The 71,255-nt window shown below is 47.4% G+C and overlaps 2 protein-coding genes across 3 annotated transcripts; both read left to right on the top strand.

The window, feature by feature from the left end:
- Positions 1 to 15,179: 15,179 nt before the first annotated feature.
- Etv3 (ETS variant transcription factor 3) lies at positions 15,180 to 29,576 on the top strand. 2 transcript variants are annotated; one of them, XM_021158967.2, is made up of 5 exons: positions 15,180 to 15,255; positions 16,864 to 16,922; positions 17,475 to 17,712; positions 18,822 to 18,937; positions 24,952 to 29,576. In XM_021158967.2, the coding sequence occupies exons 2-5, from the start codon at positions 16,877 to 16,879 to the stop codon at positions 26,091 to 26,093; spliced, it is 1,542 nt and encodes a 513-aa protein (XP_021014626.1). In that variant the 5' UTR covers positions 15,180 to 15,255; positions 16,864 to 16,876; the 3' UTR covers positions 26,094 to 29,576. The 2 variants fall into 2 exon arrangements, with proteins under 2 accessions (XP_021014626.1, XP_021014625.1); XM_021158966.3 differs by having other exon boundaries at positions 15,201 to 15,255; positions 16,867 to 16,922.
- A 15,873-nt stretch (positions 29,577 to 45,449) lies between these two features.
- On the top strand, positions 45,450 to 50,430 carry Etv3l (ETS variant transcription factor 3 like). Its single transcript, XM_029475604.2, is given in 6 exon segments — positions 45,450 to 45,510; positions 45,601 to 45,838; positions 46,032 to 46,218; positions 46,628 to 46,739; positions 50,085 to 50,344; positions 50,347 to 50,430. Coding segments are annotated over 6 exon segments (942 nt in total).
- Positions 50,431 to 71,255: the final 20,825 nt, after the last annotated feature.

Genomic DNA, 71,255 nt, shown 5'->3' with positions numbered 1-71,255 from the left:
AGCTGTAAGGATTGGCGACAGAATTGATGCAAGATTGAGCTTCCTCAGCCAGGCAACTCCGCCGTCAGAATCATTGCAGTCGTAGCTAACTCTAGCTCTGTTTTGCTTTATGTGTGGGGTGTTCTGCCTGCACGTGTGTCTGTGCACATATGCATGCTTGGTGCCCACAGAGGCTGGAAGAGGGCATTGGATCCCCTGGGACTGAAGTTGCAGGTGGCTGTAAGTGACCATATGGGTGCTGGGAATTGAACCTGGGTCCTCTGAAAGGACAGACAATACTCTGAACTGCTGAGTCATCATTCTAACCCCTGTTTTGTTCTTTGAGATGAGGTTTCAGGGTCCCATGTAGCCCAGATGGGCCTGGAACTCAACACTGTACCTGGCTTGTCTATGCCTGATTTCATTTTGCTTATATCTAAATCTTAAAGCACCCCCTGAAAGGCAGATATGGACATTCTGAGGGAGCACGAGACCCTGACAGGGCAGGCCATTCCCTGCCAAGCCAGACCCGAGCTTGAGAATGTCTAACTTCAGAGTCCCCATGTCTGTGATTGGTCACCCACCCATACTCAGTCAGTCAGTCACCTTTTGGGCTCACGGTCATCCTTCATGTCTCCCTCTTGGTTTGTTGGCACACCTGCCCTTTCCAATTTCTAGCTGCGATTCCGTGCCCCACCAAAGTACATCAAATACACCATCTTGTGAGCCCCTTCATGTGGACTCGTTCAGTTCATCCCTGCATTCTCCTGACAATATATAGATAAACAACACGAACCACGCCTATTTTGAGACTTGGTAATATTTGACAATGTGATACACACACACACACACACACACACACACACACACACACACACACATATATATATATATATATATATATATATATATATATATATATATACACACACACACACACACACTGCTTTTTCTTCCAATTTTTTATTTCTTTATCCCTCATCAGAATGTACAATTCCTTAAGGGGCAACAATCTTGAGATTCCCTTTACCTCTTCTGCCTGCGCACCCTGCCCCCCAGTCAGATAGTAGAGTGCCATCACCCAGTATCTGTAGAAAAAGAGAGAAGAAAATGGCACTTCTCTGGGAGAGCCAAGAAGACACAGCCACCCACCTGTCCACACCTCCTGTCTGTGCATGCTCTAATTCCAACATAGCCTCGGCCCCATCTGGAGTCAGCCTGAGAGTTGAAGCCCTCAGAGGAGATCAATTCAAGGACAGTTTTACTCCCCCCTCCACAAAGCCTCCATCTTACCCTAAATGGGGTTGCGGGTGGTGGATTAACTGGCAGGAAGGAAAGGAGAGAGCATACATGTGGGGCTGCCAATAGCACAGAAGTCCTTGCATCTGACCCATGCTGTACCTGAAGCAGCCAAGCATCGGACCCACCCTCCTAGGCTGCTAACCTGCATGTGATGTCTTGAAGGTGTTGGTGTTTGAACGAAGAGCTCACCTTTTCACTTTGTGTTTCCTGGCAGGCAAAAGGGAAAGTGAGCACGTGAAGAGCGCCCGCCGTGGTTATATGGTACACCTTGGCAAACTGTGCCTGTTGGGAGCGCCAGAATGATTAGTGCTGAGACCACTTTGCACAGGGGAGTTGCAAAGGCAGATCGGGCTGGGGGATGCTGGGGAGGCTGCCTTATTAGCAGAGGGTAACCCCGAGCTACAGAGTGTTCCAGAGATGCAGAGAAGGAAAGAGCGCTGAGAGGGTGCCTCCTCCACGTTAGCTGCGCCCCACCCCACCCCTGCCTGCTCAGTAAGAGCCTGGGCTCTGTCCCAGGCACCTCTCTTATCCTGTCTTATCTTTTCTTATCTCCGCTCTCTACTTCTGAAACCTCAACTGTTTGTTCTCCCTCCTCCTCTCCCCAGGCCTGTCACCTCCTCTCTGAGGCCTTCCTTGGCCGGTGGCACGTTTCCCTCAGATCCTTTTCTATGAAGCAGCAGCACACTGCAATTGCTCAGGACCCTGCTTAGTCATGGCTTGCTGACTTTCCCCACCCACTTAGAGGAAGCAGCTGCCCTACCCCTATCGTGAGTCTGAGTGCTGACTGGCCAGACACCTGACCCGACTGGAAGTCTCCCCACCACATTAGAAACCCTTCCTCTGAGCTGTGAGCTATTTGCCAGCCCCTTCTCGGCGCCCACTTTCCACCTTTGCCAAAGACAGTGGAAGAGCATGCCTCCCCTTTCTTTGGAGAATGGGATAGAAGGTGACGAGTCAGATCCAAAGGCTGACTTGCTAGAGACTGGGCTTCCGGAGAACTCCAAAATGATCTAACTTCCATGTGCTCTGTCCTCCAGAATATCAGAAAAAGTGACCAGTCTTTCAGAGCCAGTGTCTGAACTCCAAGCTCCACGGCTGATGATATAAGTAGCCCTTGCAAGGAACTGCTCTGTGACTCAGTTTCTCTGACGTGCCCTGACCTCGTTGTTGGATGTGGCTTATGAATGCAGGACATTCATACAGCAGCCCCTCCAAATCAAGTTTTGTCTTTCAATCATATACGTGTGTGTGTATGTATGTATGCATGTGTGCGTGCATGCATGTAAGTGTGTGTGAGTGTGTATGTGTGTGCATGTGTGAGAGTGTGCATGTGTACGTGCGTGTGTGAGAGTGTGTGTGAGTATGTGTGCGTGCGTGCAAGTGTGTGTGTGAGAGAATGTGTGTGTGTATGTGTGTGAGTGTGTGTATATGTGTGTATGTGTGTGTAGTGTGTGAGTGTGTGTGTGTATGTGTGTGTATGTATGTGTATGTCTGTGTGAGTGTGTGTAAGTGTGTGTGTATGTCTGTGTGAGTGTGTGTGAGTGTGTGTGTGAGTGTGTGTGTATGTCTGTGTGAGTGTGTGTGTGTATGTCTGTGTGAGTGTGTGTGTGTGTGTGTATGTGTGTGTATGTTCAGTACAAGTTCACTCATGTCCACAATGGGTTAGGTTGTTTGGGGTTTTTGTTTTAAATATTTTTAAATTATGTGTTTGGGAAGAGGTGTTGCGGACATGAGTACAAGCGCCCTCGGAGGTCAGAGATGTCAGATCCGCTGGAACTGAAATCACAGACAGCTGCAATCTGGGTGCTAGGAAGTGAGCTCAGCTCCTCTGTGATATCTCTATGTGCTCCTGACCACCAAGCCACTCTCCAGGCCCAAATGTGTTGTTTTACAACTGCATGCATGTGAACAATGTATTTTGATCAAACTGAACTCCCATCATGGTATCTTTCATTTGTCTACTTACCCCTGAAAGAAAGCTGAGCTGGTCCTGTGCAATCTGGCACACCTCAGACCCTCCTCAGCCTTCATGGCCAATCCTCTCACCTCAGGCCCTGTCCAAGACCAACCATGCTCAGGGGAAGAAGAACAAGGGGTCTCTTCTCCTCAGTGTTGCCATGAATTGTTTCCTGCGTAATAAGTTGAGTAGTGGTAAGTACTCTTACAGGAAATAAATGAGGTCAGCTACTTGTTTCTCTCCAGTCGGTTGAACTTTGGGCCTTTATCAGTAGCATCGTGAGTGACTATATTACTCCAGTCATTGCCTGAGGCTATTTTGATAGGGACCAGAGGAAGCCCTCCTTGTTCTGAAGTTCCGTGTACCCACAAAAAATATTGTAAGAATCTATTTTTCCCATATTTTGTTCTGTTACCTACTGTGTTATAATAACACATCCCCAGATTTAAGGGACTTAAAACAGTAAAGCTGATTATATCTTATGACTTTGTAAGTTAGATTGATCTCAGCTAAGTGATCCTTCTGCCCCATACAACATTGATTAAAGTTTCCCAGTAATGTCCATCTTGTGGGTCAAGCAGGATGGTCAACCCAAAATGACTTTAATGTATCTACATTCCACCTGAGATGAAAGACTGGTTTATCTGGGTACCTCTCCCTTTCCATGTGGTAGTCTTGAGGTCTTAAGACATGTTTTCTCTAATAGGGATTCTAGGCTTCTTAAGTGTCAGCTCAGATGGAAGCTGAAAGTTATCCCAAAGGCTCACCCCCGGCCTCACACTTGACTTCTCATGCGTTCATTTGACAGCTCAGTCATGGGCCAGCCAAATCTCAGAAAGAGAGCAGAGTCCTTCTATCAAAAGAAGCAAGTCTAATGCCTCACATGCAGCACTCTTGGCTATGAGAACAAAGGGGAGGTGTGTCCCTTGGATGAAGGACGCCGGAGAGAGTTTCCTGAGATGATGACTGAAGATTGAGACCTGTCTAAAGTTCACGCCAAAGGAACCAAACATCTCACTCCACTCCTTCTGTCCATCCCAAACCTAGCTCGGCCTGGACAGATCTCAGGGATTCTTCTCACTGAGTAATTCAAGATCTAGCCTGTGGTCTAAAACACACTCGGCACAGCAGCTAGCCGTCCTCTAGACCCCTCTACTAGCCTTGTCCCTTGTCCCTACCGGTCACTTTATGAGAACTTCCTTTGCAATAGAGGCTTTGCAGCAAGGGCTATACTAACTGTCTTCTAGGTGAGGAAACTGAAACCTGTAGGACTTATGCAACACACCCAAGCTCCAGAGGTCCAACTCAAAAGGCTGTTACCCATGGTGTATGCCTAGACCTTATAGGCATCCCTGGGGAGAGAGGAGGCTAGAAACCCTCAGAAAGCAGGAAAGAGGACAAGGAAACCAGGAACCCTAAGTCCCTAAAGGAAGAAAAGCCAGAAATCTTTGTTAAAAGGGTGATAGAGCCAGGCTGTAATCCCAGCTACCTGTGAGATTTAGGCAGGAGGATTACAAATTCAAGGCTAGCCTGGACAACTTAGTAAGGCCTTTTCTCCAATTGTTACAAATTTTAAAAGTCTGGAGACATAGCTTGGTGGCAAGGCCCTTGTTTATCACATAAAGTGACAGCATCAGTCCTCAACGTCACTAAAAAAAAAAAAAAAAAAGTTACAGTGGAGGTGTTTCTGTTTCATCTATGCCAGGGTACGCATCGTAGGGTGCAGGTTAGCTTAATGGTGAGGGTAAATCAGAACATATCACTGAGCACTGCTTCCAGAGAGATACAAAGCCCTAAGCAGAGGATGGGAAACTGTACAGTCCTTCTGATAATGAGAGATCACAGTCGCCACACCCTGCTTAACTGGAAGTCAGACTCTGACAATTTCAGTTCTGTGGAATGCAGCAGCAAATCCGGAAGTGAAAAGGACCTTTGAAAACCAAAAATAGCTGACGAAGACTGAACCAGAGCCAGGTCCCCCGGGGGCTCTGCAAGGAGCCTGGCTGGACTGTATTGAACAGAGTACTGCAGAGGTTTGACCTGTGTCTAGTGGAGGGCCTCAAGAACAAGGTGCGACAGGTGAAACTTTCCTGGAGAGAAAGGCAAGCGGTGGAATAGTGAGATCAGATAGACGCTCTCTGTCACGCCACTACAGGGAAGTATTGAAATACCTCAGCATACAGTGACTGGTGCCTTATCAAGCCCATGCACACATTACGTCATATCTCTACAGAAAACAAACACTCAGAGGCATCATGGTTTTGCCATGACCACACAGAGGAGTTAGTCTGGGGCTGGGAGCGACCCTGCTCTTAAGACGTCCAGCAAAGTTTCTCACGATGTTCCCAGCACTCTGCCTTGACCCTTTACTCCGTGATATCTCCCCCTTTTTCATTGTGGTGACCATGACTCACCAAGAAAAGACTGGTCTCTGTCTAACACGCTGTTAAAAAAAAAAAAGATAGGGAAGTAGTTACTACTTTTTATATTAAAAATAGAAAATTGACATTTGGGATAAAGTTCAGCTTTCTGGTATTACGTATTTTATAAAGTCCTACCACTTACCTCTTACTAACTGTCACGGTACAGGTGGGGTACTGGTGTGTGGTGGTACAGTGCGGCACCTCCAGAGCTCTGCCAGCATTTCCGTCTCCGTTTCACTGTCTGGATTCTCTTCTCATCTCTCTACCTCCCCATGCTCTTCATACTCTCAGCTGGGTCTCTGCCTCCTGTTTTGACCCCTTAAATGTATCTTCTGCTCACATCATTGTGACTAATCCTGGAGGCACTAAGGCCCAGTTCCTCACTCCAGCATCCAACTTCTGACCCCCTCCTCAGCCCCCTGCTTGCAGTTCCCTGCTCTAAACAGGGGCTTCTGCAATGCCAAGACTTGTAGGCTTCTCCTGAACCTCACTGCCCCTGGCTAAAAGACTCTTTATCTAGCCTTCACTTTCAGCGCGTCTCTAAAACCCGAGTACATTTTTCATCCAGCACACCTTGATGTCCTCGTAGGACTACTGTGCCCCTGTGCCTGCTCTGCATCAACTGCATCATGTGGTAACTCCCAGAGCAGAACAGCTGAGAACAGAGGGTGGGGGTCTCCTCACAAGAATCCTGGAGGTAGATGGACCCCAGGTTGGTGTGGTGATGCCACAGTTCTAGGTTAGCACCTCTAAAATTCTCCTGGCCCTCTGCAAGGTGTCCGTAGTACCTCCAAGTGCCCATGACAACATTGAAGAACAAGAAGGTAAATTAGCTCATAAGGCCACCACGACAAAGTACCACTGACCAGGAAACTCAAACAATAAGAATTTATCTTACAATTCTGATGGCTAGAAGTCCAGTATCAGGGTGTTGGCAGGGCTGGTTTCCTCTGAAGCCTCTCTCTCTCTCTCTCTCTCTCTCTCTCTCTCTCTCTCTCTCTCTCTCTCTCCCTCTCCTCCCCATTCCCTCTTTCCTCATCTCTCTCCCTCTCCCCCTTCCCCTCCCCATCTCTCTTCCTCTCTCCCCTCTCCCTTTCCTTCTTCCCCCTTCCCCTTTCCCTCTTCCCCCCTCTTTCTCCCTCCCTCCCTCTCTCCTCCTCTCTCTCCCTCTCTTTGTAATGTCTAAATACCCTGTTCTTGTAAGAATCCAGTTACACTGATTCAGGGCCTACCCTAATGGCCTCACTTTAACCTAATTAACTCCTTGAACATCTTACTGGTCACATTCTGAAGTGCTGCAAGTTGGGAATTAAATATATGAACTTGGGGGCCACACAGATCAGCCATGACGAAGATTCCGTAATAGGAGCTCTTCTTTGGGATGTCTTTTCAGGTAAAAGGTCTTTCTTAGAACCTTCCAGTAGACTGGCAGAACAGGCTCTAATAGCCTGCCTTTTCCTATGAAAGCTTGTCTACACTGAGGAATGGGGATCGGGGAACGGTGGGAAGGGTCACAGAGTGAGCTACCAATCGGTCTTGCCAGACTGTGCTCCTGTCTGCTTAGTGTTACTCCCAGTGTTAGCAGGACACACGCACCTCTCCCATTAGCTCTCTGAAGCAGAGTTGAGTGCCCCCACCATCTGAGTACCCTCATGGCCAGCACAATGCCTGGTTCAAAGTGAATGTTCAACCACTACCCACAGAAGGAACAAACAAATAGAATTTAATGAACTAGATGAACCTGTTTGCATTACATTTGATCGCAGCATTAAATCTTGTTCGTATGTTTTGCCTTGCATAGTTTGTGGATCATACCTTTAAGTAATTGTGGGGTGCATGACTGATGAAGCTGCTATTACAATCAAGTTCTGTGAGCTCAGTCTCCCCTGAATCCGCATTGCTGTATGAATTTTTGTTGAATGAATAAACAGATAATGGATGTATGAGTTAAAGTGGAAAACTGGGTTAAGTAATACGATCTAAGATGTTATGGTTTCTAGAAGACACAGCCCTCTAGACCTGGCATCTGTCTTGCTAGTGCTCACAAAGGTGGGTGTCAAGTCGTATTCGTTTCTTCTTGTAGTAAAGAATGATCCAGATGACCAGCCAATAGTCTTAAGACTGTCATGCTGAGAGCAAATCAACATGAAGTGAATCCGCTTGACCTGGTCCTTGAGTTTGGCTCAGAGGAGTGACAGGGCATTCCGGATACCCAGAGACCTGCTGACCTCCACCTAGCATGCACTGCTTTTGCTCCACAAAACCCTGCATATTTAGTCTTTGGTATTCTGTAGAACAGAAGAGAATAAAAGCACCTAATTAATGAACATCATTAGTTGTGGGGGTGACTGATCTGTTGGTGATTCCCCAAATTCTGACCACGTACCCCCAGTGTTAGAGAGACTGGTGATTTCCAGACAAGTCATGCTTCTCTCTTTGCATCAGAGGGGCAGGACTCAGGCAGCTGAGGCACAAATCATGCAGATAAAGGAGAAGCCAAGGAGGCAGAAACTCAGAGTCACTGCAGGTAACCAACCAGGCTCCCAGAGGCAGTGTATTTTGGCACCATGAGACAAGCTTTGCAACTGAGAGTTGAGTCTCCTCTCACCCTGTTTCAGACCCAAAGGACTCGTCCTCCCTCGCACCGTTCAAATAATGAGGTTCAATTAAAACATTCAGGTTCAATTAGTGTGTTAGGGCCTCAGAGGCTGGCTCAGGGCAAAATATTTTCTGTGAGTAACTTAAGAGAAACTAGCACTGTTCTGGTCCAGTATGGCAGCATGCAGGGGCAGGAGACAACTTGGTCTGCAACCAATGTGTGTATACCACAGAAGAGCTGGACAAGATGGCACTTGTGTGTATTCATGCTCTAGCTGTGCCTGTTCCCTGGGCCCCAAGGGCTTTCCTAACAGCCAGGAGAAGGAATTGCGTGCTAGGGTGTTTTCCTAACAAGTTGTGACTTTTTCTTCTTTCTTCATTGGTAGCCCGGAATTTTGCTGGAAATATATATATATATATATATATATATATATATATATATATATATATATATATATACTGTTACCATAATGATGTTTTTTAAATTGTACCAATAAACTAGGTCTTAACACATTAATGCAAGCACATTAGCCAAACCCATTATAATAAACTATTGTTGAGAGAAAACTATCCTGGCAATACCTGTATCTAGAAATTCTGTTGTTGGGATTATTGCCAAAGCATGATAGATTCCCAGTTCCTTATGATGCCCCACTGCTGTGCATGAACTTGCTCCCCTCTGTTGACTGCCAACATAATCACTAGCTTTGCTTTGATGTTCTCTGCCCCTCCCTCTCCCTCTCCATCCCTCCCTCCCTCCTTCCCTTCAGGATCTTATGTAGCCCAGGTTGGTTCCAAACTCTAGGCTGTCATGAACATCTTTGAACTCCTAATCCTTCTGCCTCCTTATAAGTGCAGGTATGTGGTACTACACACAGCCTGTTCTCTGCTTTCATGGCTTTGATTCTCTCACACACTAAGCACATTGCCATCTGGAATCCCATTACCTTGAATGCTGCTAATTGGCATCCCACAGATCAAAGACACAGTGACTTTTGAGTCATTTAGAAAATATTTGAGTGCTTTCAGAATAGTTTAATGTTGGTATCTGAATGGATATTGTAGACGTTGTTTTCCTGTTGCTCCAAGTGTGTTAATAATTTGCAAAACAATACAATCTAATAAGCAAGATGATGTGGACAATCTGGAATGAATAATAGATTGAAATCAACAAGATAAACAGGTGGGAATTCATATAATTAATACATAGTCTGTTGTCTGGGGTTAAAGGCTACTTAACAGAAGAACCTTGAGTTAGCAGTCCCTCTAAGGAAGCCAGGGGTATATGCTTGCAACTCAGCAATGTTTGGTGCTTCTGAAGCAGTGGTTCTTATCCAATGGCACCTGGTTGTTTGTTTGTTTGTTTGCTTGCTTGTTTGTGGGGTTTTTTTTTTACTGGTTTTTAAGTGTCCAAACAAAAAAAGGGAACAGCGTCACTCTATACCTAGCTGGTCAGTCCAGGTCTATGGAGGACTGTGTTTCCTTCTGGAGGCCACATCTGAAAGGGAAAGGAGCTCAGGATGTTTCTTTTGGCAACTCCAATATAGTAGCAGTCTGTAAATAGCTGAGGGATATCAAGTGAGAGAAGCATTACATTTAACCATGGAGCACCAGAGCCCAGAACCAAGTGTCAGGTTTAGAAACGACATGTGTCAGCTCCATACGAGATAAGACTTTCTACAATGTTAATGGTGGTCAACACTTCAATGAACTCTAGCAGAGACCAAGATTTGGGCAGGAGACTTCTAGGACAAAGTAATTTCTATTATTTGCCCTGTGGCAGTTTAGATCTTTTATTGTGCTATGGTTTTTCCATGGCCCATCATAAATTTTCATGTAGGTATGACACATTTTACAATGAAAAAACATTGACTGGGTTGTAAGTTAAGTGGTGAACTTGGAGTCACCATGAGGGTTTAAAAAGGAGCTGGTGGCACTGAGTGAGAGGCTAAAGAAATGGTGTTGATGTTCACTCATCTCCAAGATCCTGGGACACAAACAGACAATTCTTACAGCAAAACTCTTCTAAAGTAAGGAGGCAACAGACTTTAATTAACTTCCTGAGAGACATCACTTGTGGCAGGCTCAAAATGAGTGTAGCTGGTGTGTACTAGACTATGACCCCATGTCTCTGTCGCAGTGCTTGTCGTTTTATAGGCTATTATACAAGAGAAAGAGATAAAGAAAATTCCTGTCCTCTCCAGATGGCAAGTGACACTGATAGTAATAAAAAAGAAGAGAATGAGAGCCAGATATGAACAGTGGATAAATATTAAATTTTAAAATGTTTGTGTAGCGAGCAGGTCAAGGTTTGGAAAACAAATGCCGGGTCTTGGAAAGCACAATCTAGATGGGTTCCCACCACAAGCTAGCCGGCTGCTCCCACTGCTTCCATGGGCTTCCTGGAAGAAGCAACACATAGACTGACAACCAAACGTTTCGGCAGGGGAATCTTTCTCCTGAGCTGCCAGGAATAAAACAAAGCCAAAATAGCCCGAGCGGTCATTTCCTCATGTAGATCCTGTTCTCCCATCCTGCTCCTCATGATCTCTCTCTCACTACCCTCTCCACTGTGCTGATCTGAAGGGGAACTAAGACTTAAAAAGGGGAAATGAGAGGCCGGGGTATTTGTGGACTGTGAGGGATGTAGAATCCCGGAGAGTCCTTGAGTCCCCAAGTCATTGCAAATAAGCAGTCAAGCTCTCTGCTCCTCCTGGCTTGGCTGTAACCTGGAGCAAAGCTACTTCTGCTTTGGACCCACTTAACCTTTTAACTGGGGATCCCCAATCATGTTACCGACACTAATTCCTCTATCCTTACAATGACCTTAGGTTGATGGGGAAAACAAACCAAACTGAGCTTACAAGCTAGTCTAGTCCAATATGCTAAATTGCAAATAACATCTAGTCCAAGTTTATTCTATAATTTATCTTCACTTTACCGAGGAGCACACCTCGGTATTAGAGGTGTAAATACACCAATTTCATATCAGCCTTCCTGTCTTTGAGTTCATCTCTATCAATCATGTTTTAGTATCATTTTTTTTTCTTCCTGGAATTTATTTATTTGCTCAGGGCATCATGTACTCCAGGTTGGTTTTAAATTCAGCATGTAGAGGAAGAAGATCTTCAAGAACTCTTGATCTCCTACTTCTACCTCCCAAGTGCTGGGATTAGTGTTAGCTGGCACACTCCTCTGTGTACTGCTAGGAGTCTAACCTGGAGTCTTGTGTTTAACAGACAAGCACTTTGCCAACTGAGGATGTCCCATCCCCCTCCCCCAGAACATCTTAGCATGATCACTTGACGGAGAAACTGAAACAGAGAGTGGCTGTCATGCATCACCCGAGGCTAGGCATCAGAAAGTAAGAAACCCAAAAGCCTGAATTCTGGGGACAAAAATACTTTTTTTCCCATTAGATTATGAACCAAGTTTAAAACACTGAATCTACTCAAAGTTTGTAAAATTATGTGGTAACTGCTGTCAAGTTTGAGCTCTTGATACCAAGAATAGTGTGGAATCAGAGATGGTGGTAAAAGTAATTATGATCCAGAGTTTAGAAAAGCTATTAAACTCTGTCCTCACCAAGAACATCAGTAGTGTCCCGTCTTAGCTAGGAGGAAGTGGACACTCAGGGGATGCTAATAGTGTCCAGTCAGAGAACAGATAGCAAACACAGAACAGGGACTGAAGCCTGGGTCTTGGAAGTCCAAGTTCAGGAAGGATACACTTTGGGGGGGGGTGAGGGGTCCTGCCTTCTAGAGGTGACCAAGAAGTGGGTGCAGGCACACTCACCAGAACCTCCACCTGACAGCAGAGGAAGAGGCACCTTTGGGTGCTTGTAGCGAAGGGACAGAGCCTATGTGGTGGCCTGCAACCTAAGGCAAACACTCTAGGAAGAAGTATGTCCATTACACAAGTCCTCGGAATAGAAACAGCAGCCTCTGCAAGAGTAGACAGGAGAGACTTTTATTATACACATGTTCAGGTAGGTTCAGGGTGTGGAAACCTTTGAGTGCATAAATAAAAATGGGAGCAGTTAAGTAATGCAAGCCGGAGGAGGTAGGGAGAGAATTCCAATCCAGGAGGGGTTGTTGGAAGGAAAATAGAGAGAATTTCCTCTCTGTTTTGTTTGGTTTGGTTTTGTTTGGTTTGGTTTTGTTTGGTTTGGTTTGGTTTGGTTTGGTTTGGTTTGGTTTGGTTTGGTTTGGTTTGGTTTGGTTTGGTTTGGTTTTTTGAGACAAGGTCTCATGTCACTCAGACCATCCCCAAACTCCCTGTATGGATGCTGGTCTTGAACTTCTGATCTTCCTCTACCTCCCAAGTGCCTGGAATTACAGTCATATGTCACTATGCCCTGCTCTTCCTTTTTAGATTTAGGAATCAGAGAATAGCTGTATTTTAGTAAGAATGGAATTTTGAGAATGCATGGCTTAGAACCGAACCTTATCCTAGATGTGGGACAATTACAAATATGGGTGGGGAGGGGGAGGAAGGCAGTGTCAAAGTTGCTTTGAGCAACTGGAAATTCAAGAGTGATTACAAGATAGCTTGACTACTAGGCTATATCTAAGTGTTTCCACGCCCGTACTTGTAGAAGGTACATGCTCTCCCCATTTCAAGAGCATAAAGAATCTTCAACTTGTAAAAGCCTGTTTGCAACAGATGCTGATGGCAGCCATGGAGTGGTGAACACGGTAGATAAGGGACCTTGGTAAACTAGGTAGGAAGTCCCTATCCGTTCCAATCTGCCCCCCTCTAGATTCCTCCCAGGTTCTGTCACACTGTTAAGGTTCCTAGTGAACAACCCAAACCTTTATATTGTCCAGTTTGCTTTATCAAAGCTAAATTCACCTGTTAAGTTTCAGGCGATTAACTAAGTTCTCAGAATACGAACTCTGTTGAAATCTGCTGTGACATAAACATTTCTCAAGATATCAATTCAGGCTCAAGCCAAATACTGAGGCCAGTTCATCTGTGTAAAGTGCGTTCATTCATCCTCTGTGACCCTAGTTAGAGAAATAGCCATAGAAAAATCTAGAGGAGCAGGTAAAACTATCTACAGAAAGCATCCCATACTCTGGCTACCAGTCCTCTAGTATTGCTGGTGCTAGCCATGAGCTGAAGGGTGGCAGCCGTAGTTTCTGAAGAAACCACTCATTCTGATCGCCCTGGTTTCAGAGTTGACAATGACTAAGATTTGCATGAATGGTGTGAGACTTTGAGGATTCTTATCAGTCTCAAGATCATTTTCTCACCACCTAACCATATGCTATATTTACACTGTGCCATCCTCCGTCCTAAGTCGTAGAACATGGTGTTCACACATTAAATATCAAGGAAGTAGTTATAGTGTCTCCTACGCAATAAGATACTACTAAACATCTATAGGTGTCCACAGGAATACTCCAAAAATACTACATTCAAACAGAAGAGGAAGTGACAGTGACTACTTAACCGAGGTAACAAAGCCCATCAGTAGTTAAAGGCAAGAGGACTAAAATGTTATGTTCATTTAGCTCGGTGGCTCTCAACCTTCCTAATTCTGTGACCCTTTAATACAGTTCCTCATGTTGTGGTGACCCCAACCATAAAATTATTTCCGTTCCTACTTCATAACTGTAATTTTGCTACTGTTATGAATTGCGATGTAAATAGGTTTAGACATAGTGGTTTACTAAAGGGGGTCAACCCACAGGTTGAGAACTGCTGATTCGGCTAAACCCTAGCATTTGTTCTGTAGACCCAAACATAGAAAATGGTGTTCTAGACTGGACAGAAGATGGAAACCATTATAAAGCATTTCTACGCTCAGAGTGCTCATATTTCTAATCCTCTCGATGGTATTTAAATTTTGTTCATCTTACTGACTTTCAAACTAGAAGGGGCGGGAAAAGCTAGACCTCACCAACACTAGTCCTTCCTTTTTAAGCAGGTAAGGTAACCTTAGGCCATACTGAGTACTGAACTTATCTCAAGACCTCAAGAACGATCAATTATTAGTCTTGCATTGTGACACATATCTTTAATCCCAACAAGTGTGAGGCAGAGGCAGGCAGGTCTCTGTGAGTTCGAGGCCAACCTGGGTCTCAACATAGTGCTTTCTAGGGCAGTTAGAGATACATTGTCAAGACCTCTCTCAAAGCAATCAAAACAGTAGTAGAAGCCAGAAGGCCAGTTGTGGTGGTATATACCTGTACTCCTACACACACAAGTACAGCATGAGATAATTACAAATTCATTGGCCAGCCTGGGAAGGGAGTGCTAATAGGCATATCCAACGCTAGAAACCAACCTTTGATACAAATCATGGTAAGACTTCCATGTTCTGTGTCGTTCCCAGGAGGGAAAGGTTGTGATTGCACAAAGCCGTTGCTACGCACTAGTGCACTCGATGAAGACTTCAATTCCGCCTCTCATCTTCGCCTTCCCCCACTTTTCACCACTTTTCACTCTCATCCACTTAACCTTTACTGGTCCCAACACTGCCTCTGGAGGGAAACTAGGGCTGGGAACCATTTGGAATTATGGAAGCTGATTTCACATCCCTTATCACTAACTCTTGAACAAAATTTGTCTGGGGCAAAATTGTAATTGCTTAATCGGGAACAAAAGGCAAAGGGAAAGGGAGGGGGAGCGGTGTTTGAATGGCAAAGTCGTGCACGCTGTAACACTTGGACGAGGCAGATCAGGACTAAAAATGGAGCTGTGCAAGGAAAGGCCAACTCCGCACGTGCCTCTCTGAAGCTCCTGTGCTCCCGTCAGGGCGGAAGAGCATTCCTTCTGCAGAGGGTTCCAGCCCCGCGGCCTCCGAGCCACGGAGGGGCACCGGTACCTTCTGGGCGGAAGCCGTGCCGCTCACGACACCGCCCCCTCCCACCCTGGCCCAGAGTGGAAGTGACGAAAGCCGCCGCGGAGTCACTTCCTTCTGGGTGGATGAGGAGGAGCCCGAGCTGCCGCGGAGGAGCCCGAGTGGAGACGGACAGCGCCGGAGAGGTGAGGCTGGTGGCGTCGGCGGTCGCGGCCCGCGCGGGCAGGACGGAAGGGACGCGGATGAGGGCGGCCGTGGAAGCCGCTGCGGACCGGCGGGAGCGGCGAACCCCGCCGCAGGCCGGGAGGGTGACGGAGCGCCCTCGGGGAGTCGCGAACACCTGCAGACGCGCCTGCGGGCTCCGAGGGGCTGGATGGGCATATCGGGGGCCGGAGGATCGAGGAGAGGGTGCCCGGCTCGGGCGTCGGCCAGCGCGAGCCCACGGACACCAGGCTGAAGGGTGTTCTGGAGCAGGGAAGGGGCCCTGCGATCCGACAGCGCAGGGTAGGAGTTAGTCCCGGACAGTGTCCCGGAGCCTAGGAGAAATCGGTGTCTCTTGAACCCCATCATCACGGAAATGGGAGAGGAAGCTCTGCCCAGCCTTGGTGCCTTGTTACTTGTGTATATCCTGTGTGTGCCACTGTCTGTCTGTTGACTCTTTCCTTGAGCCATTTGTCAGCTCCTGGATCCCGAGGGTTGTCATGGACTGAAACTTACTGTTCTCCTTAATGTATTTGTCGTCAACGAAAATGCAGAACACCTAGAGGAATTCTAGGTTAGATGAAATTTCCAAGATTAGGAATTTGTTCCACCCCACCCTGGGGCCTCTGAAGCACCTGCAGTTGCTCCAGACCTGCTCTGGTTGGTGCCGGGGGCTGTCCACCCTGCAGGGTAATGAGAGTAAGTCAGGTCTCTCCTCCTCCGTCATTCCTGGTCAGTTTCACCCTCTCCTCCTCTTCGCTGAAGGACTGACACAAAGCTGTCTGCTGCTGGGAACGGGAAATTTATTGAGGAACTATACATCTGCATGGAATGAATTCAGATCCTAGCAAGATGCCTTCCTCCACCGGCCAGGCAATCTGAAGTACCTACTTATCCTTTTTATTTCACTGTTAAGTAGGTGGCATAACTTTTTTTTTTCACAAAATTTTAGGAAAGTGACATGTTTCTTGTATGGAGTGGCTGTACACAGGACATGTTTACTTTCTGTATCTCAGAATATTGTTGGAGGGTGAACCCAGTTTCTGACTGGAAGATGTCCTTCTCACACAATTCAAGAAATACGTAGGATCGGATGTTCCTTTTTGAATAGGGGATTTGGATTTTTTTTTCTCCCACTCCTTAAGTTGGTGTGTCTGGGTGAATTCAGGCTTGTGTATCTTGGCATCTGGGCTTGTCTACCAACAGAAAACAAACTGTGTGGCTTGCTTTTGCTGCCGTTTTGGACTTCTTTCACTGTTCCCTTCCCTCTCGTATGTCGGAGGGTCGGTTGGTCACAAGGAAGAAAGCAGATATTAAGGACAGTGTTTACACTTTGCGGCTAAGGTCAGGTGAGAGATAATTATGGCTTTTGAGGCAGATGACCCGAGGACCATCATTTGAGGACATGAGGATTACTAGTTTAGAGTTTAGAGGTGACATGTTTGAAAGGCAAAAGAAGGCTTTGAAACCAAGTAAAGGCAACAAGAAGGATGTTTGGGGGAGGGAGAACTGTGACCCTCCCCCCCCCAAAAAAAGCCTTAATTAGATAATTCATAACATCTCAAAATACTAGTGTGACTTGTCTCTCTCAGCAGGAGGGCGAAAATGAAAGCAGGCTGTAGCATCGTGGAAAAGCCAGAAGGAGGTGGAGGTGAGCAGAAGTTCGTCGTCGTCACTGATAGATCTGGAATGTCCCTTGATGCTTCCTGTTCTCCCTACTTGGGCTTAGATGACAAACTCTAGACCAGGACCGAAGATCTCACAGCCGTGTAGATCTTGGTAGAGTGGCTGTAGGCCTGTTTCCTATGAATAAACATATAGCTTTCGCACCCTACACACGTTTACTGCACGTTTTCGTGTCTGGGGATAAGGTGCCTTCTGCCATATGTCCCTAAAACATTAGTTTATCTTTCTTCTTTGTTCCATTTTGACCTATCGTGTCAAATAGGTAATCTATATGGAAAGGTCATGGATTAGGGTATGTAGGCACTGCTGTCCAACTTGTGTTAGATATCAGTGATTGCCACAAGAATGGGTAATTTCTCCATCCTTTCCTCTCCTCTTCGTGCTGAGCCTAGCTGACTGGAAGGGTGTGTTTGCCAAGTACTCTAGAGATTGTGAGCCGTGGAATGTGGAGGTGGGGGTACTGGCATGTTTGTACCTAACTCCTAGCTACTTTGATCTTGCCCTCTTCCCACATAAGGGTATCAGTTTCCGGATTGGGCCTACAAAGCCGAGTCGTCGCCGGGCTCCCGGCAGATCCAGCTGTGGCACTTCATCCTGGAACTGCTGCAGAAGGAAGAGTTCCGCCATGTCATCGCCTGGCAGCAAGGAGAGTACGGGGAGTTTGTCATCAAGGATCCAGATGAAGTGGCTCGCCTCTGGGGCCGCAGGAAGTGCAAACCACAGATGAACTATGACAAGCTGAGCCGGGCCCTCAGGTGAGAGAAATGAGCCCCCAGATGTGTGGCATTAACAAAGTTGGAAGGAGAGTATGCAGTTCTGTGACTGTTATCAGAAAGGGTATCAGGTGATGAAGGACTGCACTCGGCGAGTGGTGTGTGACTTGAAAGTGTGAGAAAAGAGGTGTCGGGTCTGAGTAGCCCAGAAGGTGAAGGGGGTGGGAAGGAGTTCCAATGTGGCTGGCACTGGCTCCTGACAGCTGGTTCTGCTTTGTAGTGGGTAAGAATACATGGCGAAACATGGACTCGGACTCACTGATAATCCACAGGATTAGTGTAGACTTCCCTGTTGGGAAATTCCTACCATTTCTTTGCTGTAGGCTCTTCTATAGAGGAATCAAGAAGGGAAAAACCGAGTATGGCAGGGAGGCTTGCCTGAGGAGTGGCTCTGAGCCCAGCTGCTCACGTACCCGGGCCGCAGCCTGCATGTCTTCTCTGTCAGCTTTTAAACTTTATAACTCTTCCATCCTCAAGGGGCCAGCAGGTAGTTGATGATATCTGCTACATAATAGACGCCAGGCCAGAGATTCCATTCTCGGTAGTGAGAGTGTAAAATCTAGGCAGTGAAATGTTCTCTGGAGCCTCCCACATCCTACATGTGCCACATTAAAGGTGCAGCAGGCCAGGGTGGTGGTGGTGATTCCCAGCTCATCCCATATCCCACTTGCTGCCGTAAAACAAGTTTATGGCACTTTGCTTCTTCCTTGCGCTTGGGCTCCTGACTGACCTCATGAGGTTTCCCTGAAGACTTGTCTGACCCAACCAGGGCAAGACAGAAAGCAACTGCACAGTTAGTTTTATTCACAGTGGGGCAGGAAGGAAGTGGACTGTAGATCGAAACTATAGAGAAATGAGACAGTGAGTGGTTAGAACCAAGGAAGGCGTTTGGGATCTTAAAGCAGAGTCGTCAAGCTCTGGCCAAAGCCTACAGCCAGGCTGACCCTGGAGTTAGCGCTTAGGTCTGCAAGGCCTAACTCCAGGGCCAGGCGACAAAGGGAGGTTTTTGTAAGCAATGCTTAAGAGCCAGGATTGATCTTGGTAATTACTTGAGTGTAGCAAATGCTGAACCGTGTGTCCTTCCTTTGTAGATACTATTACAACAAGAGGATCCTTCATAAAACAAAAGGGAAAAGGTTTACTTACAAGTTTAACTTCAACAAGCTCGTGATGCCCAACTACCCATTCATCAACATTCGATCGAGTGGTAAGATGCAGGCAAGCACCTGTGATGGAGAGTGGGTTTGAATTCTAAAAGAATTTTTAAAAACCCAAATCTGAGACATTCCCCGTGTAAGGAGATTTTTAGAAGCAGTGAAGTAATGTGACCCCCTAGACTACCTCAAGCCCTCCTTATTCATCTATGGGGGTAGTGGGCCGCGCGGGGCTCTGATGGGCTGTGCAGGGCTCCAATGGGCTGTGCGTGTACTGTGCTTCCCCTTTATAAGAACTATTTTCAGTCTCCTGGAGAGCAACTAAACTCAATTTGGGGAATGAGTCCATAGGTTTATGTTGCGTTTTAAGTTCAAGACTCTGTTTTAACACCTTGCCCAGTGGCTGTTTCATAGCTGTGAACCTGTTTCTACAAACGTTTCCGATTTTCTATGAAACTACATGCTCTCCCTTATCACGTGAATGCCATCAAAACCACAGCATCCTTGATCGGAGAAGGGGAAGTTAACATGTTCGCAGTGAAAGGCTGAGGCTGTGATGTGCAGCAGCGCTCAGCTCTGTGCCTCAGTGCAGGGCTCAGGGCTGCAAGCAGGCTTTCCCAGTCCAGGTTACAGCATTGCATCACAGCTCCCAGCCTCTCGGTCTGCCCCTCGATAAAGACACGTCCACTTAGAAAAATGTCAGATGTAGTTGATGGTAAGATTAGAGTTTTCTTTTTGCTTCGGGGTTTTTTTTGTTTGGTTGGGGGGCAGCATTAAAAGATGATAAATTATCCACCTGCTCAGGAGTCACTTTTTTTAACCTTGGAGACAAGTCTCACTGTGTAATCAGATGGTCTTGAACTTTACTCTGTGGTCAACCTGGCCTAGAGCAGTCTTCCGCCTCATCATCAACGTGCTAGGATCGCAGGTGTCAAAGGACCCTCTTGACCAGTCTTATCTTTGTTCTCTGTGTCATTCTGTGCAAAGAAAACGTGATGATTTTGAATAAAAGTCCTCAGAGGTTGGCAGAAACTTAAAAACTCGCAGAGGGTGTGGCTAGGAGAAGCTAATACTCAGATGTCTGTAGATGTGTAATTACTACACATAACAGGTTAGGGCAGCTTTAGCTTGCCTGCTCTCCGTGCAGTTCCATCTCTCCAGTAACCGCTCCCTCCTGTCCCTGGGGCATGCATTTGGGGGTGGGGGTTGGAATGCACCTCTAATTACAACCTGTTTTCTTTCCCTGTGCCTAAGGGAGCTGCATTAGGAAATCAGGGCTGTTCTAGCCCCTGGAATCTTGTTTCCTGTTTCTCACTCTGGCTTCTCCCCTGTGAGCCTCTAGACAGTAGGTCTGCAGGTAGACAGCCATCAGTCTTGAAGTAGCATGTTGGTCCTCACATGCTTGCGCTCCGGCTCCTGATACATTGGTCTTGTTCTTTGATCCCTTTTCATCACTTGAAAGCCCAGAAGTCCAACCACTTAGGCAACTTGACTAAAACGTTCATCCAACCTAGAAGTAATCTGATTTTCCAAAGCAAGGAATCATGGACTCTGACTGTAGAAGTTCTTCTGGTCTGCAAACCTAACAGTACTTAGTGGTCTGGCACACCACACCTGTTATACCAAAAGCTGTTAAACCACCGGTGATCTTAAATAGGTTCAAGATGGTAATCAAAAAGTCCCGGGGTGCCATAGCACTAACAGCACTGCCTGGCATGTATAAGGCTGAGGCTTCAACAGTCAGTACAAAAAAAGAGAAAATAACAAAGTGATCCCAGGAAAAGCACAACAGTGAGCCGTCCCTTTAGGCTGTTGGTTTCTGGGTATAGATCAGACCAAAGAAGCAGGATCATTTGTTTACAGAGAACTTTTGCCCATATAGACCAAGTGTTCAAGATTCCCATAATGCTGGCGAAAGAAAATGACATTATTAAATATCTACTTAGTAGAGGTACTTTGATTTGGTTTAGTGAATTCCTCTATGCCTATGATAGGGAAATATATCATGATACTATGCAGAGGACAAAATTAAGGATGGAAAGAGCAGAGCCAAAGGCAGAAATAGGTTCAGTCCTTCATCCCACTATTAAAATCACGCTTTGGGTAATGTATCCTGCATCTTCCTCTTGATTAGGACTCACCCATGCGTTAGCGGATGTGTTAATCCCCAAAGAAAACAAAAGAGTATGGGCAAGCTCTCTTCCTCCAGGAACCTGGGAGTTTAGCTGAGAGATAAAAGCCTGGGTTTGTGTGTTGGGAAGTAGAGAGTGTGTTAGAAAGTAAGTCCGTGCCTTAGACCCTGACGGCCTAACAGAGATGCTCCCTGTTGGTGGGCCGGTGTACAGAACTATTCTTGTCTTTCTGTTTTTAAGTAGAAATAAATGGCCAAATACAAAGCCAAATACTACAGAGCTTTTATCAGTGTGAATATTGCTTTTCCCTCCACATTTGTTCTATTCATTGTTATAGTTTATAAGGTGGAACTGAATATGGTAGAGAAAGTTTGTAATTTTGACAATGGAGAAGTAGGAGGTCCAAGGAACTGGAGTTCAAGGTCACTCTTGGCTGTTTGGCAGTTGACATAGCCTGGACTACTATGAGACCATGTCTCCAAAGCCCCCAAAAGACACGTTAGGGTAGAGTATTCAGTATTGAGGTCAACATTGGCTATATGGTGAGTTTCTGTCTCAAGAAGGTACACCTGTGTGCAGTATCTTATTTTATGTATGTGTGTGTGTATATGTATATGTATATATGTATATCATATATAATATGGTTCACATGTAAAAAAGTATTTAAATTTTTAAATTACTGAATTTTTTTTGAACCATTAAAAATTAAGCCTGGCCGGGCGGTGGTGGCCTACGCCTTTAATCCCAGCACTTGGGAGGCAGAGGCAGGTGGATCTCTGAGTTCGAGGCCAGCCTGGTCTACAGAGTGAGTTCTAGGACAGCCAGGGCTAAAAGAGAAACCTTGTCTCGAAAAAAAACAAAAAAAACAAAAAAAAAAAAAAATTAAGCCTGGCATAATGGCTTATGCTGGTAATCCAAACATTTTATCCTTTATACTTTTTTATACTTACATATGTATATTTGCCTAAGAAACATTGGAAAGTTAGAGAAGATACTGGTTTAAAGTGGCTAACACTCAGTAGGTGGGGACAGGGCAGGCTAAACTTGTCTCTCAAATTTGCCTCTTTGCCAACACCCAGATTTTTAATACTGACCTTGGAAAACTTGAAACCTACTGAAGAATTGAATGGCGAGCAGAACACTGGCCTACCCTCCGCCTGATGACTGGTGGCTACCATCGTTGCCACGTGTGCTCTAGCTCTGTCTGCAGATACTTTCTGTATCAGGAGATTAATGTGTAGGGGCCATGGCTTCTCTCCCAGAAACAAGGATGTTCTTTCCCATAACTGCAGTAACATTGCCACATCCAGGACATTGAATGTGGCATATATATAACATGCATGGCCCATATTTAAACAGTATTTACATTTCTTAGATTTAGAACTCTGAATTCTGATTTTTTTTTTGAACCATTAAAATTAAGCTAGGCACAGTGGCTCTTACTGATAATGAAAGCACTTGGAAGCCGGCAGGTGGATCTCTGTTAGTAGCAAGTTCTAGGCCAGCCAGGACTGTATAGAACAAAAAGAACAAACAAGTTTAATTTTAACAACATATTTCGTGCTGTGCACAGGTGTCTTCCAAAAGCCTCACAGATATTACCTATTTCTCAAATATTAGGATTGGTATTATTTCCTACTTAAGAAAACGGGGCCAGAAAGGTAATTTTTTTTTCAGAGACACATGGGAAGCCTGGGGTTTGATCCTACGCAGAGAACTTATTATTTGCATTGTTTACAGAGGGAGTACCAAGAGCTCCAGCACGTTATTTACACTAGTTACATGGTAGCAGATACAAGAACTAAGGTTCAGATTTCTGACCCTGGTCCATGTGGCCGCCGGAAGGCACTCTTCTTTCAGGTACTCGCTGACACGTTTCAGCAGGAGGGTTTTTGCTTGCTTGCTTGTTTTCAGACAGAACTGTAGATTTGACACCTCGGTATATAACATGCAAAGGCGAGGGACTTCGCATGAATCAGCAGCCACCCTTCACATCAGCCACACAGCACCCCTGTCCTACCTTCCCCTGTCCTGTGGAAGTGCATTTGGAAATCACTTATTCCTCCATACAGGGGTGTGGTGTGTCATAGTAAGTGTATAAAAACCAGAGGAGACTCCATTAAAAGTAAAAACAGAGCTGACTTGGCTTAAGCCAGCATCTCTGACTTTTTAGGAAACAGGACTTCCTTCTCCTCTCCACATTCTCCTTGTATCTTATATAATCTGCATTTCAGATTATAAACACATTGTTTTCACTTTTGCCTGTATGTTTCACCTGTCTGCGTGTATGTACTTGCACGGCGTGTGTACAGTGCCCATGGAATCCAGAAGATCCAGATTTTGGAGTGCCTGAAACTGGAGTTACAGATGGTTGTCAGCTACCGTGTGTGGGTCCTCTCAAGAGCAGCAGGTGCTCTTAGCCACTGAGCCACTTTTACAACCTTTAGATAAGACTTAATAAGTCAAGAGTCAGAATAATAAAAATAATGGACCCTTGTTTGTTGTAGTAAACTAAGGAAGAGATCCATTGGCTTGGACCCAGCTTGGCTCTTTTCAAATGGTATGCAAGGTCATGTGTCTAGCTCTCCTAATTATTAATCTCAATAATTAAGGAGCCTTTAAACAAGGCCTACAGGAGAGCTGTCCCTGGCAGGTTTCACTCAACCATGAACACCAGGACAGCCACAGTCTCCCACACAGTGGCCCGCTCAGGAGTTAGGCCCAAGAACAACTGCTGTCAGTGTCTGACAGTGTGTGTCAGAACAGCAGTCCTGGCGCCATGCCTTAGGCACTGTCTTTTCTCCTGCACCACCAAACTTTAACTGTCTCTCCCTCCCCCCCCCCTTTTCCTTTTATCTTTCCTCCATGTATGAAGAACTCTTTGGACATCATCATGTTAGCAGCCCCTGGTTCCTCCCAGGAGCTTCTAGGGCACCTGAAGGTTCAGGTAGCCGCTTTCTTACACCTTCATTTAGGGCTTTTAGGGGAAGTTGAGAATTTATGAGCTTTTCGAGTTGATGTGAGACGGTGGCAGTCTCTTCTTAGAGTTTGAACTGTGGCGGTTGAACTTGGGTTTTTTTGATCCATCTCAACCTCAAATCACAGTAATTTCCCTGCCTAAGCCTCCCGAGTACTGGGATTCTAAGCCATCACACCTGCCAGCAGTCAGACTTGGGAGAGGAAGCAGTGGGTCGTGAGTTTTCTCCCACCCTTCTCGGTGTTGGAGAACAACAGAAGGAAGTATCATTATATAGGACTTGTCGGACATAGCTACAGAAAGACTGGGATCTCTGAGATAATGATTGTCTATCACAACTCCATTTCACTGAAGTAGGACCTTGTCTCTGCCCATTTATGTGAGGTAGAGTCTGGGTTTTCCGTGCAGCCACATGCATGTGTTTTGTTTGACTGTGTGGCTGCTGGGTTTACTTGCTTTATAAGCACAGCCAAAGTTACGATGGTGAGAAAAACCTACTCGTGAAGTTGAAAACAGAGATAGATGATATAGACACATGATAGAGTTGCCAGGCAGAGGCTCTCAGACCCATTGGGAGATCATTTTAAATAACAGGTAGTCTGTTGTATGAAACGTAAATATTGCTCACAGATGGATGACATGGCCTGTGGGGAGGAGGGCCACGTGGACAGAGGTAAGAGGCCAGGCTGAATGGAAAAGCTGAGCTACTGCCCTTGAAGGTTCAGTCCTCCTACCTCAGCCCCTGAGTGCTGGGATTGCAAATCTGGCCCACCACACCCAGCCTGAGTAATAGTTTTGAAAAAGACTTAGACTAGGTAGACGACTAGGTAGACTAGGTAGCAGGTTTGTTTGCTTGCTGTTGTCTCTTCACATGTGTACTTAGCTAGTGTAAGTAAAGGCGATGATGGCGAGTGACCTGGTGGCCAGTGCTGACTTCGGTTCTTTTCTTCCGTCACAGGTGTGGTTCCTCAGAGTGCACCACCAGTGCCAACAGCCTCCTCCCGGTTCCATTTCCCACCTCTAGACAGCCATTCTCCTACTGGCGATGTGCAAGCCGGACGCTTCTCTGCCAGCTCGCTGAGTGCTTCTGGCCCTGAGTCAGGGGTTACCACTGACAGGAAGGTGGAGCCTTCGGACCTGGAAGATGGCTCGGCCTCTGACTGGCACCGGGGCATGGACTTCATGCCCTCCCGAAATGCTCTGGGCGGAGGAGCAGTCGGCCACCAGAAACGCAAGCCTGACATACTGCTTCCTCTCTTCACCCGGCCAGCCATGTACCCTGACCCGCACAGTCCCTTCGCTATCTCTCCGGTCCCTGGCCGCGGAGGGGTCCTTAATGTCCCCATCTCACCAGCCCTGTCCCTGACTCCCACCATGTTCTCCTACAGTCCTTCACCAGGCCTGAGCCCCTTCACCAGCAGCAGTTGCTTCTCCTTCAACCCAGAGGAAATGAAACACTACCTTCATTCTCAAGCCTGTTCCGTGTTCAACTACCATCTGAGTCCCCGGACTTTCCCCCGTTACCCAGGGCTCATGGTCCCACCGCTGCAGTGCCAAATGCATCCCGAGGAGCCTTCCCAGTTCTCCATCAAGCTGCAGCCCCCGCCGGCTGGACGGAAGAACCGCGAGAGGGTAGAGAGCCGGGAGGAGGCCGCACGGGGCTCTGTGCCCGCCAGCGCTCCTGTTCCATCTCGGATTAAGGTAGAGCCGGCCACCGAGAAGGATCCTGACAGCCTCCGGCAGTCAACCCAGGCAAAGGAGGAGCAGACCCAAGAAGTGGACAGCGTGCGGAGCAGGACCATAGAAGAGGGGAAAGGCACCGGGTTTGCCCACCCCTCACCCACCTGGCCCTCTGTGTCCATTAGCACCCCCAGTGACGAACCCCTAGAGGGGACAGAAGACAGTGAGGACAGGTCTGCCAGGGAGCCCAGTGTACCCGAGAAGAAAGAAGACGCCCTGATGCCCCCTAAGCTTCGGCTGAAGAGGCGGTGGAATGACGACCCTGAAGCCAGGGAGCTCAACAAAACGGGCAAGTTCCTCTGGAATGGGGCAGGACCCCAGGGCCTGGCTACAGCGGCCACTGCTGCCGCTGATGCTTAAAACCACAGTGGAAGGGAAGCTGTTCATATTACAATCAAAATACATATTTATGTAGCAAGATTCTGGGGCGGGAGGTGGGGTTAAGCTGGTTTGATAATTCTGGGGCGTGGACTTGTACTTTTCTGTTGGGGATGGGACGAGTATCTTGTGTTGTATAAATAAGTGGGGTATGAACACTTTTTTTTTCTTGGCGCGTAGGACATAGGGAGGCTATGAACTTTGGGGAAGGAGCCTGTTTCCTGTCCCCTCCTGCTGCCTGACAAGCTCCATAGGCCCACATACTGTAGTCCCATCACAGGTCAGGCCCTATAGTCTTTCCTGTTGTGTTTATACATACAGAAAGCCCATAGTGGGGTAGTTTGCTTTCAGAGGGAGAGAGAAAAGGAAAAGGCTGGAAGGTTAGGCGGGAGAAACATACTAAGCATGTACCTGAGTATGTATTTCAGGAGAGGAAAAAGTTCATTGCAGTCTTACTGAAGTGGGGGGCATTTAGATGGGGTTCTCTACTCCCTTCTCCCCCTTCTCCCTCACTGGAGTGTGTGTGTGTGCGCACACACAGAGACACACACATGCTCTCTCCCATGCATGCACTCTCTCTTTCTCTCCCTGGGGGGAGGGTGACACACGCACATTTGGCTCCCCTCCCCCCTTTTTAGAAAATGTTTTCAAAACACATGAGTGTACTGCCAGTTATACTGGGCACGGAGGGCACCGGAGACCCCCCACCCCCGGCCCCTCAGCTTCAGAGTTGAGGTGAGAAGGCAGCCTGGCTGCGAGGTCCTCGAACTCTCACCTTCTTCACCTTCAAAAAGCCATGAGGAGTTGTAAACTCTTGATCAGGGAAGAAAGAAGAGGGCAGGAGGAAGTAACCCAATGCCTTTAAACACAGAACAAATGACAGAAATAGTCTTCATTTTCTTTTTCTTTTTCCATTGTTGGTTTGGTTTCCCAAACCAAGCGTGACTGAGCACGTTTTATGAGGAGCAGGATAGCACCGTTGAAGATGTTTTTCTGTTGTGTCTGGTTGTCTTACTGTTTTCTTAAGTCGAGCCTTAACTACGAACATGCTTTAAGATGATACGGGTCTGTCAACATAAACCTGTGAAGGGCATGGACGCTGTTCAGATAACCCAGGAATGTTGAGGCACAGTCAAATTCCTAGCTGATAGTTATTCCTCTGATGTTGCCGGTCCGGGTGGCAAAAGGGCAGGATTGTGGGAATGAAAGGCAGATGATAACCTGCAAACACAAAGTACTGCTTGTTGAAACTGAAGGGAGAGGTAGGAAGATGGTGACCAGATGCCAAAAGGTCTGGTGTAAAGGAAAGAGCCGGTGTTGCCTGCGGTGGTGTTGCCTGCCTTGTGGTCCCCTGTTGCCCAGATTGTTCTGATGGGTTGACTATTCCCAAAATACGCTTCACCAACAGGGGTCCATTGTCCTTGGGAAATCCCCTTACAGCAACTTGAAAGGAATGGGAAGATACTGATCTTAGGTGAAACAAAACACTAGCACTAGGGTAGAGAGAAAGCGGCACCAGCCAACTGCCTCTGTGCACGTGTGTGCTCTGAGTATCTCAGAGCAGCAAGAAGAAATGGTTTCGTATCTGCTGAGGCAAGGGATGGCACTCGGGCATCAGAGCGATGACTCACTCCGCCACCTGAGCCTGGCCAAGAACTCCATACCAAGTGACATTTGAGTGTTGTCTTTTGATGGAGTGTTTGGGTTTGATTTAGTTTGGTTTTATTTTCTTTAACTGAAGTGCATGCACAAAAGGAGCTCAGGAGACATTAGAACTGGTGAAAGGTGTTAGCTGACGTGGATGACTTGAGACTGTCATTGCTGTTTCTTGATGAGTGTCCTATAACTTGGTCCAGATTCCACGCATGTGTAAAAGGCCAGGAAGGGGACCGAGTGGTCTCTGGTGACCCAGGCTCTGGTCGGGCCATGAAGGACTTCAACCCTCCTGCTGCCTTTGGTGGTTGTGTTTTGATCAGCTTCCTTCTCTGCACCTTGACGGACCTCTGAATCAGAAAGCAGGCCCAGCAGGTAGAGGAAGGCTCTCTGGTTGGTGTTGCCCATCAAACCAGGGAGGCCAGCTGGCCACCGGTTGTCTGCTAGTGGGGACGGCCAGCGAGCATCAGTATGAACTCAGGAATAGAAACGTGGGGCCTTTAAAATGAGGGCAGGAAATCCATGATGCATACCTGTAACCCCTAGAACCCAAGTGCCGGAATTCATTCTAGATGCTGCTTCCATTTGAATAAAGCCACTGCTTTTACACTTGAAAGTGAACTCCATGAAAAATGCTTTTGGACTTTTATGAAACTATTTGCTGTTTGTTTCCTTTGATTGCCATTCCACCAGTAATTTCTTGGTTGATTGGCACTGCACACAGTTGGAGTCTGGATCTGGGGAAGGGTCTGTCTGCAGAGCAGAACTTGGGCTCGCTCAGGAAGTGCACCAGGAAATGTAGCGATCACTGATACTTCCTGGGGCAGAGGAGTGAGAATGCTCTTCTCTCCCCAGCCCCAGCCTGGCAGTTCCTGCCTCCAGCCTGGTGTGAAACAAGGCAGTCGCCTTCTTTCTACGAGCACGCCATTGACCATCAGCCAGGTGAAAGGGGGCTAAAAGCCGGACCTACTTCCTCTCCCTGGGTTTTTTTCTTCCCTCTAAATTTTGTTGTGCCAAATGTGTAAAACTTTGTAGGTGTAAATCTATTGCAATCTCACTAATCAAGAGCTTGTTTATTTTAAACAGTTTGCTTTTTTAGCTGTAAAGAGTAGCAGACTCTCAGGGCGTCAGCTCTGCTGTGCTCGCGGGTCTTCCTAGACGTCAGGCTGCACTTCCTTACCCCCCAGCTTGGGAATGCAGGGAACCCTAGTGACCCATAGGCCAAGAAACTTCCAGAAGCATTAAAAAAAAAAAAAGTTATATTCCACTACCAAGTGGATAGTCATTTAGTTGTTTGTCCCTTGTTTTTTTATTTATTCCATAATTATGTTTGTGCTTTTTCTTGTATGAACAGTAGTGGTGAGGCCTATGTTTTTATGTGGCTTTAGAGAAAACTTCAGTCTTCAAAGAACTCTTCTAATTAGTTCCTTCTTAGAAAAAGTTATGCGTTAATTTGTTTCAAAATATTTAGGCATTCTTTGAATTATAAACTTGTGATGCAGGGATTTATGAATGAGACGTTCACATGTGAAGATGACTTCACTAAGCATCTGTGTAAGCAGAATAAGATGTGTATATGTACATAAACTATAAGGAATCTGAACACCATTGTGCAGTGCCTTTTAGATGTTCTGCTTTCTAAAGTCTTCAAATTTTTTGCATATATATTATATATATGATGTAATGTTATAGAAATATATGTATAATATACATATTTTTTCCAGGGGTATCTGATAGCTCTGTATTTTGTTATGGAAGTCGAAAGAAAAAAAGTATTTTACCTCGAAAATTAAAGTTAAATTTAAAAACAAAGAGTACTTAAATGTTTGCTGAGTATTGAGTTTTTTTGTCCCTTGCACACTGAACCAAAGTCTGCAGGCCTGCAGGGCCCAACAGAGTGAGGGGTGGGTCTCTCGACAGTGTGGAAGTTTCTGTGAGTGAGAGAGTGAGTGAATAAGTGAGTGAGTGAGTGAGTGAGTGAGTGAGTGAGTGAAGGGTAGTGAACCCCAAAACAGGAGTAGGGAGAAAGGCCTGCATACTGACTGTAGTGAGGATTCTTTAAGCCACGTGGTCGCCTGTGTGGAAATGTCAGCCAGACAGATCCGTAGACTGAACTTGGGAGTCCTCGCCAGAGAGTTAGAGCGCAGCTGCTGATGGCTTACAGTTCACTGTAGGGTGCTGGACATGATCTGGGCTTAAGGAGTAAATGGCAGTTGGAACAAACCGTCAAGGCACTCCAAATGATGGACATGACAGTGTGTGAATTATAAAATAGATACACGTCTGTGATTGTTTTCTTAGGATTTTTTTTTTTAAGTGCATGGCAAGCCAGAACTAGGGAAACTTCGTAATCTCCAACAGGGACAAGAATTGGAGAAGGGAATTTTGATTACTGTATGCCATATAGCCTATCAAGGAAAATGATACAGATGGGCAACCTCATCTGCAGCCAGGTGGTGGTGCACGTCTTTAATCCCAGCTGAGGGAGGCAAATCTCTTAGTTCAATGCCAGCCTGGTCTACATAGTGAGTTCCAGAACAGCCAGAGCTACACAAAGAAACCCTGTCTCAAAACAAAACAAAAAACAAAAAACCCAGACAGTGATATTGAGTGGCAACAAAAAGGCAAATGGGGCAGTCTGAGCGGGTCCTCGGGAGAGCTGGGGTCTGCTGGCAGGAGTGAGCCTTACTGTTGTAAGTGAGTTGGCCAATGAGAGGCATTAGGTGGGAGGAGCTGCCCTGCCAATGTGATAATGCCAATGAGACAGCCCTTTAGGCCGGGGCAGGAGGCTGGGAAGCAGTGGGCAGCTGCTCTCTTAAGCTCCCTGCTGCTGAAAGGTGTGCACAGCAATCCGAGCCCCTGGCAGCAGGCTCTGCCAGCTGAAGCTGACCATTCAGCGTTTACTGCTGGAATTCTGAATGAAGAGGTAGGAGGGGTGGTGAGCTGTAGGGAAGAGAGCAAGAGGCAGGCAGCTGAGCACAGGGGAGAGGCCTCCAGCTCCTCCTGGAAGGTCAGCCAGCAAAAAGCCTTAGGTGCAGTTCCTCGTAGTCTTCAGGATAGTTGGGAAGCTGAGCCTGGCCTCTCTCTATAAGCAGCCTATTCCTTGCCACAGACACAGACCCAATGCCTGAGCACCAGAGCCAGAGAAGCACTTAGCACATGCTGGCCTTTCTCTAAGGGCTGCCCATGCTGACTCGGCCCTCACGACAGCTCGTGAGAAGCTGAATTCATCCCTATGCTACATAGGGGAGCCCTAGGCTTCAGAAATGCTCCTGGATGCCAGCCACACTGCACAGGCCCTCCCTGCCTGAGCACTCACTTTCTTGCCCTACTTCCGGCCAAGTGTCTTCTCCAACACTTTCAGTTCTGACCAGTCACAGGCACGTCAGGATTGTGCATCATCTGTCTCCCTTTCTCCAACACCCAGGGCTGGGACCTAAAGATGCTTGATGAGAGATGCCTGATGGACTAATGTTTTTCACTGTTGGCATGGGAGACACCAGTTTAGATGGGACTCAAAAACGGCAAATAACTGGATGAGGCAGAGAAGATGCAATCAATTCCTGTTTGTGCTAAGGCCTCTGTGAAAGAGTGCAGCCTTGTGACCTCCTTTCTAGCATAGCTTCCGACCTCTAGGCCCCGCCCTCAGTTGCTTCTCGGCCTGTTTTTGGGCTTTCCTGCCCTGTTCCCATTCCCATCTTCCTTGGGACATGGTGTCTGGATTGATAGCTAACCCCCATGCCCCCTGTGTTCATAGTGTGCCTTGATGATAAAGGAGATGATAAAGAATGCTCACAGGGAGCGCTCAGCATTCAAACAGCAGCCCGGCTTCACCATTCCTTCCTCTGTGGGGCTTTGTGCTTTCAGCTTAACACTGCTCAAGAGGAGATGGATCCTGCAGCCTTTTACAGATGGGGAGATAGAGTGCACTCTGACACACACAGTGAAGGGCATACTCTCTCAGTGAAGCTTGGAGCCACCGATGCTTGGAGCCCGGGCTGTTCTTGGCTCCAAAACTCATCACATTTTGCCCACTGAAGACACTTCCTCCCTCCCGTCCTCCAAAAATCAGACAATCAGAGTGTGCTGGGCAAGCCAGTCTTGAGTTTTCTTCATGCATCAGGCCAGGGTGTTGCAGTCTGGAGTTGAGCAAGAATGCCTCTGGGATGGCCAGCACCTGTGGAGGTTTCCCTCTGGTCAGGCTGGGAAGAAAAGAAACCACAGATCAAAGCATTCCCAGAATGCAGAGGGGCAGGAAGTCCACCTCCACTACCTCTGCCTACCCCAGGGGAACAGTGATGGTCCCCTGTGGGAAGGAGGAAGAAACCCCACCCAAGCTTTCTCACCCAGCTCCAGTCTCTAGGGATTAGGTCAACAGACAACGGGATGCATACCATAAACCCAGGGGATGCCACCCAAACCACAGAGGTGAAGGACAAACAGCAGCAGTCATCTGTCCCTGTTCACTAAGCCTGCTTATTCCTGCCACAACCCCTAGACATGAGCAAGCCTCACAGCCTGGGTCCTGAGAGCTGAAGGCCCTTGTAGCAGGAATTCACTGGCCTCTCTCCCAGGAGGGAGAGCAAGAGGGTCAGGGCAGAGGTTAATCTGGAATCTCTGGCTGCAGATGTGAGCTATTGTTATCCCCACTGCGCAGGGTTGAAGAAAACAAAGGGCAGGGAAGCTAAGGGACCTGCCCAAGGCCAACAGCAAGTACCCAGTAGCCTGAGCTTGAGTCCAGGCATTGCCTCGCTGTACCTACGAAGTGACTGGGGAGGGGTGGGCTATTGCACTACCTTAAAGAGATCCCATGTTTCTCTATGGGAAATTGCTCACACTTGCCTGTACCGACCTTGGGGCCAAAGCGTGTCAGCCAGCCAGCAAGCCAACTTTGGCTTGTGTCTGCTGGCCACTGATGCTGGTTTTCTAAGGGCTCACAGTAGGGATTGGGGGTGGGGTGGGGGTGGAAAGGGAGCAGTGCAGACAGCCAACAGCATGCACTGAAATACAAGTAACAGTGGCCATTCATTTATCCCTCCAGTCCAGGCATTTGACAGTCTAACAATAGGGACAGGCAGGTAAATGTGGAGGAGTAGGGGGCTGGCTCCTATTCCAGGCCCGCCTGCCTCCACAGCTCCGTAGCCTTTCTTTGTACTACCACACACCCTACACACACACGCACGCGCACGTACAGGCACACACTCACACCCTTGAACTTCCAACTCTTCAGGTGGTCATAGGCTTTTCAGTGCTCAGGCAGAGACGCTCTGCTCTCCCGACAGTCAGAAGTTCTCATGTCTCAGAAACCGCAACCCTCAAGCACCCACCTATGCACTGGAAGCCCCCAGATGGGCAAGTGAGCTTCAGTGGTGTCACCTGCACCGTAGCCCCTACAAGTACCTTTGGATGGGTGGGGCCCAGGGCCTCCTCCCAGCCCCCCTACCTGCCCTCTGAGTCCAGTTCAGCCAGCACTAGCGTGTGGGCGGGACTTTGCACATGGAGGCCTGTGCTCGGAGGACAGACTTAAGAGGTGTGGCGAAACTCTTCCCACTACCCAGGCAACCTAGGCTGTAGCCACTGGTATAACAAGGTGGGGGACATGGAGGAGAAGGGAGGGCATCAGACCAGGAGCCAGTTGAGAACGGGGCCCACTGGGAAGGAAGAGGGAGTCCATGAGGAGCTACAGGGTAGCAGCTGACACAGGCTGGAGGCAGGGGTAGCACTTTCAGGATCCCACATGTAAAAGCCGGGGTGGGAGGTGAACTGACAGATAAATTTCTAAGAGAGACGGGAGAAGATGGAGGCGAGCTGAGAGCAGGAGCACCCGAGCCCATGGTATTGATCGGTGGATTACTCAATTTCACCGGTATTGATCATGTAATTGCTTTATCTCGGGTCTCATTTGGGCTCCACATTCTCTGGCTCCCTCTTTCTTCTCTCTTGTTTTTTTCTTGTCAACCTGACACAGGGTTCCTTACCACAGAAATAGGAGCTTGGTTAGGCTGCTTCGGGTTAGTGTTTGGGCAGAAGCAAAGAATGAGGTAGAGAAAGGGATGGACCGGCTGTGCTCAGAGCTTCTTGGAGCCTCTGAGTTCTCTTCCAGGACATTCTCCTGGGCTCCAGGCAGTAGAAATGCCTAGCCAGGTTCTCAGGGTCCAGGAAACATAGCCTATGAGTGACCCCCAAATTCCAGAGACCTAGGGCCTCAAATGACATCATGCTGCTCCCATAACTGACATCCCTGGGGTACCCAAGTTATGGCCTACCACAGGCTCTGGACACCCTACCTCTAAACCACAGTCTCGCCTTCACCAGCCTTACTGCTCTTTCAGGGCACTCTAAATCTCATGTGACCTAGGCTCCCATACCCCTTGTGTGCACCCTTCCTTCCCACCTTCCTCCCTCTTGTCCTTGCCTCCCCTCACAGACCCTAGGAGCACAGTCTCCCAAACCTCAAATCCTCAGCATTGTATTCCCAGGCTAAGATCCCAGTCTGAGGAAATACACACACACACACACACACACACACTAAAGACAAGGTCCAAAGGGAGTGGTATCCTGCAAAAGTCAGTTCTCTGCCATCTTCAAAGCCTTGCCCTGATGGCAGAGATCAAGGAGAACCTGACACCACATGTCACAAGCACCTGGAAGAAGACTGGAGGGACCAAGGGAACCATGTCCCACCACTAGCCCACTCTCTGTGTCTTGGCATCCAAGCAGCCCTGCCTAAAACACAAGGCACTGCCTCTGGGAGCACTGGCAGGGCCACAGGGACAGCTGCCTCCATGAGCTCTCAAAAGTGTCAGCAGTAGCCCAGGGGACCAAGACACCCTTAAAGTCCCACTCCACATTTCACCTGAGAACTCAGTTTAGGAAGTAGATACTGGTGCTGCTGCCTCCAGACAGCTTAAATCCTGGAGGTTCTGCCAAGGCCTCAGTTCCCATAAACACTTCATCAGCCAATACAACAGGGACAGACAGCGGAGGCTGGAAGCTCCTGTCTGAGCAGGTAGGTCATTTAGCCTTCCAGAGACTTCTACAGTCTCCTTTGTGCTCCCCTGGGGTGCTCCCTTGTGATGCTCCTCTCTGGTGCTCCCCTGGGGTGCTCCCCTGGGGTGTTCCCCTGTGAGGCCCAGTGCAGCAAACTCTTAGAGCAGACAGGATTAAGGAGGAGTACAGAGAACTAAGGCCTCTTTCCTGCCCTCACCCCAGACAATGTCCAAAGCTGGCAGAGCAGGCCACAGGGCTGCAAGCTTACAGTCTCTCAGGAGGCAAGGGACACAAATTCAAGGCTAGCCTGGTCTTATATGCTGAGGTCTGATACCCCTCCTGCCACCCCCCCAAAAAATCAAAGTGCTGGAGAGCAAGAGGGAGCCCTCATCAGCATGTCAAGCACTGGAGGAGCTGGAAGGCCACAGGGAACAAGACCCTCCTAAATCAGGAACCAGTACTGCCACCCTCTTAGAACCTCCGCTTCCCCCCCCCCCATCCACCTGTCCCTCACTCAGGACCTCAGGGCCCTGACCTGTCTCCTTTGAGGAAGGGAACCACCAGGCAGAGACAGGGAAGGGCTAGAAGCCAGGCACCAGAGCGTGAACTGACTGACCCACACCCCTTCACTCTGGCCAGCACAGTGTCAGCGGAGATGTGTAGGAGGGATGGGGGAGTACTGACCAGGCCCTGTGCCTGCAGACTACCAGGTAAGCATCCTCACACTCTGACATTGCCCCCCCCCCAGGAACTAGCACAGCCCTCCCCTGCAGTGTTCCTGAGTGGGGACAACCCACCCCACTCTCTGTAGCTTCCTCTCTCAGTGCCTTAGGGAAACTCCTACTACTACTGCCCTGGTGGCCTTTCCAGTCTTCCTCTATCCAAACACCTTGACCTCTCGGTTGCCCGTCTTCTCAGCCTTTCCCCTGTCCTTCCTTCTCAGCTACCTGCACTTCCGTTCACTAGCTTCTGAGTCGGCTCTTAGCCCTGGGAAAGCAGGGTGGTTGAGTGCCCTGCAGGATGCTGCCTGACTGACCAGGTTGGGGCAGGGTTTTCCTGTGAGTGCTGGGATTTCAGCATCATTTCCCCAGTGCCCAAGAGACAAAGACTGGCCAGATACAGATCCACAAACACCCACAGTCTCTGAGACAAAGCACGCTGCAGACAGCCACCGAAACCCAGACCTCACGCTCAAAGCTTATGTGGGGCTCACACACCCACGTGTGACAGGCATGCGTGGACAGACAGGCACACAGACACTGGAAACACAAAAGCTGACACAGACACCCACGTACACAAATACAGCCCAGGGCAGACAGCCACAGAGGAATGCATGCGCATTTCACTATGACTTGTCACACTCATAGACCTACTGAGGCAGACAGTTGAATTCAGACACCCACACTGGACCCAACCCTCCTACTGACACAGGAACACAAAGAGGCTTCCATCTGTGCCCTGGGGGAGCCAGTCCACACACTCCAGGTCTGTCCCTGTTCCCACTGGGAAGGCAGGGGCCTGGGCAGGCACACGGGATCCTCCAACAGCCCGCAGAGCTGGGCCGCAGCAACCTCTGCGACAGCAGCAGGAGCCCTCCTCTCTCGGCAGCAGTGGGGGCGAGAAGTGTGAATGAAATAGGTTTATTACTGGGAGTCTGTTGTCTCGATTGGAATCGATCCCACATGTCACCTTCTATTGCTGCTAATGGGACTTGAAGGGTCTCCAGTCCCCAGGACACCACTGGCCCGCAGCGTCGGCTCCCCTCACCCTCTCATCCACCTCCCTGGCCTAACAGCCCCTGCATCTCCCTCTCCTCTGTACCTCCTTCCTTCCCTTGGCCATCTCTGGCCACCTAGGGTCTTCATTCTTCATCAAGAGCCCGTCTTCCTTTCTGAATCCATTGAGGCCACATCCTTGTCTCATCCTTGACTTGGACACAGGGAAGGAGTCACTGGGTGGGGCCCCTCTTTCTCCAACAGCTGGCCAAATGTGCTTCTAAGTGTGTCTGCTGTGATGACTAAGCTGGCCAGACAAGCCCCCCAGGAATCCCAATGGATCCTCAGAACTTCACTCCACCAGGCTGGGGAGAGGAGTCTTGCCTCCTTCCTATTGCTCCAGGAAGGAAAGGGTAGCCTGCACTCCAATTCCCAAGCCTTGGAGAAGCTTTGCCCAAGGTCTGAGCCATGCAGGGCTTACCTCCCTGGAGTTATTTTACCAACCCCACATCAAAGCAAAAGTGAGGAAGTCCGGGAGTCCTGTGGAGGTGAGAGGACTATACCTGAAACAGATGAATCCCAAGCCTTGGGGCCCAGCATGGCTGAAAGGAAGCGTCCCTCCCATCCACCTCATCCCCCTATGCCCAGATCAGCCCCATCCAACCACAAGCCATCAGGACTGTCTCTTACCCCCAAGAGGCAGGCGTCTACACCACTCCTGCAATCAGCATAGGCCGGTTATTGTATCACCAAGCCGGGGCAACTGAGAGGAGTGAGCAGACAGGAGAGCTGTCAGCATGGATATTCTTGGAGATGAATTTGACATTTTGGTTGGTTGGGTCATTGGTTTTTGTTTTGTTTTGTTTTGTTTTCAGACAGGTTCTCATGGAGACTCAGCTAGCGTCAAACTCAATATGTAGCCCTGACTAAGCTTGCCCTCCTGATTCTCTAACCGTCGTGTCTCAAGGCTGGGATAACAGGTGTGGGCCACCAGACCTAGCTCACTTTGTTTGGAGGTTTTTGTTTTTTCCTATGGTTCTAAGGATTGAATCCAGGGCTTTCCATATGCTAGGCAAACCCTCTCCCACACAGCTCCTCCCCAACATTATTTTTCCTCTTTATTTTGAGACAAGATCTTGATAAGTTCTACAGGCTAGACTCAAAACTCACTGTGTAGGCCAAGGTAGCCTTGAACTTGTGATCCTCCTGCCTCAGCTTCCCACAGTGCTAGGATTACAGGCATAAATCACCACACTCCACATATTTTAAACCATCCTAAAAACCCCAGCCAAGTTGGCATTTTCAAGTGTACATTTGAAATCTCACCTGGATGCTGAGGCAGGAGCATTGTCATGAATTCAGAGCCAGCAAGGGACATACTCAGCTAGGATGAGGTCCTGTTTCTAGAACTGAAAAAACATGAATGTATTAACTGTGTATGGAGGCCATGTGAGAAGCTGGGTAGGTGGGTGGATACAGGAGTATGGGTGCCTCCTGGTATCCTGCTCAGTGACCAGGGCCCATTATCCCAGGACTCTGCCCACTTTGCTTTTATCTTGTAGAGGAAACAGCTGGCCAGCTGAAAAAACGACCTTCAAGCCCAGTGCCTGGCTGCTAGCTCCGTTCCCAGACTAGTCCACGTATAATGACATGGATGGAGCAGGAAGACAGAGACACTGGAGGCTGGCAGCAAGGAGGGCTGCCCTGTCGGGTGTCCAGGAAGATGAGAAGAAGTATGCTGGGGTGGTGACCAAGCAGCAGAGGAGAAGAGTACTAAGAAGCAGCCAGACCCCCCCCCCCAAGCTCTCACTCTGGCCTCAGCTTGTGTCCTGTAAGGGACTCTGCACTGTAGTAGCAGAAGCCTGAAGAGCAGCCTCCTGTCTATGGTGGACAGGAGGCACTATGCCCAGGCTTCAAACTCTTAAGTAAATGAGCATAGGTGGGTGATGGCAAGCAACGGACAGGCCAGCCTGCTGCAATGCAGACCCAGCACCTAAGACAGACAGCAGGATGCTAGCTGCATCTCCTCTTCCCTTCACCGTTCGACTCCCCTTGCCCATCACTGTGCGAGGTTACCCTTCCTGCATGGCTCTGGCCTCCGGAGCCCTGCCTTCACCAGGACCCTCCCTCCCTCCCTGAGGCCCAGCTCTTGTCTTCCATCAATCAGCCCCTCTCCCACCTGTCCATCACGTTAGCTTCGGTTGATTTAACCAGAAAACAAGCCCAGAATGTAATTCCGTGCCCTCCATCCCATCTCCATCAGCTCAGAAAGCAGTATGCTGAGGGGTGGGGGCATGGCCTCCCAGAGTCAGTGAAGACAGGAAAATCATACTGATACCAACAGCATCCATCAGTCTTCTCCCTGCTTGGGGCTGGAAAGCTGAACACAGCCCTGACAGGCTCCAGGGTGGCGTGGTCCCAGGTATCAACCTGAGATCCTGTTCCTTAGGCATCTTAGCTAAGTTCTCATCTCCTCCCCAAGATGTCCTGGGAATTCTAGCCCTTATCTTATTCCTCACTGAGCTGTCTGATACTCCTGTAGTCACTGTCTCCTAACTGGCTTAGTCTTTAGTTGGAAGTTCTTCCTGTTGTCTAACTTCAAGTCAAAATTAATAAGGCCTTTAAATTTTTTTTAATCTCTAGAACCATAAGAGAATAAACATATTATGTGCCTTTAAATCTTTAGAAAAATGACCTTGAGTAACTATCATGTGGAAGATGGGACTCAGTGGTGGAAGAATTTGCCTAGCCATGTCTCCAATACTAAGGAGTAAGTAAAAAATAATATACTTTAAAATATATTTCATCTATATCATTTTATTCTAGCCAAAGAAGGAAAGTTACAGGTTGTGACAATCTGGCACTAGTGAGTGAGTGAGAGCGCATCTCAAGCAAAGGCTGGAGTCACGTTTAAGTCTGGGAGGTATGAGGTCAGTTTTTAGATCTGAACTCCGATCTCCACAGAAAGCTACACAAGAAAGAATGGATGGCTAGACAACTCACAGGACGTCCCAGCAGGTCAGTAACCTTGAGAAGAATTGAAAAGGAGGAAGTCTCCCTAGCAGGTACTTTAGGAGCCAGCCACCCCACAGGAAGAGACCCTACTCTGCTGCAAGGTGAACACATGTGTGGGGTGTCTGTGTAAGGCATTGAGCCATGCTGCTGGCTCTCAAAGGGTTAATGGTACTGTCTGCAAACGACCTCGGCTCCCCTGGGAGCTTGGAGATCCCCTGCTCTCATTTTAAGTAACCCTAATGCATGATGAGCAAGGGCAAGGAGCGAGCCAGAAGGAACCAGACTGCGCGCAGAATTGATGATCCAAGGCGGTAAGCCATCCTGGCAGGTCTGAGACGGGGGCTCCTCTGTGCACCCGGATATGGAGCCAGTTATGGGACAATTGGGAAGGGGGACGGAAGGAGCTGAAGCCCACAGGTGTGGCGAGGCTTTTCTTTTTCCAGAGGAATGGCACAGAGCTGGAGTTGTGCGCTCGGGGCAAGAGCTTTCCGGCATCTGTGGGAGGATGTCACAGGGACACTGGTCCAGTGTAGCAGGGGGTTCTTCTATGAAGGTGGGGGCCAGTATCTACTCTCTGGAACAGACCAGACTCTGGGGTGAATGCTGGGCAAATAACCAAGCTCTCAGCCAACTTCTCATCCTGCTAGCCTTGTAGGTCCTTAGGAGCCATGCCCCTGCCCAGGCTCATTGCTGCCCAGGGCACGGGTTGGGGTGGAGGTGGGGGTTTCGGGGGACGACGGTCGAGTCGGTCAGGGGTAAAAGGCCAGTTGTTGAGGCTGACTGGGGAGCAGATGGAGGCAGCCGAGTTGGGGAGCATCACGGAGTGGGTGGAGACAGGACAGAGAAGCAGTGTTTTCTCCTGAGTCTGGCGGGATGAACTAAAGGGATGCATGCCTCTGGTGGGGCAAGAGGGTTGCTCCATCCACCTGCCCCTATTCCTCCTCACACCCTTTCCCAAAGTACTAGGGCCAAGAATCCCGGCGTATGAGAGTCCTTATGGTAGTGAGCACAGATGCAGGCTAGAGAGGCAGGTGCGATGCCAAGAGAAAGTTTCAAACTCTCTCCAAGCCCTGGGTCAGGGTCCGGGTGGAGGGTGCTTGATCGCTCTGGCTTTGTCAAAGGACAGTGGAGCCTCCTGGGCATAGAGACTCAAGCACAGAATCAGCTGAGAGAGCTTCAGACTTGTGTTTATGTGTATGTGTCTGTGTCAAGTGTGTCTCTGTGTGTATCTATACATATGTGTCTGTGTGTATGTATCCATGTGTGTCTGTGTGTGTATGCTTATATATATATATGTGTATATATATATATATATATATATATATATATATATATATATATATATGCTCCTGTATATCTATATGGGAATCTGTGTTTCTGTATGTGTGTCTATATATTTATGTGTCTGTGTGTATGTATGTATGTATGTATGTATGTATGTATGTATGTATGTGTATCTGTGTGAAACTATGTGAATGTATCTTTGTGTGTCTATGTGAATATGTCTGTGTGTCTATGTGAATGTGTCTGTGTGTGTGTCTATGTCTATGTGTGTCTCTATGTGTGTGTGTTTGTGTTTCTATCTTTCTCATGCCTGCCCATTGGGTTGGCTGGCCTCTGGCTTCCTGGGACTACTGTTGAAATTTTTCTGGCAAAGAGCCCACATCCCAGGCTTGGTTGGACAGTTTCCTTCAGGGCCAGGGCCTCCTGTCAGCCTTGCCTCTCTCCTTAGAGTTCCAACTCTTCTGCCCCAGTTGACCAATTACAGCTCGGTGCCTGGAATCAGACAGACCTGTTCTCATCCAGCTCTACCACTTGGCAGGATCTTGAGCAAGTCTCTTAATCTTTTGAGCCTCTGTTTCCTCAGCTTACAAAATGTAGCCAATACCAACCTCAAAAGATTATTGTGAGGAATTAGTGACGTAACGTAACAAGATCAGCACCTTGTCCTGAACTGGTGGCCGTCCCAAGTTCACATCATCTTCACGGGTGAAGCAGCTTGGGAGGTTGTCTTTGGCAGCACGCCCAGCTGGAGCTTTGTCCCCTATTGTTTCCATCATTATCTATATTGCTTCTATTAAATAATGACCTAGAACCTACTTGTGTTGTAATGAACACTTATACTGGCCAAGGGGATTAACATTATTAGTAATCAGACGGATGGCGGTGGTAATAACGATCACTTGCTGCCGTAGCCCTTCCAGAAATACAAAATGCTTGGGAGAGCAAGGATGATCATGCCAGACTGGGCTATGATCCTTTCTAATTTATGGTTCCCAGTATTCATCTTGGAAGCCACTGTATTAATCTTGCCATGGGTGTTGCAGGGCTGTTTGCAGCCAGTAAATAGAGTGTAGCCAATCTTTGTGTGTGTGCCCTCCAGCCCAAGAGAGACAGAGCTAGGGCCCAGGGCACAGGTGATGGGAAGGCACAGAGTGGGATGCTCCCAGCCAGGGAAGTTTTACACCAATGAGTAGATTAAGGTAACACAGGGATCAGCTAGATGGCTCAGCAGACAAAGCACTTGCAGAACAAGCCTGGTACCTGAGTTACATCCCTAAAACCACTTAAAAAGGACAGGAGAGAAGAGATTCCACAGAGCTGTACTCTGTGCAAACACCCATACACACACACACTCGTTAACAAATGTCTAAAGTTTTTTTTTTTTAAGTGACACACAAGGGATTAGGGTTAAGTGACAAAGACAGTTGACACTGTTGGCAGTGGAGCTGAAAGCTGCTCTTCTCTGGAGTTCCTCCAATGTCAGCTTGGGGCCTCAGGCAGGAAAGAAAGAATTTGCAGGAGACCCTTGACAATACTTCCCAGCGCTAAGGCTTTCCACACCAGAACTGGGGAGCTTCTGGTGGTCTCGTGAGCAGCTCGCAAACGTGGCACGTATCAGGAGGAAGCTACTGCATGAAGAACGGGAGGGCCACGCTGGCTTCATGTTTGAGTTTGGGGCTCATTTGCTTTTGTTGTGGTTTGGGTTGTCTTTTGTTTTATTTATTGAGGCAGGGCTCATATAGCCCAGGCTGACCTCAAACTTGCTATGTAGCTGAGGCTAGCCTTGCAGTCTTGTTCCTTCTGCCTCTGCCTTCCAAGTGCTGAGAACTGTTTTGTCTTTTCTCAGGTAGGAGAGGAGGTGTCAGCAACCTGCCTATCTCTGTGGCTCTCTCTCTCTCTCTCTCTCTCTCTCTCTCTCTCTCTCTCTCTCTCTCTCTCTCTCTCTCTCTCTCTCTCTCTCTCTCTCTCCTCATTCCTCATGACCCTACACCACATACCTAGTTCCAGGGCACATACGTGTTATTAACTCTACATGTCCAAGACTCTAGATTCCCTTACTTTCCTCTTCCTCCTACTCTTCCTTGTCTTCCTCTTCTTCCTCCTTTTTCTCCTCCTCCTCCTCCTTCTCCTCCTCCTTTTTTAAAAATCAAGGTCTCACTGTGTAACTCACAGTGGAATTCTATGTAGCCCAAGCTGACCTCGACTGTGAAGATCTCCCTGCCTATGTCTCCTGTGTGCAGGACACTCTAAGCTTGTACCCCATACCCAACTAGAATCTTAGGAGCCTTGATCTGAGGTCTTGCTTTCCAGTTTTTAACTTGGAGAATGACCTTGGGGAAACTCTATAACTCTGCTGGGGCTCAGAGTGTTCCCTAAGACCTACTATGCTCCAGAGGTTCCTAACACTCAAACCCCATCCAGGGATGTGCAGCCACAACACTTCACTGCCTGTCAGACATGTACTATCAACAGATCCCACCAGCAGTGTGATCAATGTCCACATTTTGAAGGGACTTTATATGATTCTCATGCTTATTAAAGAGGCACTGCCGTAGATGGCATGTTTGAAAGTCCTGGGGAAACTCAGAGAGGAAGATTTTAAAGGGTGACTGCAGCTATGCTGAAGGGCCTTTGTTAAGTCTTTCTCTCTCCCTCCTTCCCTTCCTCCCTCCCTCTTTCCCTTCCCCTCTTAAGTCTCTTTTGGAATGGCAGGAGGTTGCTATAACCAATGTCTGTGTGTCCCTGAGACCTACTATGGTCTAGTTGAGAATAAGGTTTCCTTCATGCTGACACTTACTAGCATGGAGTCCCAGAGCCAAGAGTAACCCCACCTGGGTCACCCAAGGGCAGGTTCCACATCCTTCTCCGTGGCCATCTCCCCTCTCCTTCCACAGATCTTCACACTATTCACATCAACTAGAGGCAGTAGAAGCCAGCATCATCCACTCTTCAAGTCAGGATCCTCTCTCCAAGGAAGCGTTGCTTCAATGCCTCCTCCCTCCCTTACCCCCACCTCAGGCAAGCTTGTTTTCCTGCGATAGCTCTATAACCTTCCTCTGCTCCCTCTCCCACTCCCCGAGAGCCACAAGACCCTTCCTCCTTACCCGGGGCTCACCAAGCACCTACAAGTACAAGGTATGGTATCAGGATGTAACGCTAACACTAAGGGTTCCTGTGCTTCGAGGGAGAGCCCGGCTGTCACAAAGTGGCACACCCCTGAGTGCTGGCTTCAACAGCAGATATGCTGAAAGGGGAACTCTGTGGAGATTAGCATCCCAATGCACCAAAAATGTCACACAAATTCACAAAGGTTCCATGCTTTTGTCTTTGACCCCACCAGGCTCATCTCTAGCCAACTCGGCCTCTTCAGGATAGCTCCTGAATCTTGATGGCCCTGGGACCTGTCAGTGATCTAGGCTCCCTTTTCCAAGAGGAAAGCAACCCCACCAAGAAGATCTATAACGTGTGGGTCAGCTACTCTCAGGACGTGGCTAGCCTTGTTCAGGCTGGCTGCCATCTTGGGAAAACCTGAGATGCTCTCAGGGCAGGGGCGGCTGCTCTCTCCCACCTAAAGGAGAATGTAGTCAAGAAAACATTCTAGTCACAGGAGCCTTGGAGCATCAGCGTGGCCATGCTGAGAACACACAGCTTTTACTTCTCTAGAAAGGGGTGTGGCCCAGTTGGGTACAACGCTGTCCCTAACCAGACACTCCTCTGCCTTCCTGACACAGGGGGACAAGACTGGGAAAACATGCTTTGCATTTCTGATCTCTGCCAGGTAGCCTTTCTGGGCTCCATCTTCTCATGCATCCAACTATCTATCTACCCGCCCTTATCTGTCGCTTTCCCTCTCTGGCTGTAGGAGGGAGACCCCGTAGGTGGAGGACACCCCCTCAATAACCCCAAAAGGAGGTAACGACTTTTAAAGGAAGAATATGAAGGAAAAACTAGATCCTTCGTAGTTTTGGGGGCGGTGGAAGTGAGGAAGGTAACATTTAAAAACTGTAGCAGCCAAAGACTGAGACCATTGAGAAGCCATTAGGGTTCATTTATTCTGTCAGCAATCACTGATGGACGGCTGCACACTCAGCATTTGGGCCCCGGTGAAAACAACACAAAAATCCCTGCCCTGCTCCATTGTTGCAAAGTTACCAGAATGGGGTGCCAAGTTGGCTGGCAATCCCAACACTCAGAAGGGGTGGAGGCAGCAGGATCAGGAGTTCAAGGTCAGCCTCAGCTAAATAGTGAGTGAGTTTCAGCTTTGAGTTACACGAAAACCTCTCTCAAAACAACCAAAACCTGTTACCAGTATGTATTCATGCCACTGCTTCTTTATTCAAAGTTTAGGGGGGAAGTCCTTTCCTCTTCTCTTCTCAAAAACAAAATCCTGCTGAGCCCTATGGACAGTTCATCTCTCTGTCTAACTCCATCAGGGATTTAGATGGAGGACCATTTGCCTTTTTACTTTGGGCTTAGACCCAAGCCACCGCCCTGGGACAGCCTTTGAGCAGTAAGGACGTCTGCACAGAGGCTGGGCTGTATACAAGAAAATTCTTGCTTTAGCTTCTCTTTTCACCCTGGACCCTTCCTTCCTTCTTCTCTCACCTCCATTCTTTCCCTCTGTCCCTTACTTCAGCAGGCCTTCAGTTCAAACTCAACCCTCTCTCGCCTACCACTCACCATGTACTGCAACTGCTTCTCAGAAGGCATCCTGGCTGCCCCTGTCAACTACTGGGTTTCAGGTAAGCCTCCCTGCCTCCTCCCCATGCTCTTGAAGCTGACATGGGCAGGGCCTGAGGACAGCAGGTGACCCTCGCACTCCCCCACCCCAGGTCTAGCCTTCCCCGATTGGGCCTACAAAGCCGAGTCTTCACCAGGCTCCCGGCAGATCCAGCTGTGGCACTTCATCCTGGAACTGCTGCAGAAGGAAGAGTTCCGCCATGTCATCGCCTGGCAGCAGGGAGAGTACGGGGAGTTTGTCATCAAGGATCCAGATGAAGTGGCTCGCCTCTGGGGCCGCAGGAAGTGCAAACCACAGATGAACTATGACAAGCTGAGCCGGGCCCTCAGGTGAGAGGAGGGTGGCCAGCAGCAGGAGAGGCAGAGCTCAAGGAAAAGGGCTGTGGTTCTTGGCACTGCTATTGCAGGGCTTGGGAAACGCTCTCACTGTGGGAAGATGGCTAGTGTCCTCTGGCAACTGCTAGACCAATGGAGGAGACTCCAGTCTCTCCCTTCCTCACAGAGGCAACTCTCAATTCTCTAGGTATTACTACAACAAGAGGATCCTGCACAAGACCAAAGGCAAGAGGTTTACCTACAAGTTCAACTTCAGCAAGCTCATGGCAGCCAACTGCCCTCCGTGGAAAGTGTGGGCACCCTCCAGCCCTCACCTGCTGCTGAGGTCCCCTGCCCTGTGTCATCCCTTGGTGCCTGTGGCTAAGCAGAGTGAGGTAGGCATGACGTCCTGTCCTTATAGCTCTGACAGGACCTGATTTTCGGTCCTGGAGGCTCCTGGCCACTGTCCACCTTAGAGCCCTCTTGGTCTCCAAAGTTCTTCTATATTCTAGTCCCTGAGTGCTCTGGGATCTGGTCTTTGAGATCCATAGCCACCTTTGAGGAAGGATGGTTTCTATGCTAGGCACTATCCTTTAGCAGTGTGTCAGAGGTGCAGGGAGGGTCCAGGGAGATGGAGACAGCAGGCAATCCACAGCAGTTACTGGTTGCTTTGGACAGTATGAGAATCAGTATGGGACTACTCTGTCATATTAACAACTGGGTGATAGCCCTGCCGAGCCTTATAAGACTACACCCTGGTGAAAGCTGGCTCCTCCCCAGCTTTCCTTCTTCCCCCCTCCTTAGCCCGTGCATAGCATGCTGTGCACACGGGCCACAGAAACTCAGCCAGCTGGAGAGAGGACCCCACCGAGATCACCAGAGGCCTCTGGGGACAAGGAGAGCAGCGGCTTCAACTGTGAGTGTTGAGCACCGAGTTGGTGGGGATCTCAAACAGAGGAGGGGAGCCTCCCGGGGCCTGGCTGGCTGAGCATATGCCCACGTAGGCATGAGACAAGAGATCTTCATGCAGTCAGTGCTTAGTGACTGATTCTAGTTGTTTACTAGGCCTGGGGCTCAAATAGGAAAGATTAGCTCAGGAAGAAACAGAGGCTGGTGGGAAGCAGAGGTGGGAGGACTGCCAGTTACTACAAGTGCTGGGAGGGCACAGGGGAGCACTTCGGAGGCACAGGGGAGCACTCTGGAGGCACAGAGAAGCACTCCGGGGGCACAGAGGAGCACTCCGAGAGGAGAGAAGGGCAAAGAGAAAGTGGGAGCCAAGAGCATGTATGACGAATCTGGAAGGCATATTGTCAGTGTGGGTGGGAAGGCGAAGGGCGCGTGGGAAGCAGTCTACCAGGCTAACAGCTAACCGGGTCCAAAAGTCCTCAGAAATAATTTGAAGTGCAGAGAGTCCAGTGAGAAGAGCTGTTTAGGTTTTCGTTTTGTTTTTGTGGTGCAGGAGACAGAACCCAGGGCCTTTATATGTTCATTGAGCCCTCTACCAACTGAGCCACATTCCTGGTTCCTATTTCATTGTATAAACTACCAAAGCTTCCAAACTGACGATTTGACTGAAGGTTTCTAGTCCTTATGATCCAGTACAGAGGCAATACGCATTCCGTGACAGAAATCATATCTTGAAGTTTGAAGTTTGACCTTCCGTTGGCTATGAATGGGAGGTGCAGGGAGCCACCTCTCCAGTCACCCACGTAGCATGACAGTAAACAGCCAGTCCTCCACAGCGTACTGCACGCACGGCTGAACTGACTCATTCTGCAGGTTATATACACCCAACACACTCTTGATGTAGGTTATTTTTAACCCACAATGGGTTTATCAACATGCAACCTTATCATAAGCCAGTGAGTATCTGTACCCAGGCTGTCTGTGGCTGTGATAAGGGGAGAAGCCCTTCTAGTGTTGAAAAGCTTTTATTATTTTAAATTATGTGGAGGGGGGTGTGTCTGCCTACAGGTGTGTGCCCTGGAGTGCAGGTGCCCTCCAGAGGCCAGAGATGTTGAACACCCTGGAGGTAAAATCAAAGACAGTTGTGAGCACTCTGACAGGGAGGGGGTGCTGGGAACAGAACTCAGTTCTTCTGGAAGAACAGAAAGGCTCTTAACCACTGAGCCATCTCTCCAGCTCCCACTGGGAGGGCTGTTGTTGTTGTTGTTGTTTGGTTAGGTTGGGGGGTTGCTGTTGTTTGTTTGTATTTAGACAATCTAAGAAGAAGACTCTAGGGCCATGGGGTGAAGGAGGGACCTCAGCTGAAGAGAGGTGGGCAGACCAAGCTCATGTTCTTCTTCCTTCTCTCATCCGATGTTTACATGACCTCCTGTTTAATGTGCCTTCTTGTGTTTACTGTGCCTTGATCCCAAAGGAAACACCATAATTTTATAACTATTATCTATTTAATATATGAGTATAATGCAGCTGTCTTCAGACACACCAGAAGGGCATCCAATCCCATTACAAATGGTTGTGAGCCACCATGTGGTTGCTGGGGGTTGAACTCAGGACCTCTGGAAGAGCAGTCAGTGCTCCTAACCACTGAACCATCTCTCCAGCCCTGAAACACCATGATTTTAAGAAAGAAAATTTTAGCTGGGTGTGGTGGCACACGCCTTTAATCCCAGCATTCAGGAGGCAGAGGCAGGTGGATTTCTGAGTTCGAGGCCAGCCTGGTCTACAAAGTGAGTTCCAGGACAGCCAGCAGCCAAGGCTATACAAAGAAACCCTGTCTCAAAAAAAAAAAAAAAAAAAAAAAAAAAAAAAAAAAAGAAGAAGAAGAAGAAGAAGAAGAAAGAAAATCTTACTGTTTTTTTTAAACACTACTATTTTATTAGTGTTTTGACTGCATGTATATCTGTGTGAGGGTGTCAGATTCTCTGGAACTGGAGTTGCAGACAGTTGGGACCTGCCATGTGGGTGCTGGGAATAGAACCCAGATCCTCTAGAAGAGCAGCCAGTGCCGCTGAAGCTGAGATGTGAGCAATGCCTGCCTTTCTGAGGTTTTTAGTCAAGAGGTTAAGGTCACTACCGATAGATGCGTGGTATTACTGCTGCTGGGCACAAAGGGGACACTGAGGGTGCTAGGGACAGCGGGGAAGACTTTAAGGAAGTGACTTTAAGCCGACTTCCAAAGTGCAGCTGAGCTTGCAGGAATAACACAGACTAGGAGTTCAGAAGCCTGGAACATTAAGAGGGACGGGGAGCAAGCTATCAGTGGCACTTCATGATGGGGTAAGAAGAGAAGGCGGTCAATGGTAGACACCAGTGGCTATCGGAGCAACCAAGTCAGGCTTCCTGTGGAAAGATCCAACCCAGGTATCTCCTGCAGAGGTTCAAGCCCCTCTGCTTCCGGCAGTTTTGAAGATTAGGATCACCCAGATTTACCCACCCACAATGCAAGCCATGGATGCAGGGTGGTTGGGCCATCAGATGGGCATCCTAGAGCTACCTAGCACTCAAAGGGCTTCTCTGTTCCTCCACACCACTGTTCTCCCAGCACCAGAGCGCTGAGGACAGCAAGCATACCCACTTTGGAGCGGGCTGCTTTCCTTTCCTTCTCGCACTCATGCACGCACGCACGCACGCACGCACGCACGCACGCACTCCTTGTGCTTGGACCCCGAAGGGTGTGAAAGTTTTAGGTCCGCAGAAGGCTGCTAGCAGTTACTTGCCATGCTTCAGGACTGGAATTCCACTTCGCGTCTTACCTCCACCCTCACTCAGATCATGCGGTACCAGAAGAGGGAGCTGCTGTAGAATACTCAAACCAGCTTCGGGAAATAGGGAGACTCCAAGTAACTCCTCTGCGTGCCCACTCAGCTACAGTGTGGACACAACCCCGACCCCAGGAGCTGGGGTCACAGCCCTTCTGTAGGACAACAGCCCTTACCTCGTCTAAGGGTCTAAGGAGAACAATACTGGGCCACAGAGAAAGAACACCGCGGCAGGAGTCCACATGTTTTCTTCTCAGGGTGAACATTCTGACTACTTCGCCCCCTCACGAATCTGGCTTGAGAAATATTCCTAACTAATAAACTGGCTATATTAAGTAACACCTGATCTGTTTTCCCAGGTTTTATTCAGCTAGGATGAGGGTCTTAAAGCCCACACCCACAGTGACACACCTACTCCAACAAGGCCTTACTTCCTAATAGTGCCCACTCCCTCGGCCAAGCCAAGAGGAGAGGGAAGGAGGCAACGGAGCATCTCGGGGAGGGGCCCTCTTGACCACTTCTCTCTGTGTCTCTAGGTTTTGGCTCTGTCCTGGGCCCAGGCTGGCAGAGCCCTTGCTGCTGTCTCCGCAACCTCCGAGGTGGCCTGCCCAGCCTTGCGCCCCTTGCTTCTGTGCCCTGCCTCTACTGTAACTGGACCCACCTCTCAGGGCCCATCATGCCTCCTCTTCCCTCAGAGCAGTCACTTTCGGGGTCCTCAAAGCCTGGTCCTCGGCTCTCAGGCCCATGGCATTTTCCAGGGCTCCACCTTCTGGCCAGGCTGAGACAGAGCATTGGCGAGGGGCTTTGGTGCCAGTTTCTCAGGCCCGAGGAATTGGTGGTAAATCCTGGCCCAGGGCCAAGCAGCCATCTGGATTCCAATGAGGGACTCTCCTCAGGGACTCGGGGACTCAAACTTGGGAAAGGAATCTCCATGTCCCCCAATCCAGAGAACATGAGAGCCATATGGCCTTCTGATCCCCCTTAATTGGAGAGAAAGAAGTGAAGGGGTGGCTCTTCCCCCCCCCCCCCCCCCCCGTCTCCTGTTCCCCCACTGGAGGCTCTGAAGGGTGAAGTTGAACCAAGGTGGGGCAAATGTGGGCATGGGGAAATGGAGATGGCACCCCTTCCCTATACCAAATTGCTATCAGACTAAGGAGACATTATTAACTTTTTTTTTTGGAGAGAAATGAGATTAAGAGTTTCTATCATTAAAATTGCCCCATGCCTACGCACAGGAGGGGATGAAGGGGCTGGGCTGGAGCAGACCAGCGTTTGTTTGGCTTAAGTCTTAGGATCTCTTTCTTCCTCTGGGTTCACTTCCCCATCCTGGCTAAGGTTTCCCAGGACCTCTCACACCCCTTCCCATACTTCTCTGCCCTCCCTCTGACTGCACAGCCACTAGGAACCTCTGTTCCAGGGAGGTTCTTGTTTCTATGAAGGAAGGTTCTGTGCTTCTATCTCCATGAACCCAAGATGCAGGCAGGGGTACAGAGAGGGAGGAGGGGTGGTTCTCTCATCTCTGTAACACTCCGCTGCCAATTGTGAATAAAAATGTCCTTGGACCAACAATCTTTCTCCTGTGCATCCTAGTCTTGGCTGCGTTCCTTCTCTGTGCCCATCAGTGGTGGTGCTGAATGCAATGCAGGGATTGAGAGGAGGGCTTGAGGCTTAGACTGGAAGCATCCAGCCAAGCTCCTCTCTTCTACCATCATGCCTGAGAATGAGCCAAGCAATGAGGGAAGCCGGTCCCAAAGACAGAACAGCAGAAAGAGTGGGGGTCTTTGCCAAAGACCTTAAGGCTCCTGTAGAGGACCTCTGGGCAAAGTTCTAATGGTCCAAGTGGGAAAGGAAAGGACTCTGGTGCTAAATATCCTCTGCTTCTGCCCATGGGCTCCTGAGAACGAGCAGCAGGGCTGGCTTGAAGCTCCTGGTGCCAGAGTGCATAGAGAACACATGAAAGCGACTCTACTTGACGACAGATGAATCAACGAGGAAGAGATGCTGCCACACAAGCCAAAGCCACCGAGCCACCTGCTCTCCTGCCTCTAGGCTATCAATTACCTGACCTGGATCTGTCTCTTTTTGAGGAACAGCTCATGAGCTGGAAAGGCCCAGAGGGTTCTACTGCCCATTCCAAGTTCCTCTTGGAGCCACTCTCACATTTACTTCCTTCAGCCTCACTTGGTCTTCTGACCGTATGTTGTCAGTCAACTAGAACGGGCGAGAAATGCACAGGGTGTGACATATCTCTCATCTACAGGAAGGCCAAGGTGATTCCCAAGCTGGGCCTAGGGCAGGAGAAAGGGTCTCTGTCTCCCTCCCTCAGCCCATCCCCAGTACAGAGTTTTCCTGTCCGTCCCCCCCTGCCCCTCCCTCCGCCGCCCAGTTTAGGAGATAAAGCAGTGTTGCCTGTGCGCACCAGGAAGTGGATGGGACACTCGCTGGGCTTGTGTTCGGTTCAGAGTGGCTTGCCCTAAGGACAGGGGTTTCTCCATTAAAAAAAAAAGAAAGAAAGAAAGAAAGGATGTGTTCTCTACCTGACCCCACCTCCTCCCCAGTAGTGTGTGGTGATTGTGGTCCCCGTATTTCAGGTGATGAAAAAACGCTTTGAGGTCTACATTCTAAGACTCCTCTGAAGGCTAAAGCCCACTGTAAGGACTTGCTTCCTTCCAGGTGGAACCTTTTGTGTAGGCCACAGATCTCAGTAAAGAGATCCTGCCACAATAGGCAGTTTTTTGTTTTGTTTTGTTTTTCACTAAGTAATCCATTGTTACTGAGAGCTGCCTACCTGTACAGTCCTGAATACTCATCAGAACTTGGGCTCCATATCCAGAAGATAGTACCACCAGCACCTGCGTTCATCCAACTGCAACAACCCAAAATGCCTCAAGACAGGTGCGAAAGGGGAGAAACTGCCCGGGGTTGAGGGTTGACTGCCTCTAAATTCAGGAAAAACGTATGTTCTATCAAAGATGTAAGTAGCTTCTAGGAGAGCTGTTGGCTTTCACGTTGCAAGAGTGCCCTCTGGTGGCTAGAGTTGGTACTCTGAGCTCAACGCTCAGGACTAGGGTACAAAGCCTAAGGCCAGCTCTATGTTGGTATAGGAGTGAAGGACTCAGAATCTCTGAGATGAGGGAGTGAACGGCAAAATGGGGATGCAGGTGCAGAGCTCTTCCTTATCAAGCTCCCTTAAATATGGTTGTCAATCTATGAAAAGATCAACTCGCCTAACACAACAACGCAGGCAGTGGAGGTTGTCCGTTTTTAATATAATCATGTCAGTCACCAACCTCAGCTGCCACGTACGTTGTCACCCTCATGTGGGGAAAGGCACAGTGAGCATTCAGTATTTCTCAGGAGCAGGACTGCAAAGCGTGCTCAGCAACCACTCCCCTCTGTGGCACAAGACACCCTGGGAGATTCAGCAGGTCTTCAGAAATTAGAGAGCCTAACTCCTGGGCTGCCAGGAGAGACCTCTGAGATCCCAGAGAAAGGGGTTTGTTTCAAATCACAGGGACAAAGAACAAGATTTGGAATACAAATTTCTTAGTCATTAGTCACCACAATCACTCAGCTGGAAAGTTTAAAACCCATTAGTGTAAGAGTTTGCTATGCGTGCAGAGGGGCTTTTCAGAAGCGACTCCTGTGAAGGCTTTTCATGCGGCCCTCTGAGGAAGCACTTTCCTTCCCAAGAACACTTGGGCAGTTTGGTGCTTGCCCAAGTGATGGTCTCATAGGCATCAATATAGTGCTGCATAAATCTGGTGTTCGTGGGACGGTGCTCCAGGGGCTTGTGAAGTGGGTGGAGTCTGTGCACTAGAACACTCAGCTATGCACATAGAAGAAGTTTGGAGGCTGTCTTAGTCAGAGTTTGTTGCTGTGCAGAGCAACCACGAGTTTGGCAACTCATACAAAGGAAAACATTTAACTGGGGCTGGTTTTCAGACGTTTAGTCCATTAGTGTCATGGCAGGAAACATGGCAGAGTGCAGGCGGACATGGTGCCGGAGAAGGAGCCCAGAGTTCTACATCTTGATCATAGGCAGCAGGACACTGCCATACTAGGCCTAACTTTAGGATATGAGACCTCAAAGCCCGCCTCCATAGTGACAGACTTCCTCTAACAAGGCCACACCCACTCCAACAAGGCCACACCTCCTAATAGTGCCATTTCTTACCGGCCAAGCATTCAAACATATGAGTCTATAGGGGCCACTCCTAGGTAAACCACCACAGATGCTTAGGCACAATAGCAGGTGTTCACTCCCCTGAGCTAGTGGCAGTGTGGATAATCCCTACCCTCTTCCTTTCATTTCTTTCTTTCTTTTTTTTTAATATTATTTAATATTATTTTAATATTATTTTTTAATATTAAAGACAGATTTACCCTCTACTCTTTTTTTTTTTAAGATTTATTTATTTATTATATGTAAGTACACTGTTGCTGTCTTCAGACATTCCAGAAGAGGGAGTCAGATCTCATAAAAGATGGTTGTGAGCCACCATGTGGTTGCTGGAATTTGAACCTTTGGAAGAGCAGTTGGGTGCTCTTACCCACTGAGCCATCTCACCAGCCCCTTCCTTTCATTTCTTAAGGAATCTTCATGTGTCTCCTTCTGTCAGATGCACTTTATGCTGTTAGGTGGTTCTGTCCATGTAGAAATGCCATTGAATGAACTTGCAGGAAATCAGATGGCAGAGATCAATCATGGTGAATGGCAGCAGGATGCAAGCAAACGCATGGTGCACAAGGCTGCTAACCATGGCATATACTGCTGGTACTTTGTTGTAAGTAGGGGTATGAGCTAAAATTTTTAGAAGCATGCCTACCAGAGAGCAACACCTCGGTTATAATCATTTTCAAAACGTAGGCATTGCATACCATTGTACTGCTTCACATGAGCAACCTTGCAGCAATCAGCACACATAGTGCATTTATCTACACCGATTCCCTGCAAACATCTGAGTCATGGTATCACATTGATCTCACTGGGTCATATGAATCTTTCAGGTATACATACGCTTATATGGCTATATATGCATGTATATATGTATATATGAACATCTGTATATATGCACACACATATACACCAGTAAATACAATCCAATAGACATTTATTAAATGTTTGTTGTGATTTGTTTCCTTGGTTGGTTGCTTGCTTGGTTTTGGATTTTCTTTATTCATTGAGATAGTCTCACTATGTAGCCCAGGCTGGCCAGGAGCTTGTAATGTGAACTAGGCTAGCCTCAAACTTGTAGCACTCCACCAGTTTCTGCTGCACAAGGGCCGGGATTACACATGTGTGCCACCATTCCATTAAATGCCATACATTTCTACTGTGCTTATATATGCACTGCTGTCATAAGGATAGGGACAGAATAAAATTACTGGGTGAAAAATCATGACACTGTAATGGCTTCAGGGACATGTCACTTATCTGACTTCCAGAAAAGGATATGTTGTTTAAAACTACATTTATGTACCACTCGCTATGAGCCTGACTGTGGTGGTTGGGATGAAAGTACCCCCCTCCCCATAGGCTCATACATCTGCATGCTTAGTCCCCAGCTGATGAATTGCTTGGGAGGGGGACAGTTAGGAGGTGTGGCCCTATTGGAATAAGTGTGTACTTGTCAGAGGAAGTATGTCACTGTGGTGGACTTTGAGGATTAAAATCCCATACCAGGCCCAGTCTCTCTCTCTCTCTCTCTCTCTCTCTCTCTCTCTCTCTCTCTCTCTCTCTCTCTCTCTCTCTCTTTCTCTCTGCCTTCTACTAGAGGAACAGGATATAAAGCTCTCAGCTACTGCCCCAGTGCCATGCCTGCCTTTGTGCCACAGACAAGCCCCCAGTTAAATAAACATTTAACTTTATAAGAGTTGCCTTTGTGTCTTAGTCAGGATTTCTAATCCTACACAAACATCATGACCAAGAAGCAAGTTGGGGAGGAAAGGGTTTATTCAGCTTACACTTCCATGTTGCTGTTCATCACCAAAGAAGTCAGGACTGGAACTCAAGCAGGTCAGGAAGCAGGAGCTGATGCAGAGGCCACGGAGGGATGTTCCTTACTGGCTTGCTTCCCCTGGCTTGCTCAGCTTGCTTGCTTATAGAACCCAAGACTACCAGCCCAGGGATGCCACCACCCACAAGGGGCCTTTCCCCCTTGATCACTAATTGATGAAAGGCCTTACAGCTGGATCTCATGGAGGCATTTCCTCAACTGAAACTCCTTTCTCTGTGATAACTCCAGCTGTGTCAAGTTGGCACACAAAACCAGCCAGTACACTTGGTCATGGTGTCTCTTCCTTGCAATAGACCAGACCTGCAGCATCCTAAGTGCTTCCTATATGTCATTCCAACCAATGTCAGGGCTTCGGGAGGCAGTCCCTGTTTTCATCCCACTGTGCAGGTAAGGACAAGTACGGAGAGATGAAACCTGCTCAAGCAGATTCCTGCCAAGTGGCAGAGGTTGGGTGCAGACCCAAGCAGTCTCTTTACAGTCTGCCCAGGCATGCCGCTCCAGCGTGCCAACTGCAGAGCAGAGACTTCCGGTGTACTCACCAGCAGCCCATGACCCATTCCCTCTACCTGCACAGAAGGCACAGGCAGTAAAAAGGGGGCTCTTCAAGCACTAGTCTTTGTATGGCTCTAATTTGACAGCAAAGAAAGGCAGCAGTAGGTGATGCACCCCATAGGCTATAGAATACTAGGTCCTTTGCTCTAGAGGCGGTCCATGGTCCTAGAAAGTCAAGATGTCTTAATCCTTCTCCCAGGCTCTGCCTTCTCTCCACCATCTCCCCGCCCTGGCTGCTCATGTACAGTTCATCAGCTTCTCTGCCAGCCGAATGTTGCAACAGTGTAGGGAGAGGCAGCAGAGGCAGCCCTGAGCGGCTCACAGAGCTGAGCGGCCAGCTTACATAGCACCAATCACAGCCCTGCCTCTTTCCATGGCACCAATCACAGTCAGTAACACATGGTGCTTTGTGTCTGCACCAATCACAGCCCTGCCTCTTTCGCACCAGCCACAGCAGTCCCTCTGTCAGGCCACTAAAGGAAGTTCTGCCCCTCTGGCCTTTGTGAAAAGGGTTGCAGGGTCATCCAGAGTTCACTGGGGCTGGTGACAGCAACGATCCAACAGCTGCAGATTGAGAAATCAAATAGCCCCATCCCGCAGGTGTCTACTTATGTACTGCAGAATGAACACCAAGAGGCTTACACGGCTTGGCATTGGTGTTAACAATGACTTTGACAGGCTTACTAGTAAGTACATAATGCCTACCGAAGGGCAGGGTGAGTTCCCTTTATCTGTCTAGCTGGTGTCCTTTTTAGGGTTGGTTACTGTTGCTCAAATGAAATATCGTGACCAAAAGCAATTTGTGGAGGAAATAGTTTATTTCATTCACACTTCCATATAACAGTTCACCAAAAGCTGTGAGGGCAGGAATTCAAGCAGGACAGGAACCTGGAGGATAGAGGCTGATGCAGAGGCCATGGAGGGATGCTGCTTACTGGCTTGCTCAGCCCTCTTTCTTACAGAACCAAGGACCACCAGCCCACCCATAATAGGCTGTGCCCTCCCCCATCAATCACTAATTAAGAAAATGCCCTACAGCCAGATCTTATGAAGATCTTTTTTTCTTATGAAGATTTTTTTTTTTAGTTGAGGTTCCCTATTTACAGATAAGTCTAGTTTATGCTAGCAAGCACACCGTCTCCAGCTTCCCCCCAGAACCTGGAGTACAGTGCTCCCAGACCAACAACAGCATCCCTCCCATAGATAACAATAAGGATGATCACTTAGGCAAAATGCCTGTGTCAACTCCAGTGAAGTGAAGGAGGTCACCCGTAGGAGCACATAGTTAAAAGGATTCGCGGTTACTCTGGAGGCTTGGGGAGATGGGTGGAGCCATGCTTCCGGTAGAAGTAAATCCGATGAGGAACATTTTGGTTCCTGTCTTAAAGCTCTAATCTGCGTGTGACGTCACTGACAACCCTTTACCACCAGCCCTTCCCAGCTTTCTCATTCTCTAGGCTGCTCCTGCTCATTTGGGGCTCCCTTTGCACGCCACCTTCAGTGCTCTAGAGAAGGCTGCCCGCAACTCCGTGTATTCTACACCTCCTTTTCAGGAGCTTGCCATGTCTCTCCTTGTCTCCTTGTATGAACACTGACTCCAGATCCATGAGGCTCAAGCATCAGGATCTCTGGTCCAGTCAACTACAGAGCATCCCTACCTACATCTTCCATGGGCCTTAAAGATGCATGTCCAAGATGGAACATCTTGACCCCACATCAAGGGCGCCCTTTCTCCCTCCCTACCCTCGCCTTCCATCTAATGCTTTAGTTAATAATGCGACATATCCATTTATACCAACGCAGAAAGCAAGATGCTGGCCTGAATTTTCTTCTCCCTCAGCTACTATAACAGGTAGTTCCCAATTCCTATGGGTTTCAGCTCCTAAAATGGCTGAAATCTGTTCTCATCTGGACAACTCTACACTGGCATGCCTTCAGCCCCCATCAGCCTCTCAGTCTACTTGTGCCTTTCCAGATTATATTCTAAAGTACTAATATGACCTGTTTAAAACACTCATCTGGGGGCTGGAGAGCTGACTCAGTGGTTAAGAGCACTGACTGTTCTTCCAGAGGTCCTGAGTTCATTTCCCAGCACAACCACCTGTAATGGTATCTAATGCCCTCTTCTGGTGTGTCTGAAGACAGTGACATGTACTTAGATATATAAAAATATAAATAAATCTTTAAAAAGAAAACACTCATCTGAGGGCTAGAGAGATGGATCTGCAGTTAAAAGCACTTGCTGCTCTTAGGGAGGTTTGCTTCCCAGCACACACACGGCAGCTCACTACCATCCATAACTACGTTTTGGGGGTGGGAGATTCAATGTCTTATTCTAGCCTCCACAGGCAGTACAGACATGTGGTACACATACATATATGCAGGCAAAACATATCTGCCATGGACAGACACCATGACCAAGCAACTCTTATAAGAACAACATTTAATTGGGGCTGGCTTACAGGTTCAGAGGTTCAGTCCAGTACCAGCAAGGTGGGGGAGCATGGCAGCATCCAGGCAGGCATGGTACAGGAGGAGCTGAGAGTTCTACATCTTCATCTGAAGGCTGCTAGTGGAAGACTGGCTTCCAGGCAGCTAGGACCAGGGTATTAAAGCCCACGCCAACAGTGACACACCTACTCCAACAAGACCACACCTCCTAATAGTGCCACTCCCTGGGCCGAGCATATACAAATAATCCCAGCACTTAGGAGTATGAGTCAGTGTGCAGTATATAGTGAAGTGGAAACTTAAGGGTTCTACAGAAAGTCGATTGTGTTGGATGGTGTTTTGTTGGGGCGACCATGTGAAGGAGTGTTTTCCTGAAGTGGACACAGATGTGAAAGGCTAAAGCAGACTCATGAAGGAACATTTCGCTGAAGCAAATACAAGAGAAAGGATGTCTGCTAAACCAAACACGTGAAAGGACGCATGATAATGGATTCTTCACTAACACACTCATGTATTGGTCACATTGCGTAGTTAAGCGCCATATATCAGAACTCCATAGAGAGAAACACAGCAAAAAAAAAAAAGTATGGTGGTGTCCACAGTTTCTCGCCAATTAGCTTGGCTTTGTTAGATAGCTAAATGCTTGTTGGTCTTCTGTCTTTGCTGATCTTTACTTCCTTGAGAGAGGCTCTGCCAAGAACTTCTCCTGGTGTCCCTCCTGCTGATCCGTGCTGAGGCTGAGGCTTGGCCATCTCTGCTACGTAGTACCCCCACTGCTGATTGGTGTTTGCTATCCCGACTCTACTGAACTGGCCTGCTGGTGTATCTGTGAAGTGTTTGCGAGTGGATTGAGCTGCCGCTGCTGACCTGTGAACTGAACTGCTGATCACCTGACATTGCTGATAGAATCTGCTCCAAAGAACCATTTCTAAACAGGTCCACTTCCCCTTCATCCTTTCTTCTCCACTACCTCTGGTGGATGGTAAGCTAGAAGGGAGGTTAAAGCATTTAAGAACCATCATCAAAAGTAGACTTTGAAAAAAATTAAAGTTACAATATAGTAAATTCTAGGCCAGTCAGGGCAAAAGAATGAGATGACAGACAGACACACAGATAGACAGACGGACAGATGATAGATGGTAGATAGATAGATTGATTGATTGATAGATAAGAGATTGATCTAACAAAAATTATTTAAAAGAAAAATGTAGACAAAATAGTGTGAAGATGTTACTAGATGTCAAGAGAGAAATTCCTGCATGAATTCATATGGACTCCATCATATACCAAAAGTCTAGAAAAATTAACAAGAACTAACATGAGGAGTTACATGTTGGGAAGAAGGGACGGATGTGAGAAGTGGGATTCTTGTGAAATATAAGACTATCCTGTGTTTATTTCTGCTGGATTTAGTATTTTGAGATAGAGTCTCATGTAGCCTAGGCTAGCCTCAGACTCACTAGGTAGGTAAGAATGGTCTTGAACTCTTCCTGATGCCCCCAACTCCACTCCCTGAGTGCTTGGGTTATACATGTGTGCCAATCATGCCTGGCCTCATCATGTTCATACAGAATTACAGTAAAATGACGCTATCACCTGCCAAAACCGCAGCACAGAATTATGAGAGAAGGCTGGCAGAGCATCGCAAAAGTACGCGTGAGGCTTAAGCAATAATGGCATTGTATTACGAAGCTGCCGTTCTGTGGTAAGGTTAATTATAAAGACGAGTGTGTCATACTCCTTCCTTCCTCTATGCCCTTTATCATCCATACGAAGGGAAGTGACAGCCAGGTCCACACATAACCTCACAACTGCTTCTAACACAGAGGTTCCCACCCTCGAACTTAGACGCCTGCCGTCAGGTCCACACCCTTCACTCATTAGTCTAGCATGCACATGGGGACTGTGATGCTCATTCACGAAGCATGGCAAGCTCTCAGGCTCCTCAAGGCTGTAAATCTACGGAGCAAGCCAGCAGCATGGTCCACGCAGATAGCAGAGGCTGAACCCTGAGAACTTGGCAATGCCCGTCAGCCTGAGTCCATCTGAGGCTTTCCATTCCTCATCCCCTTTATCGACACCTCCAAGAGACGGGGATTTAAAGGACGAAATTTCAAAGTTTGATTTTGGAGTCTGTCCAGGAAGCAGGCCTGAATACCACCCACAGTCAGATGCTTCCGAGGTTAAGAATTTTGCAGGGAGCCCCTACAAGTTCAAGCCATAGCTGAAAAGCTCAGAACCATAGGCTTAGCAATGTTCAACAAGTATTTAATAAATGCCTCCTAAGTGCCAGGCACTGTTCTAGATTTAAAAAAGAGAAAAGTTGGGTCCTATTCTCCAAAAATAACATTTTAATTCTGATTTAAAGCATTTGCCAAGGGCCAAGAAGTAAATTCCCCCATTACAATCAGTGGCCAACTACCTGCCCATGGCAAATGTACAACTGGGAAGAGATGTGAACTAATGCTGCCGTTAACCAGTGTGAACAAATGCTACTGTGAGCCAGTGTGAACAAATGATGCTGAGAGGGAGTGTGAACAAATGATGCCATTAACCAGTGTGAACAAATGCTGCCGTGAGCCAGTATAAACTGCACAATGAGAAACACATACGGACTACATTCATGAACTCTTAATAGTTTTTATCAAGGGCTAACTAAATGCCAGGTAATACTCTAGAACTTTCTAGTCATAATTTGTGGGGATGTGGTAATCAACCTTGTGAAGGAAGAAGTGGGGTGGAGAGGAGGCACCACAGGCCCCTGCGACTCCTCAGCATCCTGATCTGCTGTACACAGCATTAGATCTAAGATGGCTCCCGGAAGACCAGTAAGACTGCAAAAAGGAACAGAGGCTAAGATGGTGGCTTCTTCTACTGTCTCCATGGAAGTCCTATCAGGTGACAATGTTGCTTCTGACTTATGTCATCAGGCAGGGTTTTCATTGGAGCACAGTGGTGGTGTGGCGAGATACAATTGGCCAAGGATTTAGGGGCTTAGGTTGGTTCAGACACTGTATATAAGCTTATGAACTGCACAATATACTCAGATCTGCACCCTGATGCTGGTCTCTGGAGTCTGTTTCCCAGGTTTGCCATGTGACTCCATCGCCTCTCACCCCTGTCCTCGTTTCTGTTCCCACAATATTGGCTAACTTCTCATCATAGTGACAAGATTTCTACTGGAAACAACTTAAAGGAAGACCTATTGGGGCCATAGTCTCAGAAGGTTTAGGTCCTGCTTGCTTGGTCAAAACCATAGGGTGAGGGCAGGGGTGGGGTGTGGGGAGAGGGGATGTACAGAGAAGGCTCCTCACACTCTGTCAGGCAGGAACCTAGGAGAGTAAGGAAGAGATAAAAATCAGACACACCTCCAGAGACCTACTTCCTACAGCTAGGCCTCACTGCCTAAAGTTTCCAGAACTTTCAGAAAGACTAGGAGAAGAAGAAGAAATAGGGAAAGATGATAAATTTGGAATAATCTCAAGTATTCCTGGGACATAGAATTTAAAGATGCATAAGCAAAGGTGAGAAAATGGTTGCATACGAAACGGGGAACACACAAGGAAAGAGTCACACCCAGCAAGACAGCCATTGTGTCTCCCACCTTCAGTTCCTAACTCCAGATTTTTTGGATGGAACCATATAGCCTGTAGTAACCGCAGAAACCTGGAGAGTAAAAGGGGACCATGCCAGGAGAGAGCAATAGAAAGAATATCAGAGGATGATCTAATTGGGGGAGTGGGGGAGGCTTTAGCTAGAGAGAAAGAGGGAGATTAACACACAATAAGAGGAGTTGACTAACAGTAAAGATATCAGGAAAAGTCATAAGGAATCATATTATCTAGCTACCTAAAATTACATATAAGCCCATGTATACATACATACATACATACATACATGCATGCATTCGTTGTTTAAATGAAAATTTTCCTATCTGATAACACTCCCTGCCAAAGCCATAAACTACTTAACAAAACCAGGCACGAGAAGCCTCCGAGTAGGGCAGGGTTGTCCAAGACACTCCCAGAACATTATGGACTATTTCTGTTGCCTTGATGGCCACCCAGAGGTGGGAGGTAAGCCCCTGTTGCTGAAGACACCATGCACTTTGGACCCAGGACCCAGAGGACAGGAGCTGGATCTGACGTCTTCCCGAGGCCTAGCTTTTACAACACGAGCCGGGGCCATGCAAGCTTCCAACAGAAGGAAGCAAACAACAATCCCACCAAGCTACGGTGCCCATGAACTAACGCAACAAGCATGGCAGGATAACCCTAAGGTGCAAATGGCGCATATACCTTGTTGGTAATAATCGCTTTCCTTAATGGGACTTAAGAGGTAAACTGTGACTGGTACTTGAAACCTAGCCAACTATCTGGGGATAGAGATGCAATCAATCTTGGAGGAGAACCTACAACCACCGCTTTACTAAACCAGCACAATCCTTACTATATTCTAAATACTTATATCCACAGATAAGTGTAGTATCTATTAAAGAAACGTCTCTCTTCAGCAGACTGAGACTATTTCAAAAAAAAAAAACTACAACCAATCAAAATTCAGGGAGACCATGTGCATCCCAGTCCCAAATGGTATATCTATAATAAAACTCCTGTATGTAAGGCTCAGGGATCATTGTAGAAGAGGGAACAGAAAGGTTGTAAAAGCCAGAGAGCTGCCAGGCAGTGGTGGAGCATGCCTTTAATCCCAACACTTGGGAGGCAGAGGCAGGCAGATTTCTGAGTTCGAGGCCAGCCTGGTCTACAGAGTGAGTTCCAGGACAGCCAGGGCTACACAGAGAAACCCTATCTCGAATCTGCCTGCGCCCCCCCCCCCCCAGGAAACAAAGGTCAGAGAGCCAGTAAGTCCGCTGTGAGATTGTTTCCTAGAAATGTCAGAGAAGTTACAACCATGAAGCCTCACCAATATGGCTGCCTGAGCATGTTATAAGCAAGGACCACATCAACATGCTAAAGCTAACCCTAACCCTGACCCTGACCCTGACCCTGACCGTGACCAACAAAGGACCACAGGGAACTAAAGAAATGAGAGAAATAACCTTCCCTAGAGAAGAGAACACCAGCTGGTTATCAAATACCAAATGGTTGTCCCTGAAAACATATACATACAAGAAACATTATAAGGACTAATTTGTATTTATTATATATTTAGGAATATATAAGCATAGATGTGTGCATTCACAATTAAATAAAAAGAGGCTGTGAATTTGAGTGAGAAAAAAAGGAAGGGCACATAGGACGAGGAGGAAAGGGAGGGGAATGATATAATTATCATTATAATTATAATATAATTATATTATAATATAACATTATGTTTTATTTTTTAAAGCAGAACTGGGCGGTGGGGCACCCACCTTTAATCCCAGCACTCAGGAGGCAGAGGCAGGTGGATCTCTGAGTTCAAGGCCAGCCTGGTCTACAGAGTGAGTTCCAGGACAGCCAGGGTTGCACAGAAAAACCTTATTTTATAATAAATAAATAAATAAATAAATAAATAAATAGCCAGACATGACTACACATACCTGTAACCCCAACATTAGAAAATGAAGACAGGCAACCCAGCCCAAATGGCACAGAAAAACCTTGCTTTATAATAAATAAGTAGCCAACCAGACATGGCTGCACATACCTGTAACCACAGCATCAGAAGAAGGAGACAAGCAACCTAGTGCAAAAGACAAGCTGCCAGGCCAGTTAAAGACCTGGTCTCAAGGCAATGAAAAAGGGAAATACAGGAAGAAGCCCAAAACCCTGCTCTGGCCTCTGTATGCATGTTCATGCACCTGCATAAGCACAGGTACACACACATGCATATCTGTGCATGCACACAAGCACACACACAGGCACACTCACACACACAGGCCCACTCAGACAATTGCATGTGTGTGCTCACACACATACAGCAAACACTACATTCTTACATACAAACACACACAAGTCCTTTGGTATATTTTAATTTTCTTTCTAACATTTATCTACTTTGATAATGGATTTCCTTATTATTGGGAAGTCATATTATTTATTTTTATTTTTGTAATTATAAGTAAACCCACGGATGGCTCTGGAAGAACCTCCTTTCCGAGTCCCATGCTTGAGGGAGATCCCTACTTCCTGCTCCCCCAACGTAATAATGCAAATGAGAAGTCTGCAAATGCTGGAGACCAGTGAACTGCCATGCTCGACGCCTATTTGCATACATAGTTTCTTTTTCATTCTCATGTTTATTTTATTGGCTTACAAACTAATGTATTTCCATTAGAGTATAGGTAATAGCGTTTCATAGGGTAGGGCCCTTTGCTGAATAAGGAGCGCAGACACTCATAATGTGACCATCCAGCTCTTGTTCCTGATGTCCCAGCATCCCTGACATGATTGACTATATCCCCTAGAACTGTGACCCAAATAAGCTCCTTGTCCCTCCCTCCTTTCCTTCCTTTCTTCTTTCCTTCCCCACTTCCTTCCTTAAATTGCTCTTATTGGGTATTTTGTCAGGTAAATAAGACAATTAGCTATATAATAAGAAACTGCAGTAATCCACTCTCCTCTACAGATAGGTCACATAAACTAAACATCAACAAGTTAAACTACACCATAGAGAAAAGAGATTCATAGATGTCTGTTAAACATTCCATCCAACAGATACAGGATACATATGATTCTCAAAACTCGATGAAAATCCCCTCTAAAATAGACCACAGTAAAGGTCACAAGAATTCCCAACACATATAAAAGAATCAAAGTGATTTCTTATATATTACAAGATCTTAGTAGAATAAAATTATGAAAGCAATAAGGAGGAAAAAAACCACAGAAACTACGTAAGTAGTTGAGAGCGAACAATACATTCTTGAATGACCAGCAAGTCACTGAAGAAACCAGAATGAAAATTAAAACATTTCTTTTTGGTTTGCTTTTGTTTTATTTTGTTTGTTCTTCAAGACAACTCACATCTGTAGCCCAGGCTGGCCTAGAACTCACAGAAATCTGCCTGCCTCAGCCTCCCAAGTACTTGTGGGTTATAATCGTATCCACTTCCAGCCCAGGGCTCAGGCCACTGGGCGTGGCAGGATGCAGGAAGAGCCCAGCTCTTCAGAGGAAGACTTTACTCTGCCCCATTGCTCCCCATGGCAGGCCCTGATGAGAAGAGGCAGTCCATGGTTTTAAGGTGTTTATTGTCATGTCAGAGAGTTGTGATGAGTGAAACTGTACTCCATTTTCTCAGGGAGGGCCTGAGGTTTGAATACCTTTCGCAGGGAGGAGTGTCTAGAAAGGGGAGCTAAGAGGGTAGTAGAGGCAGAGGAAAGCAGAGAGAGGGAGAGAATAAAGTAGAGTCCAGTTGTGGCCACATGGAGAGAGGTGGGAAGGGAATGCGGTGAGAAGGGAAGCAAAGGGGCAAGAGAGAGAGGCAAGAGTAAGAGAGAAAGGAGGGGGCAAGCAGTCCCTTTTATAGTAGGCCAGGCCTACCTGGCTGTTGCCAGGTAACTGTGGGGGTGGAGTCCAGACAGAATACCAGGGGCCCTATGTGACTGATGGCCACAGAATTGTGGATAGCTGAGGCCTTGTGTCAGGAGTCTGGTGTCTGGGAGCATGGCAAAAGCCTTCCATTCCTTGCAGGAACACCTGCTGGGTCTCCGGGGTTTAAACCTAGCTCAACCAGAAAATGGGCTGCCTTTCACGGTCCCACAAGTACTGGGATTAAGGGTTTTGTCAAAAATAAAGTATGTTTTAAAGTAACTATGAATTAATCCCCAAATCTTCTAACTGGATCGATTCTAGCCAGAGTTAAAATAGTTACAGGGGTGGGGCGCATGGTGCCACAAGCCTTTAATCCCAGCCCTTGGGATGCAGAGGCAAGTGAATCTCTGTGAGTTCAAGGCCAGCCTGGTTTACATAGCAAGTTATGGGACAGTCAAGGTTATATAAAGAGGCCCTAATTTAGAGCAAAACAAAACAAACCACAAAGTTACTGGACGTTTTCAGCACCTCGGACAGTACTCTTAAGACTTGTTGGTTGCCCTCAAGAGAATGGAGATGGAGCCCTAGGGAGTTTAGAGGTCAGGTGGGGTTGGAGGGTAGGGGCATCCACAAGGAGATAGGGGGTGGGGGAAAGGAAGTGTGGGATGTGGAGCAGTCGGAGGGTGGATAGGAGGGCGGGGAATGGAATATGGAGTGTAAAAAATAAATTAATTTTTTAAATAAATAAATAGAAAAAAAAAAGAAGTGTTTGGTAAAATAAAGAAAACCAAAGATCTTCTAACTGAGCACTTCTCAATATTTTCTGATTTGTAGAATTCAGTCAAGGTAATGTATTGCTTCTGGGGCTGGAGAGATGGTTCAGCAGTTAATAACATTGACTGCTCTTCCAGAGGACCAGGGTTTAATTCCTACCACTTACATGGTGGCTCACAACTCCCTGTAACTCCAGATTGTAGGCCTGTTTCTGACCTCTGTAAACACCAGACATTCACATGATGTACATACAGACATGCAAACAAGGCGCTCAGGAATATAAAGTAATAAAACTAATTTTTAGAAATAATGTATTACCTATTGAAAGCTGGGATATTTAAAGATCTCTTCTGTGTGGGGAGTGACTTTAACTTCTTTAGCTGAGTTTGTTGCATCTCTTAGCAGCACTATAATGAGTCATATTACCATCTATGTTTTATAGAGAAGTAATTTGAAATTAGCAGCTCATCTGAGAGGCTGGTAAGATGGCATATACCAGATCATCTCCGTTGGGTCTATCTCTGAAACCTATGCAAAGGTGGGAAGAGAGCCATGACTCCACAAGTTTCCTCTGCTCTGACCCCTGTATGCGCATTGCTGCATGCACACACACACACACACACACACACACACACACACTGGAAGTCCAGTAACTGACTCCTGAGCCCACATTTTTAACCATAACATTGTGTCACCATAAAAAGAAAAATATTAAATTAAAACAATATCCTTTTAAAGATTAAGCCACAGACTGAAAAGATGGCTCTGTGGATAAGAGCATATACTGCTCTCGCAGAGAACCCCAGTTCAGGCACACACATGGCAGCTCACTACCCTCTGTAACTTCAGTCTCAGGGGATCTGATGTCCTCTGTTGGTCTCTCTAGATACCAAGCACACATGTGGTACAAGAATATATATGCAAGCAAAACATCTATGCACATAAAAATAATTAATTAAATCAGCTACTGCTTCTTCTCCTTCCTCTTCCTCTTTTTCTTCTTCCTTAATACTCACTCACACAAAGACCACAGAGATCGCCATCGTTGCAAACGCGTGGGGATTTTACTTATCCAACATGTTGGGGAGCCTCCTCTCAGCATGCAGGCCGGAGGAGAGACCCAGAACAAAGAAAGAACACACTTTTTATAACTTTGTAAGGGCCAGATATAGGCACCAGGGTAGTTTGGCTTATTTTAGTTGGTGTAGCCAATAACCTTTTTAGACATTGGTTGGTTTGTATAGGGTGACTCTTATTTTGTCTGTCCTTGTGTTTTTAGTGTGAAGCGGGGCAGGGGAATTGCCAATCTTGTTTTGGAAGCTTAGTAATTTTGACCGTTAAAAGTATGTTTCTATATTTGTTTAGTCAGCCAGCTTTTTATCTGGCTCTGTACTTGTCCTGCTAGTACAGTGTGGAAAGTACTTTTGAAGGGGGAAGGTACTGGGTAGTCTTGAATTTATTTTGGATATTACAAAACCACCACATGTGTTAACAAGGCAGAGCTTAAGGCTGAAGAGATAGCTTTGTATTTAGGAGCAAATACTACAAACTGCTCTTGTAGAGGACCCAAACTCAGTTCCCAGCACTCACAACAACATGGCTCTCATGCCTGTAACTCAGCTCTAGGGAGATCCGATCTCTATGGCCTCTCCTGGAAATTCCATGCATGTGCACATATCCACACGTAGGCATATGTGCATAATTGAAAGTAATAAAAATTAATATATTTAAAAGGGAAGTAATTGTCAGATGACAGTGGGAGCAAATGCATACTTCTTGAAACTTACATTAAATATAAAGAAACATTTTTTTTTAAGTGAAAGGTTAGGAAACGATTTGTCATGCCAACCCTCTATAGAGTATTATAGAAAGTACTATAGAAAGCAAGAGTGGCTATGATAGTTCCAGGTAAAATGTATTTCATAGCCAAGAATGTCATCTGGGCTGATGAGGAGCACATCAAAATGATATGGGGCCAATTTGTCAAAAGGACAAATAATTCTTTTGTTGTTTATTTGGGAGTTTTTATTTATTTATTTATTTGTTTGTTTGTTTTACTTATTCACTACATCCTGCTCACTGCTCCCTTCCCAGTCATCCCCTCCCACATCCTTACCCCCACCCCCTCTCCTCTGAGCAGGTGGGGGTCCCCCCTTTGTACTGGCTGGTTTTTTTTTTAAAAAGATTTATTTATTTATTATATGTAAGCACACTGTAGCTGTCTTCAGACATTCCAGAAGAGGGCGCCAGATCTCGTTGCGGATGGTTGTGAGCCACCATGTGGTTGCTGGGATTTGAACTCTGGACCTTTGGAAGAGCAGTCGGGTGCTCTTACCCACTGAGCCATCTCACCAGCCCCAGTACTGGCTGGTTTTGTGTGTCAGTTTGGCACAGGCTGGAGTTATCACAGAGAAAGGAGCTTCAATTGAGGGAATGCCTCCATGAGATCCAGCTGTAAGGCATTTTCTCAATTAGTGCTCAAGGGTGGGAGGGCCCATTGTGGGTGCTGCCATCCCTGGGCTGGTAGTCTTGGGTTCTATAAGCAAGCAAGCTGAGCAAGCTAGGGGAAGCAAGCCAGTAAGTAACATCCCTCCATGGCCTCTGCATCAGCTCCTGCTTCCTGACCTGCTTGAGTTCCAGGCCTGACTTCCTTTGGTGATGAACAGCAGTATGGAAATGTAAGATGAATAAACCCTTTCCTCTCCAACTTGCTTCTTGGTCATGATGTTTGTACAGGAATAAAATCCCTGACTAAGACACCCTTGGTATTCCACCCTTGAGCATCAGGTCTCAGGACAAGTAATTCTAACCATTGGACATTTAGTGGCAAAAGTTACATGAAGAGAAGTGGGTAGAACTGAAAGCAGACAAATCCATAAATGCACTTAAAAGATTCAAGCCTTCCCCCTTTTCCATCTCTTCCTGATGGAGCAGCAGAGAGGAAAGCAGTAAATGTAACCTAAAAACAAAACAAGAACAAGCACTGAGCAGTGCTGTCAACTAAACTGTCCTAGCTGACATTGAGAGATGGCTTTACCCAAAAGCAGAATGTATGGGACATTTACAAAAACAGACTATTCAGTAATATAAAATAAGACTATCATTTATAAAAAGGAGTCAAACCAGTCAACGAGGATACTCTAACCACAGTGTGTTTAACTTAGCAGTGAACAACAATGATCTCCAGAAAAAACAACAAAAAACAAAAAACCCTCCAAATATTTGGAAAATAAGTAACTTGCTTTTAAATAATTCATGTTTTTTAGCTGAGTGAAAATGGGAACAGAAACATCAAAGCCTGTGCAATCAAAGTAAAACTAACATTAAAGAGACCTTCATAATGTTGAAATGCTGTTTTATAGATTTTTTTAAAATTCTGTATCTGTGCATGTGCTCATGTATGTATATGTATGTATGTATGTATGTATGTATGTATGTGTGTGTGTGACACACACACACACACACACGAATGCAGGTGCCCATGAAAGCCAGAAGAGGGCCTTGTATCCCCCAGAGCTGCAGTCATAATTGGTTGTGAGGCACCTGATATGGGTGCTAGGAACCAAATTTGTGTCTCCTGGAAGAACAACATTTGCTCTTAATTGCTGTGCCAACTCCATAGTCCATGAAAACGCTACCTAAGAAAGAAGACTGACCTTAGGTTCAACCTTACAAAACTAGGGGGAAAAAAGCTAATTATATTGAAAGAAGAAAACAAAAGTCAGCATAGAAATCAACGAAACAGAAAAACAATACAGAAAAAAATCAGTGAGACAAGAGCTGATTATTTGAGAACATCAATAAAATGTATAAAACTATAGTTGGATAACATAAAAAGCAACAAATACCAAGGATAAAAGAGGAAATATGGTATTCATATATTAAAACATAATAAAGGAACAGCATAAACAAGAGAAGATGTAATGGACAAATTCTTGCAAAGACTGAACTGATCAGAAATGCACAAAAGGGGCTGCGAGAATGTTCAGTAGTTAAGACACCGTTGCTCTTGCAGAGGACCCAGCTGGGGTTCCCAGCGCCCACATAGTGGCTCACAACATCTGTAACTCCAGTCTCAGGGGATCTGCTTTCTTCAGGTTTCTATGGGCACCAGGCACACACATGCTGCACATACACACATGCATACAAAATACTCATACACATAAAATAATAAATCAATAACATTTTTCTTTGTTTGGTTTTCAAAGCAGGGGTTTCCTATGTAGTCCTGCCTGTCCTGGAACTTGTTCTATGGACCAGACTGTCTTTGAACTCAGAAATTCACCTGCCTCTGCCCACCAAATGCTGGCATTAAAGGGATACACCAACATCCTTGGCAATAACAATGTTTTAAAAACTTTTTATTGGTTCTTTGTGAATTCCACATCAGACACCCCAATCCCACTTATCTCCCTCTCCCCTTGTATCTGCCCTC

The sequence above is a fragment of the Mus caroli genome, unplaced genomic scaffold (assembly GCF_978045245.1).
Source record: "Mus caroli unplaced genomic scaffold, Mus_caroli_1 scaffold_3, whole genome shotgun sequence".
NCBI lineage: Eukaryota > Metazoa > Chordata > Mammalia > Rodentia > Muridae > Mus > Mus caroli.
This window is presented reverse-complemented; position numbering and strand designations above follow the sequence as displayed.

Coding starts and splice junctions, on each gene's coding strand:
- Etv3 (XM_021158967.2), top strand. CDS start 16,877: ATGAAAGCAGGCTGTAGCATCGTGGAAAAGCCAGAAGGAGGTGGAG. Junction 16,923..17,474: donor AAAGCCAGAAGGAGGTGGAG/GTGAGCAGAAGT, acceptor TTCCCACATAAG/GGTATCAGTTTCCGGATTGG. Junction 17,713..18,821: donor AAGCTGAGCCGGGCCCTCAG/GTGAGAGAAATG, acceptor CTTCCTTTGTAG/ATACTATTACAACAAGAGGA.